Genomic DNA, 55,301 nt, shown 5'->3' on the forward strand with positions numbered 1-55,301 from the left:
CCTAGCTCCGTCCCGGCCCCAACCGCGACCACCCACGGCCGCCGCGTCCGCCACACTCATGGCCGCTCGCCGCCCCACTCCGACCTTCCCCGTGTGCGCCCGCAGGCGCCACCCCCCTCTCGCGCCTGCCCTTGCTGGCGCCGCCCGCGGCAGCCAACCGCCGGCGCCCAGCCAACCGCGGCCCCTGCTACCTTCGCCGCAGCCGGCGCCCTCCCCTGTCCGGCGCCCGGTTGGTTTCGGCCACGTCCTGGCGCCCCGCACCCGATCCATCGCCCGCGCCCGTTTGGCCCTATGGGCAACTGCCCAGTGGGCCCCCCCTCACACCCCTGTTAAAAAAAAGAAAAAAAAAGAAGAATAATTAATTAATTAATTAATTAATTAACTTAATTAATGTTGCTTAATTAACCAATTAACTATCTAATTAGCCTAAGTAAACATGTTAGTTAACTAGACAGTCAATGACAGGGGGCCCCACCCCTGTTGACCAGTCAAAGTTTGACTGGTCAAATGGGTTCCCCTGGTCCCACTTGTCAGCCTGTGTACAATTTTTGTGTACACTGTGCTGGGTACATCTAGCAATTTAACATTAATTTCGAATTAAAATAAATTAGAAAATGAATTAAAACTTTGAAAATTAATATAAAATAATTCGTAATTCGGATGGAAAAACTTTGTACATGAAAGTTGCTCAGAACGACGAGACGAACCCGGATACGTAGCCCGTTCGTCCACCCCACACCCCTAACATATCAAACTCGCAACTTTCCCCCTCCGGCTCCTCTGCCCGAAAACACGAAACACCAGGAATACTTTCCCGGATGTTTTCCCCCCTTCACCGGTATCACCTACTACCGCGTTAGGGCACACCGAACACCGCGTATTGCCTTGTTATATTTTGTGATGCTTTGTTTGCTTTGTATTCATTATTTCTTCCCCCTCTTCTCTCTGGTAGACTACGAGACCGACGCTGCTGCTGACCAGTTCGACTACGGAGTTGACGACCCCTCCTTCTTGCCAGAGCAACCAGGCAAGCCCCCCCCTTGATCACCAGATATCGCCTATTCTACTCTATACTGCTTGCATTAGAGTAGTGTAGCATGTTACTGCTTTCGTTAATCCTATTCTGATGCATAGCCTGACATTGTCGCTACATCTGTTGATACCTTACCTGCAATCCTAAATGCTTAGTATAGGGTGCTAGTTTATCATCATTGGCCCTACATTCTTGTCAGTCTGCCTTGCTATACTATCGGGCCGTGATCACTTGGGAGGTGATCATGGGTATATACTATACATACATACATACTATACAGATGGTGACTAAAGTCGGGTCAGCTCATTGAGTACCCGCAAGTGATTCTGACGAGGGGGCTGAAAGGACAGGTGGCTCCATCCCGGTAGAGGTGGGCCTGGGTTCCCGACGGCCCCCGACTGTTACTTTGTGGCGGAGCGGCAGGGCAGGTTGAGACCACCTAGGAGACAGGTGGGCCTGGCCCTGTTCGGCGTTCGCGGATACTTAACACGCTTAACGAGATCTTGGTATTTGATCTGAGTCGGCTACGAGCCTATACGCACTAACCATCTACGCGGGAGTAGTTATGGGTATCCCGACGTCGTGGTATCAGCCGAAGCCCTTCAGACGTCAGCGACGGAGCGGCGCGCGCCGGATTGGAACGTAAGCCTGCTCTTGTATTAAGGGGGCTAGTTCTGCTTTCGGCCGCGTACGCAACGTGCAGGTGTGCTATGGGCGATGGGCCCAGACCCCTATGCGCTTAGGTTTAGACCGGCGTGCTGGCCTCTCTGTTGAGCCTAGGTGGGGCTGCGACGTGTTGATCTTCCGAGGCCGGGCATGATCCAGGAAAGTGTGTCCGGCCAAATGGGATCGAGCGTGTTGGGGAATGTGGTGCACCCCTGCAGGGAAGTTAATCTATTCGAATAGCCGTGATCTTCGGTAACAGGACGACTTGGAGTTGTACCTTGACCTTATGACAACTAGAACCGGATACTTAATAAAACACACCCTTCCAAGTGCCAGATACAACCGGTGGTCGCTCTCCCTCAGGGATATGAGGAGGGGATCGCCGGGTAGGATTATGCTATGAGATGCTATTTGGAGATGCTACTTGGAGATGCTACTTGGAGGACTTCAATCTACTCTCTTCTACTTGATGCAAGACGGTGGCTGCGAGAAGCGTAGTCTTCGACAGGATTAGTTATCCCCCTCTTCTTCTGGCATTCTGCAGTTCAGTCCACTGATATGGCCTCCTTACACATATACCCATGCATATGTAGTGTAGTTCCTTGCTTGCGAGTACTTTGGATGAGTACTCACGGTTGCTTTCTCCCCCCTTTTTCCCCTTTTCCTTCCTTTCTGGTTGTCACAACCAGATGCTGGAGTCCAGGAGCCAGACGCCACCGTCGACGACGACCCCTACTACACCGGAGGTGCCTACTACTACGTGCAGCCCGCTGACGACGACCAGGAGTAGTTAGGAGGATCCCAGGCAGGAGGCCTGCGCCTCTTTCGATCTGTATCCCAGTTTGTGCTAGCCATCTTATGGCAACTTGTTTAACTTATGTCTGTACTCAGATATTGTTGCTTCCGCTGACTCGTCTATGATCGAGCACTTGTATTCGAGCCCTCGAGGCCCCTGGCTTGTATTATGATGCTTGTATGACTTATTTTATTTGTAGAGTTGTGTTGTGATATCTTCCCGTGAGTCCCTGATCTTGATCGTACACATTTGCGTGCATGATTAGTGTACGATTGAATCGGGGGCGTCACAAGGGCCTTGGATGAGAACTGGCATCATAATGAACTTCCGCTTCATGCACATCCAAGGAGGAAGGTTATACATACATAGAGTCACGGGCTAGGTGCTGTGATTGCTGCTCTGCTCCCCGAAAGGATTAATGCCATCCGCGCTTAAAGCAAACCATACATTCCTTGGGTCCTTTGCAAACTCATCCCAGTACTTTCTCTCGATTTTTCTCCACTACGACCCGTCAGCGGGTGCTCTCAACTTCCCATCTTTCTTTCGGTTCTCACTGTGCCATCGCATCAACTTGGCATGCTCTTCGTTTCTGAACAGACGTTTCAACCGTGGTATTATAGGAGCATACCACATCACCTTCGCAGGAACCCTCTTCCTGAGGGGCTCGCCGTCAACATCACCAGGGTCATCTCGTCTGATCTTATACCGCAACGCACCGCATACCGGGCATTGTGTTCAGATCCTTGTATGCACCGCGGTAGAGGATGCAGTCATTAGGGCATGCATGTATCTTCTCCACCTCCAATCCTAGAGGGCATACGACCTTCTTTGCTGCGTATGTACTGTCCGGCAATTCGTTATCCTTTGGAAGCTTCTTCTTCAATATTTTCAGTAGCTTCTCAAATCCTTTGTCAGCCACAGCATTCTCTGCCTTCCACTGCAGCAATTCCAGTACGGTACCGAGCTTTGTGTTGCCATCTTCGCAATTGGGGTATAACCCTTTTTTGTGATCCTCTAACATGCGATCGAACTTCAGCTTCTCCTTTTGACTAATGCATTGCGTCCTTGCATCGACAATGACCAGGCGGAGATCATCATCATTGGGCACATCGTCTGGTTTCTCTTGATCTTCAGCAGCTTCACCCGTGGCAGCATCATTGGGCACATCGTCTGGTTCCTCTTGATCTTCACCAGCTCCCCCCGTTGCAGCATCACCGTATTCAGGGGGCACATAGTTGTCATCGTACTCTTCTTCTTCGCCGTCTTCCATCATAACCCCTATTTCTCTGTGCCTCGTCCAAACATTATAGTGTGGCATGAAACCCTTGTAAAGCAGGTGGGAGTGAAGGATTTTCCGGTTAGAGTAAGACCTCGTATTCCCATATTCAGTGCATGGACAACACATAAAACCATTCTGCTTGTTTGCCTCAGCCGCATCGAGAAACTCATGCACGCCCTTAATGTACTCGTGGGTGTGTCTGTCACCGTACATCCATTGCCGGTTCATCTGCGTGCATTATATATAATTAAGTGTCCAAATTAATAGAAGTTCATCATCACATTAAAACCGAAGTGCATACATAGTTCTCATCTAACAACATATAGCTCTCCAGAGCATCTAATTAATTAAACTATACATTGAAACTATGTAAAACATTTCAATGCGAAAACAAATGCGATCATAATCGCAACCAAGGTAACAATTGATCTAACGGCATAATGATACCAAGCCTCGGTATGAATGGCATATTTTCTAATCTTTCTAATCTTCAAGCGCATTGCATCCATCTTGATCTTGTGATCATCGACGACATCCGCAACATGCAACTCCAATATCATCTTCTCCTCCTCAATTTTTTTTATTTTTTCCTTCAACAAATTGTTTTCTTCTTCAACTAAATTTAACCTCTCGACAATAGGGTCGGTTGGCATTTCCGATTCACATACATCCTAGATAAATAAAATCTATGTCACGTTGGTCGGCATAATTTTCATAAACAATAAATGAACCAATAGTTATAAAGATAATATACATACCAAATCCGAATCATAGACAGGACGAGGGCCGACGGGGGCGGATACCAAAACCATCGCACTATATAAGATGCAATAATAAATGTAAGAAAATGATACAAGTATCTATCTAAACATACAAGTAAGAATATTTTTCCTTTTAGAAAGAAGATAAGAACAAGAGGCTCACCACGGTGGTGTCGGTGATGAGATCGGCGCGGGTGATCGACGGCGGTGAAGACAGGGACGGGACGTGACGGACCGCTAAATCTAGACAAATCTCGAGGAAAATGGAGCTTGGAGGTCGAGCTTCGAGAGGAGAAAGCTTAAGTAGTGTGGCTCGGTCATTCCATCGAACACCTCATGTGCATAGGAGGTGAGCTAGAGCACCACAAAACCCTCTCCCCCTCGGCCAGAAAAAACAGAGCACTGTGCTTTGCTCTTGCGAGAGGGGGTATATATAGGCACCTCATTGCCCCTTTAGTCCCGGTTCATGCCACCAACCGGGACCAATGATGGTGGGCCAGGAGCGAGGCCCATTGGTCCCGGTTCGTCCCACCAACCGGGACCAAAAGGTCCAGACGAACCGGGACCAATGGCCCACGTGGCCTGGCCGGCCCCCTGGGCTCACGAACCGGGACCAATGCCCACATTGGTCCCGGTTCTACACTGAACCGGGACTAATGGGCTGAGCCGGCCTGGGCCATAGCCCTGTTTTCCACTAGTGCGAGTCGCCCGAGCAAGGGGCGACGCGGGGCCAGGATCCGTGTCTCCCCTTCTTCTCTGGCCCTTTTTCAACCACCCTCATCCTGTAACTTGTGTTTTTCCAGATCTCAATTTCCACAGACCAAGGTGCTTGCCAAGTTGACGCCGAGATCAAATCAGCTACCGTATCACCTACCTTGAGATCTTCCACTACCCAGCTGCTAGAAGCTATTCTTACAAAGTGACTCGCAGAGCAAGACCATGTATGTTTCCTGGAGACGAAGCACAGATTGTTGAATGAATACTGTAGTAGTTTTCTTGGATACTACATCTCATATATTCAAATTGCATTCTTATAACCATCTGCTTATAACTGTGTTAAGCTTTTGGGATTTTATTTTCTCCGGAAAATGTCTTATGTAACTCGAATATATTTGAAATATGAACGTTCTTATAACCATCTGCTTACGGCATTGACGGAGTTGGGACCCAGGCCACCCTGGCCACGGCCCGGGGCGTGACGCGGTCCCATGGGCTATATAACCATCTGCTTACGGCATTTGAAGCAGGCCTGACCCAGCACTAGCCTGGCTCCGCCCCGTGTGCTTACCAAAAGTTTTGCAATTTTCATCGTTAAGCTTACGACAATGTCTAGATGGGGCACGTTTAGTTACAAATTTTTTGCACGTTTAGTTACAAAAAGTTTTGCAATTTCCATCGTTAAGCTTACGACAATGTCTAGAGGGGGCACGTTTAGTTACAAAAGTTTTGCAATTTCCATTGCTAAGCTTACTACAATGTCTAGAGGGGGCATGTTTAGTTACAGTATCTACTTTGCGTCGAATCACAAATTGGAGTCCACCATGATGTAATTTATCAGTTGTACAAGCTGAGACGGGCATATGGATCGCCATATATATCCATATGGTGGCCTTGTTCGGTTCCTTGGGATTTGAAGGGGTTTGCATGGGATTGAGAGGAATTAAATCCCTTAAAAGTCAAAATCCTCCTCAATTCCCTCCAATGCTCTCCAATCCCCATGTGAGAGGGATTAACCAACAAACCCTACCAGGAAAGCAAGCCCTTAGTGATCAATGCAGTCAATGTCCCCCCACAATATTCCCCGCAAAAAAAAATGTCCCCCACAATAAAAGAATGTAGTCAATGTTGGCTCTGTTGGATAATAAGCTGCCTCTAAACAGGGGAGAGAAGGATATGGATATCTGGTCTTATCCCTGATCAGGCAGGTAATAGCTTTCATGTCAAAAAGTCGTACAAGAGTATTTGACAAAAAACTACCACATTAGGGGTTCCGGTCCCACGGAACTACCACATTCAAAAAAGTGACTGATAACTACCAATTTTTTTTAATTTTGTGACAAAAAACTACCATTTTTGAAAAATGACCCATTTAGATGATTTAAACGTGATTATGACAAATGGGACCCATCCATCAGGGCTGACGTGGCGGCCCAGTCAACTCCGTTTGTTTTGACCATCAAGTTGACCGTTATGATAGGTGGGGCCAACATGTCATCATCAACCTTCCTCCTCCATGTCTCTCTCAGGCATTTCAACAAGCACCTTTTGTGCATCTAAGGGAAGGAGGCGACGGCAAGGGAAAGAGCGACCTCCAGCACGACGCTCACCACAACCAACTGCACGCCCGCCCCCTTCCAGCTCGAGGCTGTGGTCACAACCGCCACGCACACGGGAGATGAGCGGCTGCGCCGCCACCGCCGTCGCCGTCGCCGACGCGGCGATGACGACCATAGTTGCCATGTTTCCGGTACGGTGGAAACGAGGAACGGGAACGGAGGACGAGAGTCGGGGGCTGGAAAAAATAGGGTACAGTGAGGGTATACATCTCTAGAACGATTTTTCTAAACGGAAACGCAATCCAATCAATTCCGGTACGATGAATCCGGTACGGTACCATGGAACGAGGAACGTGAATCTTTACGGGTGCGGGGAGCAACTGGCTGGGAGGGACCGAGGGAGTACTTATACAGGGAACTGGCTGCATCATCGATTCATGAAGACTAAAATATATTATCTCCTTCTCAGTGGAAAATTTATTAGCAGCCTTGGAGTAATTGGAGAGCAGAATAAAGAGTTATTTAGAGGAGTGGAAAAGAACGGGGCAGAAATTAAAACGAGGAGTTCGTGATTGATATGGCTGACCTTTTGCTTACTCGATCGATTCAAGAACCAAGATTGTCGAGTCGCCGAACCTGAATCGACGATCCAGCTGCGGAAACACCGAATCCGCATCGAATCTTACCGAATCGACCCTTGTTCCCGAATCTGATTCCGGGTCGATGAATCCGGATCGAGGGACGGCTACTATGATGACGACCAGGAAGACCAGGAGGAAGAGGAGTGTGGCGAGGAAGACGAACAGCACGACGCCCTGCACGAATGACTCCAGGCCGCCGGTGACAGAGTGACTCCGGCTGTACCTGTACCAGGAGGTGAGATAATACGCCGGGACGGCCGTGGACGCGGGCTCCACGGCGGCGACCAGCGCGGCGCCGGGGCATGCCGCGGACGAGCTCGCAGAGCGAGCGCGACCGGTCGCCGCGGAGCGTGGCGCAGGCGGCCTGCGTCACGAGCTTGCTGGCGAGTACGCTAGGTGGAGGACGAGTAGCGCCGCTGGGTGCAGCCACGCCCGCGTACACCTCGACGACACTGCTCCAGAGCACCCGCAGCACCAAGTCGGCCGGCGACGTGGACCCTACGCTCGTGCTCAGCTCCACCGACGCGGGATGCGCCTGGCTTCCTCACCTCCTCCTCCAAATCGACACAGGAGCAGCTGGATGAGCATGCTCGCGTCCGTCGTCGGGCCGAAGCTCACCTGCTCTCCTCCCATGCACATAAGACGTTTGTTGAAATGCCAGAGAGAGAGAGGAGGAAGAAGAAGGTTGATGTGGGCCCCACTATCATAACGGTTAACCTGACGGTCAAAACAAACGTAGTTGACTTTGCCGCCACGTTAGTCTTGATGGGCGGGTCCCGACTGTCATAAACATGTTCAAATCGTCTAAACGGGTCATTTTTCAAAAGTGGTAGTTTTTTGTCACAAAATTAGAAAATTTAGATAGTTATCAGTCACTTTTTTGAATGTGGTAGTTCCGTGGGACGGGAACCCCTAATGTGGTAGTTTTTTTGTCAAATACTCGTCGTACAAGGTGTCCCATCCCTCAAATTGCTATGGTCCAAAGATAAAAGAATATGTTCAGGATAGACTCAACACCAGTGAATTGGTCCAAAGATAAAAGAATATGTTCCTGATTACTCTTGGAACCAGGATAGGCACATCCTTTCCACCCACCCGTTCCCATGGAAGTGAGCAGATCAAGGCATGGAACCGAACCGGCCACAACGACCAACCCATTCAGTACCGCTTGGATCTGAACGGTAGTATGCTCCCTGCGCCGCTCCCGCGTGAGCGACACGGGGCCAAGGTTCGGGATAGACAATTAATGTGGACAAATCAGCAGTGATGTTTAGCAAGAACACCAAAACAGATGAGAAGAGAAAGTTGATGAACTGTTTGGGACTAACAAAGGAGACATGGAATGAGAGGTATCTTGGCCTCCTGGTTTATGTGGGTAAATCAAGAACAAAGGTGTTTGAATACCTGAATGAGAGAGTATGGCAAAGAATTCAAGGGTGGAAAGAAAAGATGTCGTCCAAGGCTAGAAAGGAGTTGTTAATCAAGGCATGTGCCCAGGCTATAACGGTGTTTGCTATGACTGTTTTTGACCTCACTAAAGGACTATGTGAACAGATCACCACAATGATATGTAGGTTTTCTTGGGCACAACAGGATAATGATCAAAAGATTCATTGGTTAGCTGCGGAAAAACTCACGTTGTCAAAAAAGGATGACGGGCTGGGTTACAAAGACCCCCATGTTTTCAATATGGCTTTGCTTGCGAGACAGGCATGGCGACTGGTACAGAGCCCATACTCCTTATGCGTGCAAGTTCTCAAGGCCAAGTACTACCCAGATTGTGATATCATGCATGCTGGTCCGAAAGACGGTATGTCATACACTTGGCGCCCCAAATGGTGTGCTTTTCCGAGAGATTAAAGGCTTTGTTTTTCTGAACTTTAGTTCTTTTCGTATTTCTCATTGCCCACGGGCTTGTAATAAGGTGGCAGACGCTCTAGCGCTGTTTGGGTCGAAGATGGTTCATGAACCCCAAGCCGTATGGCCGGGTGATATTCCTACCTTTGCCCAGTCACTGGTGGCCAACGACTTTGCTCGGCACCTTGGTTAATGGAATGAGAATTTCCAAGCTCAAAAAAAAAGGTTGGGATAGACTCAACAGTCAACACAAGGGAATTCCTCCAAAGGAAAAAAAAAGTGTTCTCACTATTTTTTTGCTTGTCCATTGTGTGGTGGTTCAGCTGTTGACAGTGAAAGTCATCTATTTTTTGCTTGCCCTTTTTGCCTCCGCATGCTTAACATACACCAGCCCCGTACGTGGACAGTGCTGGCTAGCCGCCTCTAGACACATGAAAAAAATTAAAGACGAGATGGAAATCCTGGTATATTATAGAGCCGTCGCTACGTACTTGCAGCCGTTTCCTTTCAGTTTGCCCAGAGGCCGGATCAGATGAGATCACTACGCTGATCGTAATTAGGTTCATTGCTAGTGTGAGTTTAACAATTATCCTACGACCCTGAAGAAAACTAGAGCAGCTCATGTAATATGTAGTACTTGCCCCCACGCCACCGATCGATTCCGGATCCCAAATTAATTAATCTGCAAATTTGGATTGAAAAGAAATCAAAACTATATATATATACAAACTCCAACCAGCAATTTCCTGCAAAAAAAACCCCCAGCAATTTCCAGAGAACTGCCTGCGAGAGGATGATAACGCCACAGGAGCTGACTTTTGTGGGCTTACCACAGCCTGCTCCAATGGATTAGCAAAGTCTGCTGCTGTCATAGATGCTTCTTTTTTCAAACAAATTTTTTTTTGGACACATAGTACAGAACAAATGTAAGCACACTCGCGAACCATTGCAAGTCTGCTGCTGTCATGGATGTTAGGTGATCAATTGTTTTCTTGGGAAATTTATCAGATATAGTATTGCACAACTTGATCGAGCAAAGTCCACTCTGCTTATTTTCGCCATGGAATTGAAAGACATGCGACCTGAGATAGAGTCCTTCTCTTGTATACGTATATAATCTAGCGTGCTACCGTTAGCTCTTCTTCACAACACACGACTGCCCAAGCTCCGGTGGTGTAGTCTTAGGAAAGCTAGGCACCTCCAGCACCTATAGGATGGCTGATGGGAGCCCCACCCATGACCGTTAGACAGGGAGGCGATCCGGGGCGATCTCCGCGCCCGACGGCGGAGCCACCGCCCGATGCCGGCGATCGCCGCCGGGTGGGCGGTCGCTTCTGGGCCCTCGCCGGATCTGACGATGATGATGCGGACGAGGATGGAGCGGAGCCGCCGGGGGAGTCACCGCCGTCTCCTACGCCGTCGGACCTAATCTGTGAATTCTTTCATTCAGGTTACTCGGAAGAGGAAGTAGCGACCACGGTGGACAAGGTGGTTCCCAGAGACGATCTGGCTCGTGAGGGGCTGCACGATGGAGAGAAGATCGAGATTGTTCGCCGGATCGTGCATAGAAGGACGGCGCCGTCGGCGCTTCGTCCATGGAAGGGACCTTTACCCAAGGTATGTTTGCCGAAGCTCACTGTGTTTGATCTGATCCGACCGGATGCGTGGGTTACGGTTAAGAGGAAGAAAGGACGGAGGTTGTTGTCCCGGAACGTGCGTCCGCCGGCGCCGGCCATGGAGGCCACGACGACCGAGATTCGATCGACGAGGGCGACCGCGCTCGCTCAGCTGCTTGGTGCGGCCGGGCTGGATCGGGAGCCTTCGGGCCTCGTTGCCAATGGGCCGGACAATAATGGGTATGAGGCCCATTATGTCTTTCAAGGCCGGTCCGTTGAGTGTTTTCTGCCATGCACGTCCGATCCTTCGATCGTCCCAGCGCAGTCGGTACGTGCCGCTAGGGTTCATCGCCAGGGGAGTCGTGGTTTCCCGCAGTGTGGATCGGGCAGGGCGAGGAGGATCCCGCCGCTGCTAATGGCTGGACGTGGAGCGGGACCCCCTCCTGCTGCGAGTACCGCGGGGGGGGGGGGCTGGAAGGGCTCGACCGCCGCCGCCCCATGCGTCGGGACGGGGCGCACCGCCGGCCGGACAGCAGCCGCCGGCACTTGCGCCGGGTGCTGCAGGTCGTGGAGGCGCTCTCCAGCCGCGGCAGCAGCTGGGCGCTCCGGGAGTTCGGGCTCCTGAGGCGCAGCCAACGACGGCTGGCCGGGCAGCGCATAGACCCCCGGTGCCATCTCATGCTGCTGGGGTCGGCCGGGGAGGCCCTCGCCCTCCGCCGCCGGCGGCGCCGGCTCCTGGGTCGATGACGACTGGTATGGTTAATACTGGCCGTGGAGCTCCTCGCCCTGCACCGCCGGTGGTGCCGGCTCGTAACGCGTTGGCGGAGGGGATGGCTGCTCTGAGGGCCGAGACGCCGGGGGCCACGGTGGCTGCCGGTGTCGCTGCTGATCCGGTGGCAGCAACTGCCGGGGGTCAGCGTGCACCCCCGCCACACCTTGCGGTTCGTCAGGCGCAGAATCGTTCGGGGCAGAATCAGGTTCAGAGTAATCAGAGTAATACCAGTGGGAGACCGACTGATGCACCTCGAGGCAAGTGGGGTGATGACGGGTTTGATGCGTATGGAGTAGGCCAGCATCGGGGCTCATCTTCAGCGGGAGGAGGTCGGGGTTATGCTTGGCAGAGTGACGGGTCTGCAGAGAGACCGTTCCTGGGGCCGGCTGGAGGCTTCGTTGAGGGGGCCTCAGGACCTGATAACAGGCACAGAGGAGGTTATCGCGGATACCGTGGTCGTGGTGGAGGCCGCGGAAGGTTCCGCCGGCCGCCTCCCCCTAGACATGTTGACTCTGACGGGGCGGCGATGGAGACTGATCAGACACCACAGGAGCTACCTCCCCAGGCGATGGAGGTGGTGAATGCACTTGCGGTTGCTGAGGTTCCTGGGATTGCGAAGGAGGCTGAGGTGGTTCAAGTGGCTGATTCTGAGAGGGCATCCAAGTACGCTCGGAAGAAAGAGAGAATGCTTTGTTACCGGTGCGGAGAGAAGGGGCACTTCATCGCGGAGTGTGTGGCCCAGCTGTGCGAATCCTGTGGTAAGCATGCGCATGCTTCAGGGGATTGTCCTTTGCTGAGGGACCATATTCCAGCTCTTACTGTATATGGTGTGTACTGTGCGGAGCTGATGTTCTTCGAGTCAGCGGCTGCGAGGGAGATCCCAGCTGATACACAGAGCCTTACTTCTGGTTTGGTCAAGGTGACACAGGGAGATGTCTCCCAGGCTCAGATTGTGCAGAGACTTCAGGAGTTGGCTCCGGGTGATTTTCAGTGGGACCTCGGACCCGTTGAGGATAGAGTATTCAGAGTGGAGTTTCCTTCGATTGAGGACTTGCAGCGTTTGTTGAGCTTTGGGATGTGTAAGGTGCCAGGCACCAAAGGTATTTTGGAGTTCCACGAGTGGAAGAAAGTTGAGCCTAAGGGGAAGCCTCTTACTCAGGTGTGGCTGCGTTTCTCGGGGGCACCGTCTGAGGCTCTTTCTGATGTGCGTGTGGTGGCTAGTTTGGGGATTATGGTTGGTAAGACGGAGAAAGTGGATATGGCGTTCACTAGAGCTCAGGGGGTGGCTCGACTGCGAGTTAGCATTCTGGATATTGAGTATGTCCCAGACGTCATCAACTGGACCTATAGAGGCGAGGTGTTTCCACTTGATATTGAGTTTGAGGATGCAGAGTTGTTTGCTGAGGTTGCTGCTGGCACTGACGTGGATATGCACGATGGGGGTGATGATACAGGTGCTCCCAGGGAGCAGGCGGATGAGGCAGCACAGGAGCCCAATGGATCGGGGCCTGCTGCTCAGGAGCCGGAGAACGGAGCCGGGATGGAGCAGTCCCCGGCTTCGTCTTTGCCTCATAACTCACTGCGGTTTGGATCTTTTCTGCCGTCGTCGGCGCCTCCTCGTCTGTGGAGTGATCGGGTTGACTCTGACGATGCGTTCGAGCATTCGCTACCGGTCTTGGACTTTGGGCGGTCACCCCGGCAGTCGGCCAGCTTCAGTGCCCGTGTTGTTCAAGAGGTGGAGCCTCAGGAATCGCCAGGGCGATCTAGGTCTTCGGTTTCCTTGCGGAGGGGAGGGGCGTCTGGGCAGGTGGCCACGACTCCCTCTCATTCTTCTGTTTCACAGCAGGCGGCGCAGGTACCTGTGTCCAGCCGGGGCGACATATCTTTGGGGCAGGAGGCCCTGGAGGTCCGTCTCGCGGGAGCCTCGTTGGTGGTGGGGTCGCCGGAGGTGCTAGGCAGGCGTCAGGGGCAGGTGGCCCCTGACCCTCTAGTACCGACGACGGTCCTGCAGGTGGAGCGCACGGCTGCCACGGCGTCGGCTGGGGGGGTCGGACTAGGGCAGGAGGCCCTGGTGCCAACTCCGTCAGGCATCTCCACATCTCCTACGCGGTCCCCCTCTCCCAGACCTACTCCGGGAGCCGCTACTCGGGAGGAGGTGATCGCGTTCGGAGGGATCCGAGACCCTGCTTCCGAGGGGAGGCGGACGAGCTCTCGTCTCCAGGACCTTCCGGAGGTTGATGATTTGCAGCAGAGGTGCGCTATGCGGGCGGCCAAGCTGCGTGATGTGGAGAGCACAACAGGTATGTCAGTTAATGTTTCAAATTCTATTCTGCATTTCTCTAAGGATGAGATTATTAATAATGCAAACCAAGTGGGGGTGTCTCTTGGGAATAATAATTTGGAAATTGAAAACTCGGTTAATGATCTTTTAGATTTGGAAGCGGAACGGGCCTTGGAGTCTATTAGAAACCTAGCGGCTGTAAAACCTTTGAATGATGCGGAGATTGAGGCCTTGGGTGTTAGGGTGCTTGATAAATTCTGCACGGATCTTGTTCCTCCGTCTGCGGAGCCTGATGAGGATGAACTCCAGGTAGATGATGCAGCCCATGTTCAACCAGAGCACGGTTATGAGGACCGGGCTACAGGTGATAACATTCCTAAACGTAAGTGGAAGCGGAAGGTGTACCCTGCATCCGCGGTACGCAGGAGTGCTAGAATTCGTAAGGCCAAAAAAATCCATGATGACCTATGAAAGGAATATTCTGGAATAGCAGAGGTCTTAAGGACTTGGCTAAACGTAGGTTTCTAGCGGAGGCATCTTTAGAGCACCGTTTAGATTTCATTGCTCTCTCTGAAACTGGTAGGGATAATTTTGCACCTCAGTTTCTTAACACGTTGTCGGGAGGGGTGGAATTCGATTGGCATTGTCTTCCTCCAAGAGGGAGGTCTGGGGGCATCTTGCTGGGTGTGAGATGTGATTCCCTTGAAGTCCGGAGTGTTGTTATGGGTGACTTTGCAGTGAAATTCAGAGTCAGGTCCAAAATAGATGGGTTTAACTGGGTGTTGGTGGCGGTCTACGGGGCTGCACAACCTGAGCTTAAACCTGAATTTTTGCCTGACCTGGTTCGAATTTGTGGGTCCGAACAACTCCCTATCCTGGTTGGGGGGGACTTCAACATTATTAGGAGGCGGGATGAAAAGAATAACGATAATTTTGATGGGCGATGGTCCTTTATGTTTAATACCATCATTGAGAGTTTGGATTTGAGAGAAATCGAACTCTCTGGTAGACAATTTACCTGGGCTAACTCTTTACCAAACCCGACATATGAGAAGTTGGATCGGGTTCTTGCAAGTGCCGAATGGGAGCAGAAGTTCCCTCTGGTCACGGTGCAGGCTCTAACGCGAGGAATTTCGGACCACACACCGCTATTTGTTGACTCAGGGGAGCCAAGGCATGTGGGAAACAAGAATACTTTCTCCTTTGAAACGTCATGGTTTGAAAGAGAAGGTTTCTTGGATATTGTTGCCAGAGAGTGGGCTAGAGAGTCTAGGGGTAGATCGCCTGTCGAGAGATGGCAGAATAAGATTAGGCATTTGAGGTGCTTTCTTCGAGGTTGGGCTAAACATCTAAGTGGAGTTTATAAGGTTGAGAAAGACAGACTCCTGGAGATTATTCAATACCTAGATGTTAAAGTTGAATCAGCGGTTCTTCAATCTGCGGATATGTGCTGTAAGATTGATGCGGAAAAGAGGTTGAAGGAACTTCTCCGCGAAGAAGAGCTGAAGTGGGCGCTCAGAGCAAAGGTTCGCAAAGTAATCCAAGGGGATGCGAACACTCAATTCTTTCATCTGATTGCGAATGGCAAACACAGAAAGAAAAAAATATTTCAGCTCGAGCAAGATGAAGGCACAATTGTTGGTCACGATAATCTTAAGCTATACATCACCGAATACTACAAGCAGTTATTTGGACCGCCGGAGGATAGCGCTGTGTCCCTCGATGAGTCCAGGACTGAGGATGTGCCTCAATTAACTGCTGCTGATAATGACATGCTAGTTGCGCCGTTTACGGAAAAGGAGGTTTTCGATGCCATCTCTCAGATGGAGAACAATAAGGCTCCCGGGCCGGATGGGTTCCCGGCGGAGTTTTACAAAAGATGTTGGCATATCATCAAAGGGGATCTGCTACCCATGTTCCACGACCTTTTTGCTGGACGGCTTCAACTTTTTCATTTGAACTTTGGAACGATAACGTTGCTTCCAAAGAAGACCGACGCTCTCAGGATTGAGCAGTTCCGTCCTATCTGCCTCTTGAATGTCAGTTTCAAAATTTTTACCAAGGTTGGGACTAATAGGCTCACACAGATTGCGCATTCTGTGGTGCAGCAATCCCAAACAGCTTTCATGCCAGACAGAAACATCCTTGAAGGGGTGGTGGTGTTGCATGAAACGCTCCAGGAAATTCACTCTAAGAAACTTGATGGAGTCATCTTTAAAGTAGATTTTGAGAAAGCGTATGACAAAGTTAAATGACCTTTTCTGCAACAAGCTTTGCGTATGAAAGGTTTCCACGAGGGCTGGAGGAGCCAGATTGAAACTTTTACGCAAAAGGGTAGTGTTGGCATAAAAGTGAATGACGATGTCGGTCATTACTTCCAGACACATAAGGGCCTGCGGCAGGGAGATCCGATGTCCCCTATTCTGTTCAACATAGTAGCCGATATGTTGGCGGTGTTGTTAGGGAGAGCCAAGGAAGTTGGCCAAATAGGGGGCTTGGTGCCACACTTAGTGGATGGGGGTATATCCATCCTGCAATACGCTGATGACACTATCATCTTCATGGAGCATGACTTGGTAAAAGCTAGAAATCTGAAGCTGCTGCTTTGTTTGTTTGAGCAGCTAAGTGGGCTCAAAATTAACTTCCACAAAAGTGAGTTGTTCTGCTTTGGGAGAGCCAAAGAGGAACAAGAGGATTACAAGCAGTTGTTCGGATGTGGTTTGGGTGAGCTGCCTTTTACCTACTTAGGAATTCCTATTCATCACCGCAAGCTCACGAATAATGAATGGAAGTGTATTGAGGATCGTTTCGAGAAGAAGCTAAGTTGTTGGAAGGGCAAGCTCATGTCGTATGGAGGCCGTTTAATTCTTATTAATTCGGTGCTCACGAGCATGCCCATGTTCCTTTTGTCCTTCTTTGAAGTCCCAGTTGGAGTTAGGAAACGACTGGACTTCTATCGATCGAGGTTCTTTTGGCAGGGGGAGGAGCCTAAGAGAAAATATCGGTTAGCGAAGTGGAATATCATTTGTAGACCGAAAGACCAAGGGGGTATGGGGATTGAGAATCTCGAAGTCAAGAACCGGTGCCTTCTTAGTAAGTGGTTGTGGAAGTTATCCTCAGGAACTGACGCCATGTGGGCTCAAATCCTGCGTAACAAGTATCTCCAAACCAAAACTTTGGCTCAGGTGTCGGTTAGACCAACTGATTCACCCTTTTGGAAAGGGCTTATGAAAGTGAAGCTTTCATTTTTTTCAGAGGTCAAAGCATTTAGTTGGTAATGGTGCAAGCACGAGATTCTGGGAGGATACTTGGCTTGGAGAGGCTCCCCTAGCAATCCAGTATCCGTCTCTGTATCGTATAGTTCGAAGGCGCGATGCTTTGGTTGCATCGGTCTTCGCCTCGATACCCCTGGATATCCAGTTTAGAAGATCGTTAGTGGGCAATCGTTGGGAAGAGTGGCTGCATCTAGTTAGGAGACTGATGCAGGTACAACTATCTCAACAACCTGATAAATTACGCTGGAATCTCACTAGGTCGGGGGGATTCACGGTTAAATCAATGTATGTTGATGTTATTAATTCCAGCTCGATTCCTACTTCAAAGCATGTGTGGGACGTCAGAGTTCCTTTAAAGATCAAGGTGTTTATGTGGTTTCTACATAAACAGGTGATCTTAACAAAGGATAATCTTATTAAGCGTAATTGGACAGGACCTACTAGGTGTAGTTTCTGTGATCAGGGTGAAACCATTAAACATCTTTTCTTTGACTGCCCACTAGCTAGAATTCTTTGGACGACTATTCAAGTCGCTTTCAATATTACCCCACCAAGGTCGGTTAACATGTTGTTTGGGACATGGCTAACTAGGGTAGAGCCCGGGTTAGCAAAACATATTCGCTTGGGGGTTTGCGCTTTTTTGTGGGCGCTTTGGAATTGCAGAAATGACTTCGTCTTTAACAGATCAACAAATATCCATGTTTTGCAGGTTATCTTCCGAGCAACGGCTCTTATCCGTTCATGGTCGCTACTCACTCCGACGGAGGCCAGGGAGCTTTTGGTTACTGCTGCTATCCGATGGGAGATGGTAGCTCGGGATATATTCAGCCGGTTTGGATGGCGGTCGTGTAACAGGATAGGCAATTAGTTTACCTGTCTATTTTGGAGCCAAACGGCTGTGATGTATAAGTGCTTTGGCTAGCTTGTGTATCTAGCCTTCGGGCTCTGTGTGAGCCTTTTCTTACTTTTCTTGTTGACAACCTTGAGACTTGGAGACTTTGTGAACTATTTTATGCTTAATAAGATGGCCGTATGCATCATGCTGATGCAGAGGCCGGGGAAGCCCCCCTTTTCGAAAAAAAAAGGAAAGCTAGGCACATCTCAGCAAAAACAAGATACTTCTTCCACTCGATCGAGGAGATCTGAAGAAACCCTTCATCATTTCAGGTGAGCTCTAAAGACGCCCTTTTCTTCAGAGCTTGAGCTTGTGTTGCGGCCTGTGTGCGTAAGTAGAATGATTTTGTTCATACAACAACTTTTCAATAGGAATTGGTTTGTTCCTTCACAGCGGATACTTGTTTTTCGTTAAGTACTCCTATGCTATAGAGCAAAAAAAAAACGAAAAAAATACTGGTGTCTCTGGCCCTTACCTTTTTCCGAGGAATGATGGACTTGTGTATATAGCTGATGCTAAAGGAACTAAAAATTGGAATACAAAGGAATTTCATAACTTGCCACTTGGAGAGATAAGTTTTTTTCGCCTCCTGGGGGCTGCCGGCGAGAACTTGCCCTTGGGGGCCAAACCACTTCCACGCGTTGCCTCCCCACGAGCAGCGTTGGACTCCCACAAACGGAGCGGCATTTCGTCGAGCACCTTGACCGCGGCGGCGTCGACGACCTCCAGCCAACGGAGGAGCGCAAGCATCGACAGAGTCCTGGCGGAAGACCGCAAGGACATGAGCACGTCGAGCTCCTGGCGGAAGACGCGGTGGAGGCGCTCGCTGCTCCGCTGCACCTTGACGGCGCCGTGGCGGGAGGAGGTGAGCGACGCCAGGTACACGGTGCTGAACCCGCACGCGCCTGGCCTCGCCGGAGCTTGCTCTTCCTGGAGCCGGTGACGGCGGGCGCCTTCCTGTCCGGGGCGGACACCGGCGTGGCCGGCTTCTTGTCGTCCTGCCCGTGTAGATGTCCGGGTCTGGTACTCCGGGGCGTTGTACATGCTCTCCTCCGTCTGGTGGCCATGCACCACGACGAGGCGCTGTGGGGCACCGACGCAAACGAGTTCCAGCCGGAGCGGTTCGCGGCGGGGGCGCAGGGCGGGTGCCGGCACCGAATGGGGTACCTGCCGTTCGGGTTCGGCGGCCGGATCTGCGTGGGGCACAACCTCACCGGGATGGAGTACTGGGTGGTGGTGGCCATGGTGCTATGACGGTTCGAGCTGGCCGTGGCGCCCGAGTACCGGCGCCTGAGCTGGCCGTGGCCGTGGTACGCTCTACCCCGGCCACGCCGTGCCTGCCGGACCGCGCCCCGTCTAGGCAGAGGAGAGAGGAGAGAGAGATAGAGGAAAGATACGACAGAGGAGAGAGGAGAGAGGACAGAGGAAAGAGACGCCGACAGTGGGCCAAATAAGCAAAAAGAATAGCGCCGGTGCTCCCAGGTGCGCCCCAGGATCTTGGGTTTGGTCCGGGGTCGCCGGCGCTGTTTTTCCTTAAATCCGGCGCAAAACGGTGTCTTGGGGCTGTGACTGGGACCATTTTTTGCCACCGGCGTTTAAAAAGTGGCTTGGAGGTGTCTTGGGGGGCTTAGTGGAGATGCTCTAAGCATGCCTGCAAAGATCTATGTATTGTAGGGGCATCTTTGATTTGTAGTACTATCAAATTTTGGGAATAGGAAAAACACAGAATTAGAAAAATGTAGGAATTTGGATCAATACATGAAAAACAAAGTAATTCTACCAAGAGTTTTGGGTGGATGGAATTTTTTCCTTCAAACTAGAGTGCAAATGAATTCTAATCCTGCGAATGCATCTACAGGTGTAGGGTATTGGTTGAAGCATCCAGGTATCATGTTGGCAACTTCATTACCAGTTCATCTACAGATCTAGCTTAGGTGTCATGGACAACTTAAAAAAGGACCATGCCCCCCTCCCCCCCTTTTTTATGCTATGATTTTTTTTTCTGAAACAATGGCGTCGGTCTAGTTTTGACAGTGTCATGTTTACTTATTCTCCAGCTGAAGAATATGCAAACCTTGTTGCATCTTGGCCTCGCTCTTGCACTGCTTGCAGCACAATACGCCCCTGGAACTGCGGTTCCGGGTTCAGAGTGCCGAAGGCGGTGCGGCGATGTTGACATACCGTACCCATTCGGTATTGATCCGGGCTGCTCGTTCGGAGAAGACTTTGACATCAACTGCACGGTCCAAGATGGCATCAGGAAGCCATTTAAGTACACCTTAGAGGTTCTCAGCATCTCCGTGACTAACAGCACGGCCCGGGTGTTGAATAACATCATGGGGTACTGCTACAACAACTCCACCGCGAACATGGAGGAATTCGGCAATTCCATGGATACCGGCAAAATCAGTCGTTCTCCTTCGTTTCCCTATCGGCTCTCTGACGTCGACAACAAGTTCACGGTCATCGGCTGCAATGCCCTTGCCTCCATGAGCGACGCCGAGAACACAGGCATAGGCACAGGCAGAGGCACAGGCTACCAAGCCCTCGGCATCGCAACATGTCATGGTCTGCCAGACTTAGTGGATGGATCCTGCTCCGGTATCGGGTGCTCCCAGACTGCGATACCCAAGAAGATTCCCTACTACTATACAAGTTTCCTCAAGTCGGTCAACACAAGTCAGATCTGGGAGTTCAACCGGTGCAGCTATGCTGTGTTGATGGAGACAGCTGAGTTCAAATTTAGAGCTTCGTACATAAGAAATACTGAGTTCAATGACACATATCGTGGGCGGGTGCCTCTAGTGGTTGATTGGGCTATAAGAGATGTGAGTTCATGTGATGACACCCAACAGAATACCACAGGTACTTACGCATGTGTAAGCAGCAACAGCAAGTGTGTGAATTCCAGCAACGATCGCGGGTACACATGCAATTGTGTCCATGGGTATGAAGGCAACCCTTATCTTCCACACGGATGCAAAGGTACTGCTCCCACATTCTAAAATTACTTGAAGTTCTAGCTTTGTCTTAAGTCATACTTCTTTCAACTTGACCAAGTTTATACAAAAATATATGAACATTTACAACACCAAAATAGTTTCATTAGATTCGTCATAAATTATATTTTCATACTATATACATTTTGACGTTGTATAAATTTAGCATATTTTTCTATAAACCCGGGCACACTTAAAAGAAGTTTTACTTGGGATGAAAGTGAAACATAGAAACATAGAACTCAAGTAACTAAAAATGGGAGAGTAATTAATTAGCTTTGTATGCAAATCAATCATGTGCACCCTGGATGTACACGCTTAGTCCCTTAATTTTATACATGTACAAAATTATAATATCAGATTTTGCCGATTCACTACAGATGTCAACGAATGCAACCACAGTCCATGTCCTCCGGATGGCATTTGCCACAATTTCGTTGGAGGACACCGGTGTTCTTGCCGAGGTGGGAAAAAATTTGACGCTAAAAGCAATACATGCAACCCAGACACCGGCTTTATAATAGGTAAGACCTGAGGAAACAAGATCACCAGCTAAGCCATTCACTTTCGTTTGCATTTATTTTGGAGCAAAAACTTATGATAGAATTAACTATTGCCCCACATTCTGCTTTGCACCTCAAAAGGGCAGCCCCAGTGCATGTAGCTCCCGCTTGCGCAGGGTCTGGGAAAGGGTCCGACCACTTTGGGTCTATTGTACGCAGCCTTTCCCTACATTTCTGTAAGAGGCTGTTTTCAGGACTTGAACCTGTGACCAAGGCAGCAGCTTTACCACCGCGCCAAGGCTCCCCTTCTCTACTTTGCACCTCCAACTCAAAAAAAATTATTTTATCTCTACTATTAAAGGGGAGTTGGTAGGTTCGCCTCACCTCCTTGCTCGGGTTTTTTTCTCCCCAAGCCCACATCCCCCTTTGGTTTTCTGTTGATTTTCTTGTATTCTTAACCGAGGCCACAAAAAAATAAAAATTAACGTAAATAGAGTAACTTGGAATAATCTAAATCAGATCGGTACTTTCCAGAACCACGTCCCGTATTAACTCAATCAAATCAAATCTTATCAAAATCACAACTAAATCTAAACTTTTCGTGCCTTCCCCTATCCATACCCAAATCAAATTAAATCTTATCAAAACCCGAAATAAATTAAAAATTTCCTTGTCTTCCCCTAAACATACTCAGATCAAATTAAATTTTATCTAAATCTAGAATATGATGGTTGTAAGCTATATATTGGACAAGATTGATGTTGAACCACTAGAATGTGTATGCCCCCATTGTAATGCATGGGCAATTGGCTAGTCTTTAAAAAAATGTTTAGTTCGCACAATCTGGCCGTAACATGTCTAAACATCTGACAGACTTACATGACAAAGAGCAAAATTAAGACTACCTTTATTGCATAAATTGACATTGGCATGTTGATTCAAGACGTATGCATGCCCTCCAAAGCTTTCACACCCCCAGTGTTGACATCATTTCCTGACGTAATCAATCTCTGGTATTTTTTGTCACCATGAACATTGTCATCTCACCGAAGGGAATTAATTCTGAGCGACGAGCAGGAAGGGGGTGGGGATGGCATATTCAGCAAAGCCACTGGTCAGACACCTACTACATATAGGATCCCTTAGATGTGGGGGCTCTTGTGGGGTTTTCTATAGGCCTCCCTACCACAAGAGCTTGGGTAGAGACCATACTGAAGTGGGTCGTTACCCCTTTCCCAATACATGTGTCATCTTATTTATGTGGTATGAAAAATTGACTGGAATTGGCGGTAGGCATTGATCCTTAGGATGGATTAAACAGTGAAAATATGAATTGAAGAAGGCAATATGTACATACTATTGGCTGGTGTGTCATCTATTCGTAAATAGTGAAGTATTTTATCTTGAAAAATAATACAATGCTACAAGACTTTTTGGAGATATGTTTATGGCAATGACAAAAAAAGGAATCCTATATTCTTGCAAAGTTCATCCCCACTACAAGAAATTATCTCAATATGTTAACCCGATAGTCTGACTTGAGATGTTTTTTCATTAGAAAACTTAATTTAAATTATTCAAAATTCCTCGATGTTGGGGAACGTAGTAATTTAAAAAAAATTCCTACGCACACGCAAGATCATGGTGATGCATAGCAACGAGGGAAGAGTGTGATCTACGTACCCTTGTAGACCGACAGCAGAAGCGTTAGCACAATGCGGTTGATGTAGTCGTACGTCTTCACGGCTCGACCGATCAAGCACCGAAACTATGGCACCTCCGAGTTTTAGCACACGTTCAGCTCGATGACGATCCCCGGACTCCGATCCAGCAAAGTGTCGGGGAAGAGTTCCGTCAGCACGACGGCGTGGTGACGATCTTGATGTTCTACCGTCGCAGGGCTTCGCCTAAGCACCGCTACAATATTATCGAGGATTATGGTGGAAGGGGGCACCGCACACGGCTAAGAATATGATCACGTGGATCAACTTGTATGTCTAGGGGTGCCCCCTGCCCCCGTATATAAAGGATCAAGGGGAGGAGGCCGGCCGGCCCCTATGGCGCGCCAAGGAGGAGTTCTCCTCCTAGTAGGAGTAGGACTCCTACTAGGAGGGGGAAAGAAGTGGGGAGGAAGAAGGAAAGGGGCCCCCCCCTCTCCTAGTCCAATTCGGACCAGGGGGGAGGAGGCGCGCGGCCCACCTTTGGCTGCCCCCCTCTCTCTCTCTCTCCACTAAGGCCCATATGGCCCATTACTTCTCCCGGGGGGGTTCCGGTAACCCTCCGGCTCTCCGGTTTTCTCCGAAATCACCCGGAACACTTCCGGTGTTTGAATATAGATGTCCAATATATCAATCTTTATGTCTCGACCATTTCGAGACTCCTCGTCATGTCCGTGATCACATCCGGGACTCCGAACTAACTTCGGTACATCAAAACACTAGTAGAAAACAGGGCTTTGGTCCAGGCCGGGTCAGCCCATTAGTCCCGGTTCAGTCCAGAACCGGGACCAATGGGGGCATTGGTCCCGGTTCGTGAGCTCAGGGGGCCGGCCGGGCCACGTGGGCCATTGGTCCCGGTTCATCTGGACCTTTTGGTCCCGGTTGGTGGGATGAACCGGGACCAATGGGCCTTGCTCCTGGCCCACAACAATTGGTCCCGGTTCGTGCCTCAAACCGGGACTAAAGATTAGACCTTTAGTCCCGGTTTGAGGCACGAACCGGGACTAATGTGATTGAGACCTTTAGTCCCGGTTCGTGCCACGAACCGGTACTAAAGGTCCCATTTTCAAACTCTACCCCCCCCCCCTCCCCGTGGATCGCCTTTTCAGTTTTTAAAAAAATAAAAGAAAATGATGGAAATGTCAAAAAGATAAAAGAAAATAAGTTTCCCATGTGATATGTGGTCTAGTTGTTGGGAAAATTTACAAATGTGAATTTTGACTTTATTTGCAAAATCTCTCTGAAATTTGTAAAAATGGGCATAACTTTTGCATACTAACTCGGATGAAAAAGTTTTTTATATGAAAAATCATCTACTCGAAAAGTTACATCCGAATTTAACTGGGGAACCCCGTTAAACATTTTTCAAATCCTCAAAAACCTAATAGAAAAAAGTTACGGGGCTTTTAAGATCTAGAGTGAAAAAATCGAAAAAAATTCAAACAGTGGGCAAACTGTGGTCAAACAATGGTCAAACTAATTATTCTAGAATATTAGTGTTACTAAATAATTATTTCTGTTATTTCAATTTTGGTCAAATATGGTCAAACTGTGGTCAAACAATGGTCAAACTAATTATTCAAGAAATATTAGTGTTACTAAATAATTATTGTTTTTTAAAAGAATAGTTTCAAAATAAAACTATGAAATGTGTCACTTCATGCTCAAGCAAAATTCCTGAAGGTTAATAGGATTGACATCTTAGTATTGTCAGGAAAACAACAAGTGCAAACTTGGAGCGAGGGAGAATAGAACCCGGAAGTTAAGCGTGCTCAGGCTGGGGGAGTGGGAGGATGGATGACCGTTCGGGAAGTTAGATGATTTGGAATGATGAGGAGTGATTAGAGGATAAATTGAGAAGTGATGAGGGGTGGTGATTACAGACTAGAGGTTAAAATAATTCAGAAATTTGAAAATAAAAAAAAATCAATTTTTTTTTAAAAAAAAACCATAAAATTTCCTTTAGTCCCGGTTGGTGTTACCAACCGGGACTAAAGGTGGAGCTCCACGTGGCCGCGCCCTTTAGTCCCGGTTCTGGATTGAACCGGGACTAAAGGGATAGGCATTAGTACCGACCCTTTAGTCCCAGTTCCAGAACCGGGACTAAAGGCCCTTATGAACCGGGACTGAAGGCCCTTTTTCTACTAGTGAAACTCATAAACTCATAATATAACTGTTATCGAAACCTTAAGCATGCGGACCCTACGGGTTCGAGAACAATATAGACATGACCGAGACACGTCTCCGGTCAATAACCAATAGCGGAACCTGGATGCTCATATTGGCTCCTACATATTCTACGAAGATCTTTATCGGTCAGACCGCATAACAACATACGTTGTTCCCTTTGTCATCGGTGTGTTACTTGCCCGAGATTCGATCGTCGGTATCCTATACCTAGTTCAATCTCGTTACCGGCAAGTCTCTTTACTCGTTCCGTAATACATCATCCCGCAACTAACTCATTAGTTGCAATGCTTGCAAGGCTTCAGTGATGTGCATTACCGAGAGGGCCCAGAGATACCTCTCCGACAATCGGAGTGACAAATCCTAATCTCGAAATACGCCAACCCAACATGTACCTTTGGAGACACCTGTAGAGCTCCTTTATAATCACCCAGTTACGTTGTGACGTTTGGTAGCACACAAAGTGTTCCTCCGGCAAACGGGAGTTGCATAATCTCATAGTCATAGGAACATGTAAAGTCATGAAGAAAGCAATAGCAACATACTAAACGATCGGGTGCTAAGCTAATCGAATGGGTCATGTCAATCAGATCATTCAACTAATGATGTGATCCCGTTAATCAAATAACAACTCTTTGTCCATGGTTAGGAAACAGAACCATCTTTGATTAACGAGCTAGTCAAGTAGAGGCATACTAGTGACACTTTGTTTGCCTATGTATTCACACATGTATTATGTTTCTGGTTAATACAATTCTAGCATGAATAATAAACTTTTATCATGATATAAGGAAATAAATAATAACTTTATTATTGCCTCTAGGGTATATTTCCTTCAGTCTCCCACTTGCACTAGAGTCAATAATCTAGATTACACAGTAATGATTCTAACACCCATGGAGCCTTGGTGCTGATCATGTTTTGCTCGTGGAAGAGGCTTAGTCAACGGGTCTGCAACATTCAGATCCGTATGTATCTTGCAAATCTCTATGTCTCCCACCTGGACTAGATCCCGAATGGAATTGAAGCGTCTCTTGATGTGCTTGGTTCTCTTGTGAAATCTGGATTCCTTTGCCAAGGCAATTGCACCAGTATTGTCACAAAAGATTTTCATTAGACCCGATGCACTAGGTATGACACCTAGATCGGATATGAACTCCTTCATCCAGACTCCTTCATTCGCTGCTTCCGAAGCAGCTATGTATTCCGCTTCACACGTAGATCCCGCCACGACGCTCTGTTTAGAACTGCACCAACTGACAGCTCCACCGTTTAATGTAAACACGTATCCGGTTTGCGATTTAGAATCGTCCGGATCAGTGTCAAAGCTTCCATCCACGTAACCGTTTACGATGAGCTCTTTGTCACCTCCATATACGAGAAACATATCCTTAGTCATTTTCAGGTACTTCGGGATGTTCTTGACCGCTATCCAGTGATCCACTCCTGGATTACTTTGGTACCTCCCTGCTAGACTTATAGCAAGACACACATCAGGTCTAGTACACAGCATTGCATACATGATAGAGTCTATGGCTGAAGCATAGGGAACATCTTTCATTTTCTCTCTATCTTCTGCAGTGGTCGGGCATTGAGTCTGACTCAACTTCACACCTTGTAACACAGGCAAGAACCCTTTCTTTGCTTGATCCATTTTGAACTTCTTCAAAACTTTGTCAAGGTATGTGCTTTGTGAAAGTCCAATTAAGCATCTTAATCTATCTCTACAGATCTTAATGCCTAATATGTAAGCAGCTTCACCGAGGTCTTTCATTGAAAAACTCTTATTCAAGTATCCCTTTATGCTATCCAGAAATTCTATATCATTTCCAATCAGTAATATGTCATCCACGTATAATATCAGAAATGCTACAGAACTCCCACTCACTTTCTTGTAAATACAGACTTCTCCGAAAGTCTGTATAAAACCAAATACTTTGATCACACTATCAAAGCGTTTATTCCAACTCTGAGAGGCTTGCACCAGTCCATAAATGGATCGCTGGAGCTTGCACACTTTGTTAGCTCCCTTTGGATCGACAAAACCTTCTGGTTGCATCATATACAACTCTTCTTCCAGAAATCCATTCAGGAATGTAGTTTTGACATCCATCTGCCAAATTTCATAATCATAAAATGCGGCAATTGCTAACATGATTTGGACAGATTTAAGCATCGCTACGGGTGAGAAGGTCTCATCGTAGTCAATCCCTTGAACTTGCCGAAACCCTTTTGCGACAAGTCGAGCTTTGTAGACAGTAATATTACCGTCGGCGTCAGTCTTCTTCTTAAAGATCCATTTATTCTCAATTGCTTGCCGATCATTGGGCAAGTCAACCAAAGTCCACACTTTGTTCTCATACATGGATCCCATCTCAGATTTCATGGCTTCAAGCCATTTTGCGGAATCTGGGCTCACCATCGCTTCTTCATAGTTCGTAGGTTCATCATGATCTAGCAGCATGACTTCTAGAACAGGATTACCGTACCACTCTGGCGCGGATCTCACTCTGGTTGATCTACGAGGTTCAGTAGTATCTTGTCCTGAAGTTTCATGATCATTATCATTAGCTTCCTCACTAATTGGTGTAGGTGTCACAGAAACAGTTTTCTGTGATGCACTACTTTCCAATAAGGGAGCAGGTACAGTTACCTCGTCAAGTTCTACTTTCCTCCCACTCACTTCTTTCGAGAGAAACTCTTTCTCCAGAAAGTTTCCGAACTTAGCAACAAAAGTCTTGCCTTCAAATCTGTGATAGAAGGTGTATCCAACAGTCTCCTTTGGATATCCTATGAAGACACATTTCTCCGATTTGGGTTCGAGCTTATCAGGTTGAAGCTCTTTCACATAAGCATCGCAGCCCCAAACTTTTAGAAACGACAACTTTGGTTTCTTGCCAAACCATAGTTCATAAAGCGTCGTCTCAACGGATTTTGATGGTGCCCTATTTAATGTGAATGCGGCCGTCTCCAAAGCATAACCCCAAAACGATAGCAGTAAATCAGTAAGAGACATCATAGATCGTACCATATCTAGTAAAGTACGATTACGACGTTCGGACACACCATTACGCTGTGGTGTTCCGGGTGGCGTGAGTTGCGAAACTATTTCGCATTGTTTCAAATGTACACCAAACTCATAACTCAAATATTCTCCTCCATGATCAGATCGTAGAAACTTTATTTTCTTGTTACGATGATTTTCAACTTCACTCTGAAATTCTTTGAACTTTTCAAACGTTTCAGACTTATGTTTCATTAAGTAGATATACCCATATCTGCTTAAGTCATCTGTGAAGGTGAGAAAATAACGATATCCGCCACGAGCCTCAATATTCATCGGACCACATACATCTGTATGTATGCTTTCCAACAAATCTGTTGCTCTCTCCATAGTACCAGAGAACGGCGCTTTAGTCATCTTGCCCATGAGGCACGGTTCGCAAGTACCAAGTGATTCATAATCAAGTGGTTCCAAAAGTCCATCAGTATGGAGTTTCTTCATGCGCTTTACACCGATATGACCTAAACGGCAGTGCTACAAATAAGTTGCACTATCATTATCAACTCTGCATCTTTTGGCTTCAACATTATGAATATGTGTGTTACTACTATCGAGATTCAATAAGAATAGACCACTCTTCAAGGGTGCATGACCATAAAAGATATTACTCATATAAATAGAACAACCATTATTATCTGATTTAAATGAATAACCGTCTCGCATCAAACAAGATCCAGATATAATGTTCATGCTTAACGCTGGCACCAAATAACAATTATTTAGGTCTAATATTAATCCCGAAGGTAGATGTAGAGGTAGCGTGCCGACCGCGATCACATCGACTTTGGAACCATTTCCCACACGCATCGTCACCTCGTCCTTAGCCAATCTTCGCTTAATCCATAGTCCCTGTTTCGAGTTGCAAATATTAGCAACAGAACCAGTATCAAATACCCAGGTGCTACTGCGAGCATTAGTAAGGTACACATTAATAACATGTATATCACATATACCTTTGTTCACCTTGCCATCCTTCTTATCCGCCAAATACTTGGGGCAGTTCCGCTTCCAGTGACCAGTCTGCTTGCAGTAGAAGCACTCAGTTTCAGGCTTAGGTCCAGACTTGGGTTTCTTCTCTCGAGCAGCAACTTGCTTGCTGTTCTTCTTGAAGTTCCCCTTCTTCTTCCCTTTGCCCTTTTTCTTGAAACTAGTGGTCTTGTTGACCATCAACACTTGATGCTCCTTCTTGATTTCTACCTCCGCAGCTTTCAGCATTGCGAAGAGCTCGGGAATAGTCCTATTCATCCCTTGCATATTATAGTTCATCACAAAGCTCTTGTAGCTTGGTGGAAGTGATTGGAGAATTCTGTCAATGACGCTATCATCCGGAAGATTAACTCCCAGTTGAATCAAGTGATTACAATACCCAGACATCTTGAGTATATGTTCACTGAAAGAACTGTTCTCCTCCATCTTGCAGCTATAGAACTTATTGGAGACTTCATATCTCTCAATCCGGGCATTTGCTTGAAATATTAACTTCAACTCCTGGAACATCTCATATGCTCCATGATGTTCAAAATGTCGTTGAAGTCCCGGTTCTAAGCCGTAAAGCATGGCACACTGAACTATCGAGTAGTCATCAGCTTTGCTCTGCCAGACGTTCACAACATCTGGTGTTGCTCCAGCAGCAGGCCTGGCACCTAGCGGTGCTTCCAGGACGTAATTCTTCTGTGCAGCAATGAGGATAATCCTCAAGTTACGGACCCAGTCCGTGTAATTGCTACCATCATCTTTCAACTTTGCTTTCTCAAGGAACGCATTAAAATTCAACGGAACAACAACACGGGCCATCTATCTACAATCAAACATACATAAGCAAGATACTATCAGGTACTAAGTTCATGATAAATTTAGGTTCAATTAATCATATTACTTAAAGAACTCCCACTTAGATAGACATCCCTCTAATCCTCTAAGTGATTACGTGATCCAAGTCAACTAAACCATGTCTGATCATCACGTGAGATGGAGTAGTTTCATTGGTGAACATCACTATGTTGATCATATCTACTATATGATTCACGCTCGACCTTTCGGTCTCCGTGTTCCGAGGCCATATCTGTATATGCTTGGCTCGTCAAGTATAACCTGAGTATTCCGCGTGTGCAACTGTTTTGCACCCATTGTATTTGAACGTAGAGCCTATCACACCCGATCATCACGTGGTGTCTCAGCACGAAGAACTTTCGCAATGGTGCATACTCAGGGAGAACACTTCTTGATAATTTAGTGAGAGATCATCTTATAATGCTACCGTCAATCAAAGCAAGATAAGATGCATAAAAGATAAACATCACATGCAATCAATATAAGTGATATGATATGGCCATCATCATCTTGTGCTTGTGATCTCCATCTCCGAAGCACCGTCATGATCACCATCGTCACCGGCGCGACACCTTGATCTCCATCGTAGCATCGTTGTCGTCTCGCGAATCTTATGCTTCCACGACTATCGCTACCGCTTAGTGATAAAGTAAAGCATTACAGCGCGATTGCATTGCATACAATAAAGCGACAACCCTAGGCTCCTGCCAGTTGCCGATAACTCGGTTACAAAACATGATCATCTCATACAATAAAATTTAGCATCATGTCTTGACCATATCACATCACAACATGCCCTGCAAAAACAAGTTAGACGTCCTTTACTTTGTTGTTGCATGTTTTACGTGGCTGCTACGGGCTTAAGCAAGAACCAATCTTACCTACGCATCAAAACCACAATGATAGTTTGTCAAGTTGGTGCTATTTTAACCTTCACAAGGACCGGGCGTAGCCACACTCGGTTCAACTAAAGTTGGAGAAACTGTCACCCGCAAGCCACCTATGTGCAAAGCACGTCGGGAGAACCGGTCTCGCGTAAGCGTACGCGTAATGTCGGTCCGGGCCGCTTCGTCCAATAATACCGCCGAACCAAAGTATGACATGCTGGTAAGCAGTATGACTTATATCGCCCACAACTCACTTGTGTTCTACTCGTGCATATAACATCAACATATAAAACCTAGGCTCGGATGCCACTGTTGGGGAACGTAGTAATTTCAAAAAAAATCCTACGCACACGCAAGATCATGGTGATGCATAGCAACAAGAGGGGAGAGTGTGATCTACGTACCCTTGTAGATCGACAACGGAAGCGTTAACTTGGTTGATGTAGTCGTACGTCTTCACGGCCCGACCGATCAAGCACCGAAACTACGGCACCTCCGAGTTCTAGCACACGTTCAGCTCGATAACGATCCCCGAACTCCGATCCAGCAAAGTCTCGGGGAAGAGTTCCGTCAGCATGACGGCGTGGTGACGATCTTGATGTACTACTGTTGCAGGGCTTTGCCTAAGCACCGCTACAATATTATCGAGGACTATCGTGGAAGGGAGCACCGCACACGGCTAAGAATATGATCACCTGGATCAACTTGTGTCTATGGGGTGCCTCTTGCCTCCGTATATAAAGGATCCAAGGGGGGGTGCGGCCGGCCCTAGTAGGAGGCGCGCAGGAGGAGTCCTACTCGTACCGGGAGTAGGACTCCCCTCCCTTTCCTTGTCCAAGTAGGAGAGGGGGAAGGAAGGGAGAGAGGAGAGGGGGGCGCCGCCCCTCCCTCCTTGTCCAATTCAGGCTAGGGGGAGAGGGGGCGCGCGGCCTGCCCTGGCAGCCCCTCCTCTTCTCCACTTTAGGCCCATGAGGCCCATTAACCCCCCGGTGCTCCGGTTTTATCCGAAACTTCCCCGGAACACTTCCGGCGTCCGGATATTGCCGTCCAATATATCAATCTTTATGTCTTGACCATTTCGAGACTCCTCGTCATGTCCGTGATCACATCCAGGACTCCGAACTAACTTCGGTACATCAAAACTCATAAACTCATAATATAACTGTCATCGAAACCTTAAGCGTGCGGATCCTACGTGTTCGAGAACAATGTAGACATGACTGAGACACGTCTCCGGTCAATAACCAATAGCGGAACCTGGATGCTCATATTGGCTCCTACATATTCTACGAAGATCTTTATCGGTCAGACCGCATAACAACATACGTTGTTCCCTTTGTCATCGGCATGTTACTTGCCCGAGATTCGATCGTCGGTATCTCAACTACCTAGTTCAATCTCGTTACCGGCAAGTCTCTTTACTCGTTTCGTAATACATCATCTTGCAACTAACTCATTAGTTGTAATGCTTGCAAGGCTTATGTGATGTGCATTACCGAGAGGGCCCAGAGATACCTCTCCGACAATCGGAGTGACAAATCCTAATCTCGAAATACGCCAACCCAACATTCACCTTTGGAGACACCTGTAGAGCTCCTTTATAATCACCCAGTTACGTTGTGACGTTTGGTAGCACACAAAGTGTTCCTCCGGCAAACGGGAGTTGCATAATCTCATAGTCATAGGAACATGTATAAGTCATGAAGAAAGCAATAGCAACATAATAAACGATCGGGTGCTAAGCTAATGGAATGGGTCATGTCAATCACATCATTCTCCTAATGATGTGATCCCGTTAATCAAATAACAACTCTTTTTCTATGGTTAGGAAACATAACCATCTTTGATTAACGAGCTAGTCAAGTAGAGGCATACTAGTGACACTCTGTTTGTCTATGTATTCACACATGTATTATGTTTCCGGTTAATACAATTCTAGCATGAATAATAAACATTTATCATGAAATAAGGAAATAAATAATAACTTTATTATTGCCTCTAGGGCATATTTCCTTCACTCGAACCATTGAGTTACTAATTAACAAAATAAATGTTAGGGTGCATCATATTTCATAGCTACATGTCTCTTAGTGGTTTTGCAGCAATGAATGGAGAATCATCTAGTATCAAGTATGTTTTATTGTCCCTCCATCTCACTCTAACAAATATTTGTCTCATATGATATTATTATGTAGGAGTTACAATGGGATTATTTGGCTTAGTAGCTATCATCATGGCTACTATTTTCTCAAGACAAATGATAAGTCAAAAAAGGAAACTAAGTAAAGTAAAGCAGGAGTATTTTTGCCAGCATGGGGGCTTGATTTTGTTGGATAGGATGAGATCAGAGAAAGGTCTTGCTTTCACGGTATTTTCAGAAGCTGAACTTGTGCATGCTACTAACAACTTTGACAGTAGTAGAATACTTGGAAGAGGGGGCCATGGAACAGTTTATAAAGGGATAGTGAAGGACAACATGCAAGTTGCCATTAAAAGATGTGCACTAGTTGACGAAAGGCAGAAGAAAGAATTCGGACAAGAGATCCTCATTTTGTCCCAAATCAATCACAAGAATATAGTGAAACTCTTGGGTTGTTGCCTTGAGGTTGAAATTCCAATTCTAGTCTATGAGTTTGTCCTAAATGGCACACTATTCGAGCTTATCCATGGCGAGAAGCACAAATTGAAAATCTCCTTCGACACTCTCTTAAGAATTGCTCATGAAGCGGCTGAAGGACTCAACTTCCTACATTCCTATGCGTCTCCCCCGATAATTCATGGTGATGTGAAAAGTTCCAACATCCTGATTGATGATAACTATATGGCCAAAGTGTCAGACTTCGGAACCTCCATATTAGCTCCATCTGATAAAAAGCAGTTTGTCACAATGGTTCAAGGTACTTGTGGTTACCTTGATCCTGAATATATGCAAACATGCCAATTGACAGATAAAAGCGATGTGTATAGCTTCGGAGTTGTCCTTTTAGAGATTCTCACGGGCCAAATGCCACTGAAGCTCGACGGCTCTGAGAAACCAAGAAGCTTGGCAGTGATTTTTCTGTCTGCAATGAAGGAGAATAATCTAGATGATGTATTGGTGAGCCATGTGAAGGGCCAAGAGAGCATGGAGTTGCTAACAGGACTTGCAGAGCTGGCTAAGAAATGCCTAGATATGTGTGGCGACAACAGGCCATCCATGAAAGAGGTCGCCGATGAGCTCAATAGATTGAGGAAACTTTCATTGCATCCTTGGATACGAATCAACATGGAGATGGATGTAGAAAGCCTTCTTGGTGGAGAATCAATTTGTGGCCATGAAATAGAATTAAGTGGGTATACTACAGGAGAAAATAAGAACCAAACCATAAACCCAATAAGTTCTTATTTGCGTGCTTGAAATGTTTGAAAGCATTCTCTTCTAGAAATTTTCTCTCGGCATCTCAAACAAGGATTAAGCTTGTTACCATGGGCACTTTATTTTCTGGTTAGCACTGTTGCATCCATGTGTATTTAATTCATTTGTGTGTACCCATTGTAAGAGCATGGCTAATAGTATAGTCAGTTGTTGGCTATATGATGTTGACAGGTCATATAAAGCTATAATTTGTAATCGCTCATATAATAAGGTTGACTATAAGACTAGTACATTCCTTTTCATCTTTTCTCTTTCCCTTTCTTCAAATTTATTGTATTTGCCTAGAAACACGTGTAAAGATAGGTTGTTGCATGATAGCACACTCCCTTTTTTTCATGTCTCTCTACTACATAGGAAAAACACTATGTAAGCTGGCTATAAGAGTAAGGATAATAATAGAGTCAATTGATGACTATACCTCATTGTCATGCCGTCTAGAGCCAATCTAAGAGCGAAAATGACAAATGGAGGCCGAGCTCCATGGAGGCCTTAATTTGAAAACTTCAAAATTCAAACATTATAGTTTCAAAAAATACACCTGGGGCGGCCAGTGGGGCCCTATTTTTTTGCGGAAATTAATTTTTCGAGACCAAAAAATAATAATAATAAATAGATCACAAAGTTTCATGAAAGGATGGAGTCAGAACCACCTAAGGCGGCCAGTGGAGGGCCTATGGGCCCCCCACGGCATGTTGGGGTGGCCCAGCTGGGAACACATTGGCCCCACAGTTATCGCCTCCACTGTGTCTCGGTATCTAAAAGTTAAAACATGCATTTTTTTAATGTCTATTATGTATTTAAAAAATGTTCAACGTGTATCAGAAAAAATCGATGCGTATACAAATTTTTTAAAATGGGTATTAAAAAATAACATGTATTTCAACAAAAATGTTCAGCTGCGCGTACGGGTAGAACGAGTCGGCGACATCGTCCTTGGGCTCCGATGGCGGCTGTGGCACAGCAAGGCGCGGGAGGCAGGACCTAACCAAGCTAGGGTGCTAGCGACATGCTTTGCTCTCTCCTGTGTGTGCGCGTGCGTGCGTGCGCGTGCATGCGTGCGCGTGCGTGCGTGCGTGTGTGTGTGGACTGACTGACCCAGGGTGACTGGTTCGGGTTCCGGTGAGGCCGTGACTAGAGTTGAAAGGGCAGAAGGCCTGAAATATTAAGTTGGGCCAGGCCCAGGGTGGAGAAAAACGTGGGATGTGTCTGCCTGTCTGGGCTTTTTCGGTTTTGTACGGTTTAACCAAATTATTTTGGTTTAAAACCAAAAAAACAAAATGAAATGGTTTGCCGTTTTCAAAACTGGAACGATAACAAGAACCTGAAAAAACAGAAATTTCGGCCTGCCAATTACGCGACATTCACATGCATCCATGTCTCTGTCAGGTTTTGTCTGCACTGTAGCAACTTGAAGTACTTTAGCAAGCCATACAATAGAGCACGCTGTTTTTCTTGTTCTATTTTTCAAAAGTATTTTTGAGAAAATATAATTAATTTAAAGTGTGAATAATTGTTTTTCAAACATAAACATTTTTAAAAAAACACAAGAAATGTTTTAGTTTTCATAAAATAATAAACACGAACATTTTAGAAAATTGTGAACATTTTTCAAACTCGGACCATTTTTTGAAAATTTCGAACATATTAGACAACACGGTCATTTCCCTAAATTACTAAAATTCGTAATATTTCTTAAAATCCTAAAAGTTTATAGAAAAAAGGAAACATTTTCTAAAATATGTTCTTTATTTTAAAATGGAAAAAAGGAAAAGACAAGGAAAAATAAAACAAACAACATGAAATTCACGGGAAAGAACTAACCTAAAAACTAGGAAAACTGGAAGCTGGTATGCCCATTTTCTTTTTTCTTTTTTTTTTGAGTCGAATGGTACGCCAAGTTAAACTTGCTCCCTTCGTCAGTGAGCAATCGGCTTCGCCAGAGTGGACTGACGGCTCACTAGTACAGTTTGGAAGCGATTTTCTACCATTCGTTTCCTCATAACCTTTTTCCCCCTTTTTTGCCGTTTCTAGGCAAGTTTCGTTAAATATACATAATTTTAAAAAATGTTCACCGATATGTTTTTATACAAATTTCAATTTTTTTGAGAATTTAAAACATATTTATTAACTCAATTAAATGTTTATGATTTGTTTACTCTCCAAATTTAAAAAGTTTTAGAAATTTTAAAGATATTAAATCCAAAAAGAATGTCATGTAAATCTATAATTTGTAATCACTTATATGATAATATTGGCTATAAGACTAGTACGTTTCTTTTTTCATCTTTTCTCTTTCCCTTTCTTCAAATTTATTGTATTTGCCTAGGAGCACGTGTAAGGACAGGTTGTTGCATGATAGCACACTCCCTTATTTTTTTCGTGTCTCTCTCTTCTACATAGAAAAATGTGCCACGTAAGCTGGCTATAAGAGCAAAGATAATAATAGAGTCAATTGATGGCTATATCTCATCGTCATGCCATCTATAGCCAATCTAATAGAAAAAAAATGCCAAATGGAGGCCGAGCTCCATGGAGGCCTTAATTTGAAAACTTCAAAATCCAAACACTTTAGTTCCAAGAAATTCAGAAAAGTGCACATATACATAGACATAATTCACACGTGTGTAATTTTCTGGCCGAAATACGTTCAAATGAGAGATAAAAACAAATATGGGGCTTTTTCCCATATGTACTGTTCATCCTCAAAGTCCATGATTTTTTTTGCAGCTCGTAATTCGAGGTATTTCATCCTGAAATTTTACATACATTACATCTCTTTATACATGTGTATTTTTTAGAATTTTTTGAAACTAAAAAGTTTGCATTTTAAAATTTTCAAAATTAAGGCCTGGATGGAGCTCGATCTCCAAAATGCCCTACTCATCTAATAGCCAAGATGTATAGTAGTTAGCTACGGAGACATACTACTTTATTAATTCATGACCCACGTTATACTCTCACGAAGTTTCCTGGAGCCTATGTTATAGCTGGCTCTTAATTTACTATCTGACTCACTTCTTTTTCCTCTTCTCTTTCCTCCAAATAAGTAAATATTTAAAGCCTTACAGTTGGCATGAAGGTCCACGATATTTTCATGGTGTAAGGATGAGAGTATACATTAACACATAATACGAAATTACTGACAACAATATATTGATGATCGAATCTCATAGTTATTTCATAAGTTGTGTCTGTTCAAGATCATTGTTCTGCTAACAATATTTTCTCATTATTATCGACATCCTTGTTACTGTAACGTTGCCCATGATTAGGAAAACAAGATCATATGCAATACATGAGCTAGTCTTAGAGGCGAAACTAGGGATCTAGTTGGTGTTAATCTTCCCACACACGCAACTGAGTTTTTCTCTTAATCAAATATTCTAGAACCATTGCAATTATAGAACAGATACACAAAATTAATTATAAACATGGAAATAACTAATAATATTTATTATTGTTTCTTAAGGTATATTTCCAACAGTGATGTGCTTTGGATATAATACATTAGCGACGTCATGATTTATATAAATTAGCCTGTCATTGATGCATTAAAAGTTCTGTTATTGTTTTTAGATGACGAGACTCATTGATACATCCCAGACATATCTATAATTTTCATCTATTTCATGCTATATTTGTATCATAATCGCGTAGTTTTGGCACCGTTTTTGGGAATAAACTATTAATGACAAGTGCGAGTTGTTATTTTCCGTTAGTATTGGATTTTTTTGGGAAATTAATTTTATCGGGGACCAAAAAAATTATTAAAAACAGGTCGTAAAGTTTATTCAATCCATATCACCATGGGGCAGAAAAAGGAAAAGAATCTTATACATTTGTACATGACACATGAAGAATAATCAGCGTTGGTCAGAATATCACCATATGACATTAGAACATTTGCTCATCAAATCTCTAATCAAAACTTTTCGTTGTTTCCATTTTGACTAAACAGACATAAAACCACAAAATGACCAGCAAGAACTTTGACTATATTAAGAGCCAACATTAACATAAAGCAGCACAATGATGCCTTTTGACACTAAGTTGACACTGGTAATGACATTCAACATAAGTGTCGAAATTACCATTAAAATTCTCAATGACGTAGAATGTAAATGGCATTGGAATTATCATAAAAATATAAATGCCATTGCCACCGAGTAGACATCAAACTCAACATTCACAGTGAAAATGACATCAATATTATTTTCCGGGTATCATAAATTTTTTAAAGAATAAAACTGGACATGAAATTACATGAGGATACACCAAATAATTAAATTTGGTAACTAACATATGTCAAATAAATGAAAATAACATCTTTAGAATATTTTGATCGAAAAATGTCAAATAATGACCATGATATTACATATCACATTACAATTCTCTGAACAAAATTACTTTGCTTTCAGAATTGATCATAACCATTCTAGGCCATTATATGCTTATTCTTAAATGCATCATATTATAAAATACACCAACAAAAAGGTTTAATTATTTTATTGTCATATTGGCCAAACATTATTGTGCCACATGGTGTGGTGCGGAAAAAGAACCATACAACGATCAAAATGTTCTTTAAGGTGGCCTCAACTCATTAGTAGACCACTTATAAAGAAACGCCACAAAATGACATCAACATAAACATCACACTCAAAAAAATCCCAACAAAATATTTGAAGCACTAGTGAATAAAAGATTATAAGTTGTGATCAAAATAAATATCATTTGACAACATTAATATTTGAACTTTAAAATAACACAAAGAAAATATCGCCATTAAAAATGCCATAAATGACATTAACATTATCCACAGTAATATTTTCCAAATAAAATTTCACATCGGTCCATTTTATTCAGAAAATTCAAAAATTATCTTTAGCTTAATTTTTGGAAAAATGACACATTAATAATGCATAAACATTATCCCTAATATTAACGACATGAATCAAATGCACGAAAAATACTAATTGCCCAAATGACATAATTTGGCCCATAGGAACCTACGACAGCCAATTAAAGAGCAATATCATTATTAACATTACCTTTGACACAATGTTGGGCGTGTTGTTTCTTAATAAAGCAGTGCATAAATTATTATCAGAAATCGTAAAACATATCAAATGCACTGAAAATAAAGAAGAAAAGACCTTTCTTAGGCATAAAGAAAAAAGACCGAATAGTTAATTTCCGGCCTAAAACCAACGGCAGCCCATAAAAAAGACGACCCAACAGCTAAATTCGTTAAAATAAGAAAACTTTGTACTGGGCTAACACAACCTGGGCCGTAGCCCATAACTTAATACAACCCCTTTCATCGCTAGAAGGCCCATGAACTGTTGAGCGTGGCTGCCGGCCGTCCGATCTGATCGGACGGTCCTTCACGTTCCCGAGGAGAACAAAAACGTGCCCGGCCTTAACCCTAGCCATTTGCTCCTCTTCTCCCGATTTTTCGTTCGTTGAGGGAGAGGCGGAAGTCCTTGACGACCCGAGAGCCCGGTGTCCATGGCTGCTTGGCGGCTCCGCTCGCCGGAGCAGCGTGCATCGGAGGGATCCCGCGCGCTGCTTTGTCGAGCGTGGCCACCCGTGCAGTTACGCGGCGTTTGTTGCGGGATGCCGGAGGAAAGAGCACCGGTGCCAAGTCGGCCATAAGTGCCCGCCGGCGACGACGCGAGGCACAGAGGCGGAACATAAGGAAGTGACATCTGCGCACATGGCGTTGTGGGCGTCCATTATGTGTGTGCGGCACGATAATGTCTCCAACCCGGAGCGGCCGACGGTGCAACATCGACATGCGGTGTGCAAGCATCCCGTGCCACAAACACGTTGAGGATTTATTCTTTTCTTCTAGTGCTCGGGATTTGGGGGAAAAGGGAATGTTTCTTGGGTTCTTTTCTTAAATTTTCCAAACCACCTCATTTCTGAACCGATGCCACATTCAGTTCTAATCGTATATTAGCCGAAACTATAATTTCGGCTATTTCATAATTAGCAAAAATGGGTAATTAGCACCTAACCATATGTCATAATCATTAGTCCTCAAGCGGAAGCGATTTACATTAAAACATTAACATAAGGTGCCAACAGTAAGCCATTAGAATTTAATCAAATTCATAAGAAATTAGACCGCGACTTTAGTAATTAACATAAACTGAGTCTAATTTGAGGTTCTTAAACAGAGATCAAACAAGCTCTAATACCAATGTTTGAAAATAAACTTTAGGGTTAACATTACTAGGATCTTGATCTCTGAGTAAAACACCTAAACATTGCGGAAGGTTGGTGACTAACCATGATTGTCAGAGGCCATCAGGGATATCCCATGTTGTTTCCGTGGGTGGGGAGCTTGATGAGGAAGAATGGCAGCACCGGGATATTTGTGATGTGCTTTCACTTTTAACAAGGTACTAGAAGCTGCCACGTGCTTTGCCGCGCTACGAGGGTTATATCAATTATCCGACTTGTTAATTCTATGTGTTTCTATGCGTGTTAAGCAAATCTCTCGATATAAGAAGTAGCCGTGTCCACACACATGAGCCAAAAGGCATAAGTAGCGGCCGGGGACCATCGGACAACGACAATGCTACGAAAGAGACATCACACATGTGATCCACTCACTCGAAGACTATCTATGAATACAAGGTACAACACGCCATGTCGAACATGGATAGCCAACACAATGTGGTGGAAGTGTAGCATCGACCCCATGGTTGACAACAGCAGCTCATCAGCATGATGCTGCAAAAATGGTTCATGAGCATGACGTTGATAACGATTGAGATGCAGTGGGGCCGCAAGCTAGGGGGAGCAACACGGTGTGACGTCGGCGGGGAGAAGTTGTTTGGCAAGGAGCGACGGGCACACAGAGGCTACGGTGGTGACATGGTCGCATACAACAGCACCATCATCACCCAGAGACGCGTACATATATGATATCACAATGTTGTGATATACATAATGAATTCTTCACTTGAACTCTTCTCTTGCAATCATCTCCTCAGGATCTTGATCTTCCATGACTTAACTCACAAGCTAGCAGTAAGACAACCTTTAAGTTGCAAACAAGGACTCCATCCTTTTTCATTTTCCTCTTCTTTTAACCTTAAATCTGACATATGGTCTCAAATTGTTGCCTATGGATAAACTTCCAAGTATAACTCAATACAAACACTAGTCCATATGGATTGTCCATACTTACCAAAAAAACACATACATGGCGCACCAACACCATCCAATTTCATTGTGAAACGTGCCATCTTTGGAGTGGAGGAAGAAGCTAGACATGATGATTGAGAACCAACCAGAGCCATAGACCCGGGCTGTGCCATTATAGCGAACAGAAATCAGTCACTGTAGCGAATCAGACCATGCCAATGTAGCGAACTCGAATCGGTTACTGCACCATACATTTTTAAACAAATTGAGGAATTTTTTATAAACTTGTATATTTTGAAAAAGTGCGAACATTTTTGAATTTGTGAACAAATGTTCAAAAACAGGAATCATTTTTTGAAAACTCAAAATAAAATTTTGAAAAACTTTCTTTGAATGCATGAACAATCTTTTTAAAAAAGAACAAACAAATTTGTTGAATTTTTGAACATTTATGAAATTCTGGACTATTTTTGAAACCGTGAACATTTTTTTGAGTGTGTGAACCTTTTTTAAAAATTCACAAAAAACTGTAGCGCGCTGGCGGGGAATTGACCTGGTAACGAGCCGCTGGTGAATGTGTGTTCCTAGCCACTGGAGCTGACTAGAATTATTGATTGTAAGGCAACGCATATCTTATCGAACCAACCTGAGCCACGGGATCAAACTGCGCCACTATAGCAAACCGAAATCAATCACTGTAGTGAATCAGACCATGCCAATGTAGCGAACTGGAATGAGTTACTACAACGGTCAGTTTTAAAACAAATTGAGAAACATTTTTTTAAGTTGTGAGCATTTATGAAATTCCGAACAATTTTTGAAGCCGTGAAGATTCCTTTGAGTTTGTGAAACAAAAATTGAAAATGTTATGAAATTCCAAACAAAAAGAATCAACCGTGAACCTTTTGTAAAATTCGTTGAAATTTTATATATTTTCTACATTGTTTTCTTACTTTTAGATTGTTTTTTAGCAACTTTAGATATTTCTTCTGAGTTTTTCATATCATATAGTATAAACAAAAAAGGTCTAGAAGGCCGAAAATAGCGCCCGTCGGCCCGCAGCACAAGGTTCCTGGCTGGGCCCACATCTTCCTCCGCTCCGCTGACTGAAATTAAAGAGACAAACTAGAAATGCGATGCTAGCGAGACTAGAAATGTTCACGGAAGGTACCGCCGTTTCTTGAGAGACCCCTCTCCTTCTTCCTTCCTTGCGTTGGTTCCCCTATTAGATTATACGTTTTTCGATTCGCTTTCTTGTTCCTTATTGATAGGGGAAACCTGACTGGTAGTATCATCCTCATCCATAAAGCCATTCTCCTAGGTCGTAATAGTACAGTAGAAAGTAAGCTTTTTGCCTAGGATTGCAGCAAAAACTACTCTACTATTTCTAGTTGAACAGATTTTAGATTGGCGTTATCTAGAGTATTAATAAACTGCACCCACCCTGTGAACTCAACTCATCGGCTGTGGCTGGCAAAATGACTGATCCCCCTACTTTCTTTCTTCCCCAACCAAGACCTACAAGTGCCAACAATTAAATGTATATATGCTCTGCTTTTCATGTTCAGATTCAGCAATTAGTAGTAGTAATTCTGCTTGCAGAATTGTTTGGACAGATACAGCAGAAAGTGCTCAAAGTTCATCACTTGTTAGAAGTCTTCGTAACGAGTGTCTGTCGCCATCTTTCTTCACTTGCATTATTTATTCTGATATATCATAAGTTTGAGTCCAGCTCTTTCGGTTGTTTTCTGTACCTTGATATGTATTACCTGATTGGTACAGCTGAATTGTTCGATGGAGGACCTACCGGAGGCTTTGATGACAGAGATTCTCAACAGGATCACCACGACAAGTGATCTCAATTCTCTTTCCCTTGTGTCAAAGCAGCTCTACAAGATAGAGGGGAATCAAAGGGGTGCTATCCGTGTTGGTTCCGGTCTTTCCAGTGTTACAAAAGCACTGACATCATTCTGCGCCCGCTTCCCAAATCTGCGGAAAGTGGAAATCGATTACTCTGGTTGGATACCTGCACATGGAAAGCAGCTGTACAACAAAGGCATTTCTGTGTTTTCATCTCACTCTTCCTCGCTGGTTGACCTCACCTTAAGCTTCTGCTCACACATCGATGACTCTGGGCTTGGTTGCTTAGCGAATTGCAAGAAATTGGTGTCTCTCAGGCTGAACTCCACACCACAAATAACGTCAGTTGGGCTTTTCTCGGTTGCAGTTGGTTGCACAAGTCCATCTTCTCTCCACCTTATTGATTGCGAGAAAATCGACAGTGTAGAGTGGCTGGAATACCTTGGTAGGGATGGATCGTTGGAAGAGCTTGTAGTGAAGAATTGCAAATGAATCAATCATCATGACTTCCTAAAGTTTGGTTCAGGATGGATGAAACTCCAGAAGTTTGAGTTTGAGGGCAAAAGAGGAAGATATGATTGTATTACAAGTGATGTGGTCTATGACTCCTCGTATGATGCTCACCGCATGGATTTGTATGATTTCTGCTGTGAGAGTTTGAAGGATTTAAGGTTGGCGCGTATTAAAACTTGGCCGGAAGTAGGACTTCATGTTGTCCTAGAGAAATGTAAAGCATTGGAGAAGCTTTGCCTTGAGAATGTTTGTGCCCTAAATGACAATGACATGATTGCATTATCTCGGAGCTGCAGCGACCTTAAAAGCATCTCACTTTGGCTCAACCTGCAGCTTTACTCTAGTGATGTTGGCTATTGTGAAACCAGGACGTCATTTACTGATAACAGCCTTTACGCTCTAGCCCTCAACTGTCGTATGCTTCAAATGATAGACCTCAGCTTTACAGGATGTGATGCTGACTGGCCATCAGAAATAGGATTTTCACAAGAGGGTTTTCTGGTGCTCATTCAGTCCTGCCCGATTCGTGTTCTCGTGCTCAACAACGCCAACTTCTTTGATGACAAGGGGATGAAGGCCCTCGCATCCTCACCTCATCTGGAGACACTCGAACTTATATTGTGTCATGCGGTAACTGATGCTGGGATGCACTTCATTGCGGCGCACACCCCATGCTTGAGTAATCTCACACTTCGGATGTGTCATCACATTACTGATGTTGGAGTGGCTGAACTGAGGCGTGCACATAAGTTAAGAGTCTTTGGTCATTGAGTATTGTTGTAAGGTCTCTGTGCAACCTGCACAGGGTGTTGCCAAGTCGATTCACTACTCCATCAACTATTCAGATGCCCTTAGGAAGAGAGTTGGTCTTGGCGGCTATTGATGAAGTGGTCTCCAAAATTTTCACTATAAATTTGTTGCTGAAGAATTAAGTTGTTCAGTGTGCATCATTAGACAAGGTTGTGTGCATCACCGACCTAGATTCACTTGTGTGGACTTTCTATTGCCTTCTACATTTACTGTATAATTTTTTTGTATGACAGTCTAATGATGACCTTTGGATGGCATCTGGTGAATGAAACTTTAATACTGTACTAGGCACCACTGGTGTATTACTATCAACCGTAATTCTGGTTGCTTAATTTCTACTCTTTGTAACCATTTCGAAACCGACATAAGTAGGCCCCAAGATTCTCTGTGTTTTGCTGTGGAGGCACTATATGACAGTTTGGTATTACTTATTTGTATTATTTAAGCAAATGTCATGAACTCTTTTTTACCACGTAAGTGATTTTGAAGACATATATCTGCATGCTATGTTCGTGTGGCAATTTTGGTATGGATCGTTGTAGTAAATATTATGTCCAAGTTTCGATGCACACGTACAAAGGCGGCATGCTTGTTCTGTTGATATCAACTCTACTGGAGGGTATCTTTGATTGCTTCTCAAAAGTATAGTGCTAGTTACTAGTAGCATAATTGTAGATGTTTAGATTCTAAAATGTCCTGAAGTTGAGGAACAAGTAAAGCTTGAGCGACTACTGAAGGAATATAACATAGCCGTCACATCATGTCTTTGCTCTGGACATCCAGCACTCAAAAACATTTTCTTACCTTTTTTAGGGGGTCACATCTCTTTTTACCTATCAAGAATATATATGGCGAGTTTATGAAAATAGCAGGAATTAAGACACCATTTGAGGGATGAGATGTCGAGATTCATGTGTTTGCTTGGTTCATCAGTGTAGTACAAAGATCCTGAAATTGTAAATCTTGTATTTGTAGCTCATCAAGATGCCAACTTTCCTGGCTATGTACTTTTTGTTGTACTTGATACTTCAGCTAAAATGAAACATGTGCCTTTCCCTTGTTAAAGAAGGGAGAATTATTTTTATTTTACATTAGCTCCTGTATGCCCTGATCGTGAAATATTTACTAGTACAAAACAAACACTGGGAAGACACCCTGGAGCGAAACGACGGCCGAGCCGATGAGCAGGTTGAAAGAGAGGAAGCAAGAAGTTAATGCCTTGTCCTGTTTGGTTTTTTTTCGTAGCGACGTATAAAGCGCACACCATGAAAATCCGGCAGACGTACAGGATGCTGCTGCTTGCTTCTACAGGCCTTGAATTCCACAAATACGTGACTTCCAACAAGACTCGTGGTCCTGGATTTGTGTTAACCAAAATTCGGCACATAAACCTTTTATCCTTACCATCGACAGAATTTCCAGCATGGGATTTTTCCCACAATTGATATTTTGTTCTACTACTGTGTAGCATCTGAAAAGCGAAAAGGGGAACATAACTACTGCAGAGAATAGCTTAAGACAAAACGTAATTTCCACAACGCTTGATTTCCCATGATGACTGATGACTTGTTTCAGCTAGGTTAGGTGCCTGCCAACTTCTCTCTTCGGGAAATTTAGCAGAAAACATAACAGTCTGAACAATTGTCGAGTTCAGAGAACAGCTCCCTTTATCCCTTGCTAATAGAGAAGTGGATTTATACCAGTTCTGAGTTTAGAGTTCAGGAACCATTTCAAACAAGTTCAGAGTTCAGAGAACAACTTCCAACATAAGACAACCATGTACGTACTGACAAGAGAGCGAATACCAATTCAACGCCGAAAATCCATCAAAGTTCAACTCAGCTAGTGCGGATGTACAACTAACTACCGTATGGCGAGCAGCTCCCGTTATCACTCACCATTATTCCAAAACAAGTCTTCTTCTACCCTGCTCAGGCCTTCTCAGATTTTCGATAGAATATCAGAGGTTGACCAGTGTCCAGTGGATTTAATTTACACTCATTTGATAACTCATAAATTACAGAGGGGCATACCTGGGAATATTGGCACGTAGGATGTTACACGGCAATCAACAACGTACACGGGCCGGCAGGCTTCGACCCACTTGAGCTTTGATTTTTGCTTCAGTTTCTGTGGTGAAGATTCTGCTTGCCGACATGACTTCCAACAAGACTTGTATGGTTGTACAGTGCCACACTTCCTCATTTTCATCGGACACATCTTCCAACAAGACTTGAGATCCAGCATTCGTAGGAACCAATCATCATGACTTCATAAAGTTTGGTTCAGGATGGATGAAGCTCCAGAAGTTTGAGTTTGAGGGCAAAAGAGGAACATATGATTGTATTACAGGTGATGTGATCTATGACTCCTCGTACGATGCTCACAGCATGGATATATATGATTTCTGTTGTGAGAGTTTGAAGGATTTAAGGTTGGCGTATATCAAAACTTGGCCGGAAGTAGGACTTCGTCTTGTCCATGCGGTAACTGATGTCGGGATGCGCTTCATTGCGCACACCCCATGCTTGAGTAATCTCACACTTCGGATGTGTCATCACATTACTGATGTCGGAGTGGCTGAACTGGAAGATGCACAAAAGTTAGAGTCTTTGGTCATCAAGTCTTGTGGTGAGGTCTCTCTGCAAGCTGCGCAGCGTGTTGCAAAGTCGGTTCAGTACTCCAGCGAGTGTTCAAATGCCCTTATGAAGAAAATTGGTCTTGGCAGCTATTGATGAAGTGGTCTCCAAAAAATTTAGTATGAATTTGCTGCTGAAGCCATTAAGTTGTTTCCTGTGCATCATTGCCTTCTACCTTTACTGTATGATTTTTCTGTATGACAGTCTAATGATGATCTTTGGATGGCATCTGGTGGATGAAACTTTAATAGTAGGTGTCGGTGTCAGAACCGGCGAATCTCGGGTAGGGGGTCCCGAACTGTGCGCCTAAGGCGGATGGTAACAGGAGGCAGGGGACACGATATTTACCCAGGTTCGGGCCCTCTTGATGGAGGTAATACCCTATGTCCTGCTTGATTGTTCTTGATGATATGAGTATTATAAGAGTTGATCTACCATGAGATCAGAGAGGCTAAAACCTAGAAGCTAGCCTATGGTATGATTGTCTGCTGTCCTACAGACTAAAACCCTCCGGTTTATATAGACACCGGAGGGGGCTAGGGTTACACAAGGTCGGTTACAAAGGAGGAGATATACATATCCGTATTGCCTAGCTTGCCTTCCACGCCAAGTAGAGTCCCATCCAGACACGGGACGAAGTTTTCGATCTCGTATCTTCATAGTCCAACAGTCCGGCCAAAGGATATAGTCTGGCTGTCCGGAGACCCCCTAATCCAGGACTCCCTCAGTAGCCCCTGAACCAGGCTTCAATGACGATGAGTCCAGTGCGCAGTATTGTGTTCGACATTGTAAGGCGGGTTCCTCCTCCGAATACACCATGGAAGAGTTTGAATACAAGGATAGTGTCAGACCCTGCAAAATAAGTTCCACACACCACCGTAGAGAGAATAATATTTTCACAAATCTAATATGCTGACATGTTTTGACAGCATGACATCACGCCATGGCCCGGTTATCATTCGAATCGCTTTTCTCAACTAGCTCCGCACATATCGCGAGGCGGTTTTCTTGACATGTCTTGTTAAAGCAGAGATCGTGTTCCCCTTATCACGGGATTTTCATCAATACAGATGTGGGTAACCCAACCGTGTCATCAATTACGGCGCCTGGGGAATAAGCGGTTTTACCAGGCAAGTGGGGAGACACATCGCCTCTTCCGCCCTTATAAAGGGACAAGGATTCACTCTTTTCACCCACGCCTTCTTCCTCCTTGCTTACCCATTCCCGCACACTTGAGCTCTAGCGCCCATGCTCACGTTCCTCTTCTCAAACCACTCCAGGCATGTCCGGAGCAGGAGGCAAGTGGATGGTCTCCTCCGTCACGGAGGAGAACATCAAAAAGTTTCGGGAAGCTGAATATCTGGCCGCGGATATCGCGCACCAGATCCAAATGCGGGGCAGATCATCCCAACGCCCGAAACCCATGAGAGGGTAGTTTTTCTTACCCATTTTGTCCGCGGACTGGGATTTCCCCTCCACCCGTTTGTCCGCGGGCTCATGTTCTACTATGGGCTGGATTTTCATGATCTGGCCCCCAATTTCATCCTCAACATCTCGGCGTTTATCGTCTTGTGCGAGGCCTTTCTCCGCATCAGGCCCCACTTCGGCCTATGGCTGAAAAGCTTCAACATTAAACCAAAGGTGGTGGGTGGCCAGCAAGCAGAGTGCAGAGGCGCCATGGTGGGCAAGATGCCTAATGTCACCTGGCTCGAGGGCACCTATGTGGATACCATAAAGGGGTGGCAATCGGGGTGGTTCTACATCACCGAGCCGCGCAACTCCAACTGGGCGGCGGCCCCCAAATTTTGATCTGGAATCCCCACATGGCTCACCTCCTAGAAAGAGAAGGGCCTGTCCTGGGGTTCTTCGGTAGAGTTGACCGGACTCCAGACCTGTATCCGGAACATGACGAGCAAGAAAATCAAGCTCGTCAACATGGTCCAGGTCATGCTCTTCCGCCGGATCCTCTCGTGTCAACGACGGGCATTCGATTTGTGGGAGTTCGACTCGGCCAAGCACCAGACACTGCGAGAGCTCTATGACACGACGCACGAGGACATCTGGAGGGTGCTGTTCAAGGGCGCCGGGATTCCTCCTTCCCTCACCGAGGACCGCGGACTCATCGCAAAACGCCGCGCCAATCCGGTAAGTTTTTATATCTCTCAGGGTATTTATTTGCCCCGGTTTAGTCATATGCAGGATCTAAGCTTCTATGCCATTAACAGGACTGTATAAAGACAGCGGAGCAGCTTGATTGCCCAGCCCCCCTACCCGAAGATCCTGCAGGCGCTCTCCTAACGGAGATGCTGACTTCGGCACCTTACAAGGGGCCGGTGAAGAAGACCAAGAAGAAGGCCGCGGGGACCCGAAAGGGTCTCCGGCGCAAGGTTGTATCAGACTCATCGTCTGATGACTCCGACGCGCACTCCTCCCATGAAGACGAGGAGGAGGAGGAGGAAGAGGAAAGTTCTCCCCCCCCCCAGCCGGGGGAGACAAGAAAAGGAAGGTTGACCCATCCAGGGAGGCCGAAAGGTCCAAGAGGGGAAGGACCCTCCCTCCGGACTGCGCCACGACGGCCGCCGACTGCGGCGACGAGTGGCTACCCAGGGTCAAGCCCCTGGCGAAATCGTAAGTGTCTAGGCACCATAGTACTTCATGGTATGTTTTATTACACTGCCTCTCCTCATGCCGAACATGATTATGCAGTCCGTCCTGAGCTCGTCTCGATGTATCCTCGTCGAGCGCCTCTCTGGACTCATCGGATATGAACAACGGTTCTCTCCCGACCGCTACCACCCCTCTCCCTATGGACAATGCCGAGGTGTTGTCTCAAAAGGCACCGAGCCAAGGGGAGGTGGTCCTGGGGGCGCCTCGAGGCGACTTCCCGGACCCTGGGTACCAAGGGAGCGAGGCTCCTACGAGCTCCGAGTTCGGCCCTCAGCCGAACACTGCGCCGGAACCTTCGATGGTTCCGGACTCCGGCAGGCAGTCCATTGTTAAGGGGGGCCAACCATCCGTGTCGGTGTCCTCTGTCCAACCAGAGGCACCAGACAACTTGCTGGAAGCACTTCGCAGCGCTTCCATCGATGAAGAGCACCGCACTATCATGAGTGCGGTGGTCGACAAGGTTCAGTCCGCCAAAAACGGACTGACCGAAGCTTGCGACAGCCTCCTAACAGGCTTTGAGGTAAGCAATCAAAATATAAGAAAATATTACCGCATAGATAGTAGCCCCCGATGCTCTGTTCGGCGTTCGCGAAGAAAAGCCGAATAGAGGATCAAATGATAACTCAGGAGTCTAATTAGAGTATGTCTATGTGTATGTTTAGGCTTCACTGCTGGCCGCTGCTGCACGTACTGCGGAGGTCTCTGCGCTGAAGCAGGACCTGAAGCGGTCCGAGGACGAGCTCAGCCTTACCAAGAGGCAGCTTGAAGAGAACAAAGGTAAGAAATACCCATGTCTATATAGTTAAAAAGATATTCAGTTGTAAAGTAATAGGATCATCATGGGTTTGCCAGGGGCCACGACCGAAGTGGTGACCCTGAGGAAGGCGTTGTCCAAGGCCGAAGACAAAACGGCCAAGGAGCACATTGAACGGGAAAAGCAAGAAGCCCGAGTAGGCGAGGTGCAGCAGAGCTCGAGGCTCTCGCCAAAAAGCACGAGTCCTTGGAGCTTGACTCTAAGACGCGAGAGTCCGACCTCGCGCAGGCGCTTGAAAGCGTCCGGAGCGCCAAGGCCGAAGCCCACAAGGCCCTCCAGGAGATTGACGCGGTGAAGAAGATAGCAGCGGGTAAGGCATTCATTATTCAAAGCAAGCACGTGAAGGAGACTTTCCTTTTTCTTACCCGAGTTCGGAGCTCTCCAGGAGCATCACTACAAGAAATATGTCAACTTGTGACCACCACTATTGGTCACTGAATGGTCACAAATTTCCATTTGTGACCTTTTTGTGACCAAAAACATAAGGTCAAAAGCCGGCCGTCATAAACTGACTATAGCGACCTTTCTTCTGGAATAGTCGTAGACGTTTATGACCAAAATACGTCTACTGTGGCGTTTTGGTCACTAGCAACCTCCCCAGGCCACGTAGGCATCCAGCATGGCAAGCTGATGTGGCACAAGATTCAGCCCGGTCCAATTCGGTGTTTATATGGGCCGAGCCCATTAATTCAGCCCATTTAATGTATTTTTTTCCTATGAATGTTTTGTCAGCTTCATGGACCAAGCCCAACATTGCAGCCTTTTTAGTTTTGGGCCATGGCCTTTTTGTCTCAATAGTTTCATTTTTTCTTTTTTTATAAAGTGGGTTCACTAGTCAGGTGCGTCCCCATTGTCAGGTTCTAGTACTGGGTCCTAGCCGTCAAGGAAATATTCTTCAATTTTTTAATTGAACGCAAATAAATACCTAGTATTTAAATTGGCACACAAAACACACATAATACTTCAAATATTATCAACCATCAAAGTGTTACATCAGATAACAAGCATCAAGTTTACAATCAGATAACAAGCTCCACAAGTGTGATCAGCATCAAGTTTACAATCACATAACAAGCTCCACAAGTGTACAATCAGATCATTTAACACACAGGGCTTCATTACTCTCAGAACTAGCTCCAATGAGCTAGAACTATTCTTCCTCCACTTCTTTGTCTTGATGCTCACGAAGAAACATGAAAGCCCAACATCTGCATGTTACAGAACAAAATGTTTAGGAACAAAATAGAAGTGATTAGATGGCATTGGAAAACTCGAAAGATAAGCCATATAGCTTTGTTTAATATTACTAAGATATATAGCCATTAGTTTGTTTTAACATGGAACCCAAGAGTATGTGACTCTAGCACCCTGAGAAAGATGTTAATATGCCATCATACTAGCTGATAGACAAACATTCCAGGAAGAATAGATGCTTGTTTAACAGGTACAATCAATACTGCTATCTCTAACAGACAAATTTAAAGTTTTTAATACATTTATTTTCTATTAGAAAAACTGAATATGCTACTTCCTGATTCATGGCTGCATAGTCCAGCTAGCTACACCAGTTTGCTCTCATGCAAAAATTAGAAAGAAAAAAAAGAACAACAAATAAATCAACACTGATTTCTCTAACACGTACAATAACTTGCTGATATAACTTTCTCCTAATTGCATTCTCATATGACTGGGCCAACATGTGATGTTACTATTCGATGTGCTATTGGTCGAAGCAAAGGAAGCCTCACCCACGCCTTTTACTAATGCAACTAACTTAATTGTTTTTTCCTACTTAGAAATAGTACTACACTTTGACTTGCTTCAACTCAGCCGGAAGCTTCATACTAGCACAACCAGCAACAAACTAGCACTAGCCAGAATGAATCAGGAGGCCAGCGCAAATTAATCAACAGCCTCAGGTTCACATCATCTAGAGGAATATAAGCCATATCCAAAGGAAAGATCCGATACATCAAGCATGATACTACTTTGTCCATAAGAAGGTCGTACTTACATCAAGCATGAAGCACCAAAATGCTCTGCGAACGAGATCAAATATATCAGGTTGTCTATATCAAACCCAGCAGCTACTGCACGTGCAAAGGCCATAGCCTGCTCGTTACGTAAGATAGTCTTGCGAGTCTCCGGCACTCTGAGAAGTTGAACTCTGCAAAACATTGTAAAAACAGAATAATCAGCTTCCAATATCATGAGAAAACATGTATAACTCCCATTGGAATTTTTAAATGCAGTTGCGAATTGTCCTGAAAACTTGTGCACTTAATGATGGTTAGATCCATCTTATAGAATAATCAGCTTCCAATATAAGTTAGGTAAAACAGAACAGAATGTATAAGCACGAATTAAGATAGGCCATGCATCAAACACAGAAATACTTTTGAGCCGTTCACTGTCATGTACTACTACCTAACTGGCTAACTCAGCAGCTGTGGCTGATGGTACACCGCACCAAATTCCATAATGAATTCCATAACGAATGATAGATTCTAAAGAAGCAGCACTGCATTTCCAGCTAATAATAAGAATTGCCTAAGATTTCTTTGTAGAAATGAAGTCAGTAGCATTGTACCTTCCATGGAGGAGTCCACATTATGGGCTTCTGCCTGGTAAATCGGCCAGAGTAGTGTCATGGCTACCCGAGGAATCACCTAAACACAGCCCTAAAGAGGATGGCCAACGCTGCCTGCACTAGAGCCACCATGTTGCCTGTAATTCCATCAAGACAAATACAATCAGTATCAGGATCAGAGGTTCAAAGCAAGAATAGTGAAGGCGTTTATGCTATAAACGACAAGGAGATGATGCTAACTCTAACAAAGTAGGCATAGAGTAACAAAACAACTCCATTACACTTAAGTTGCTACTACCTGCATACACTAAATGGAACCAAAAGTATGTCGACTACTAGACATCCATGAATGATGCCCAGGAGTATTGATTTGAAAACAATCAATCCTCCAATACTAATAAATTTTGGAGTATTAATTCGAAAATGACCTATACTACAGTACAGTGCAGTGCATAAGAAGGAATGAATCCATTTTCAGTCAACACTAGCAGTAGTACACTGAAGAAATCGACACTGGACATAGTCAATTAATATGTACAGCTAGCACCCATTTGCATATATTCTGCACTTGAATTCAAACCAATCACTCTATTTCAGAAGATGCATGTACATGCATGCAGCTAGCGGTTTTGTGATGCAGATGCTTTGCATCTTGGTCATAGCAAATAGTGTTGTGCATTACTGAAACACAGGCTGGAGTTGGGCATAAAGACCGAAACACAAGCCCATTTTCCGGTATTTTTTGGAATAGGTCATTCCTGGTTTCTAGTTTATACGTATGTAGGTGCCATCTCCACTGAAGATGGTTCAAACTACTACTCCAGTACATACTAATAAAACTTGACACAGGCTAGTTCAAACTACATACTAATAAAACTAGATCAAGTTGGTGACAGACATCAGATGCTTCTAAACAAGCAAGGGGCATCACTTCCTACTCCTAAAATGAAGAGAACACACATGTGGCGCTATGATTGATGCAGCAAAAATAAAGCATCGGTGCAGTCTGTTTCATCCTACTGATTGTGCCGCTTGTGAGGCACCAATTTCAATTTGTAGGCACGCTGGTGTTCTGCAGTTCGCGAAAACAGATGAGGAGGCCGAACAAAGCACCTTTGTTGTCTCCGGCATTGACATTCACGCGAAGCTTCTCGACCAGGTAGACGCACACCAGCATCCTCCCGTGGCCGGCAGCGGCGTGCAGCGCCCCAGATCATCCGTCCTTGGCGGCCTCCACCGCCTCCTTGACGCGGCCCTTCCCGCCGTCCAGCGCGCTCGCGATGCCCGACGGGAAAAAAAATCGCGCCCAAATCAGGATCGAGCACAAACAAACACCGAAGCGAAAAACCAGCATGGGGAGAGGGAGGCGCGGGCATACTCTTGAAGCGGCCGAGGTCGCCGTCGGCCGCCGCCTTGTGGAGCCGGCGTTGCTGCTGGCCTGCAGCTGCAGGGGGGAGGAAAGGGGACGGGGTTAGGGCCAGTGCGGGGTAGGAGGC

The 55,301-nt window shown here is 45.5% G+C and overlaps 1 protein-coding gene and 1 pseudogene across 1 annotated transcript; both read left to right on the plus strand.

Annotated features, from left to right (window-relative positions):
* Positions 1-20,199: 20,199 nt before the first annotated feature.
* On the plus strand, positions 20,200-34,733 carry LOC119295625 (putative wall-associated receptor kinase-like 16). The gene is made up of 3 exons (XM_037574067.1): positions 20,200-21,133; positions 21,528-21,671; positions 33,532-34,733. Exons 1-3 carry the CDS (start codon positions 20,215-20,217, stop codon positions 34,731-34,733), a joined length of 2,265 nt encoding a protein of 754 aa, XP_037429964.1. The 5' UTR covers positions 20,200-20,214.
* Positions 34,734-43,706: 8,973 nt separating this feature from the next.
* On the plus strand, positions 43,707-45,168 carry LOC119355455 (annotated as a pseudogene).
* Positions 45,169-55,301: the final 10,133 nt, after the last annotated feature.

This window comes from Triticum dicoccoides, chromosome 1A, assembly GCF_002162155.2.
Source record: "Triticum dicoccoides isolate Atlit2015 ecotype Zavitan chromosome 1A, WEW_v2.0, whole genome shotgun sequence".
NCBI lineage: Eukaryota > Viridiplantae > Streptophyta > Magnoliopsida > Poales > Poaceae > Triticum > Triticum dicoccoides.

Coding starts and splice junctions, on each gene's coding strand:
- LOC119295625 (XM_037574067.1), top strand. CDS start 20,215: ATGCAAACCTTGTTGCATCTTGGCCTCGCTCTTGCACTGCTTGCAGCA. Junction 21,134..21,527: donor TCTTCCACACGGATGCAAAG/GTACTGCTCCCA, acceptor GATTCACTACAG/ATGTCAACGAATGCAACCAC. Junction 21,672..33,531: donor AGACACCGGCTTTATAATAG/GTAAGACCTGAG, acceptor ATTATTATGTAG/GAGTTACAATGGGATTATTT.